Source organism: Bolinopsis microptera, chromosome 3, assembly GCF_026151205.1.
Source record: "Bolinopsis microptera isolate Bmic1 chromosome 3, MBARI_Bmic_1.0, whole genome shotgun sequence".
NCBI classification, from domain to species: Eukaryota; Metazoa; Ctenophora; class Tentaculata; order Lobata; family Bolinopsidae; genus Bolinopsis; species Bolinopsis microptera.
Genome location: NC_087074.1, coordinates 14549100 through 14621188, shown reverse-complemented (window position 1 = coordinate 14621188; position 72089 = coordinate 14549100). Strand labels below are relative to the sequence as shown.

The 72089-nt window shown below is 37.2% G+C and overlaps 3 protein-coding genes across 3 annotated transcripts in view; all 3 read left to right on the top strand.

Annotated features, from left to right (window-relative positions):
- Nucleotides 1–1234, top strand: part of LOC134812380 (solute carrier family 22 member 15-like) — a 1868-nt gene extending 634 nt beyond the window's left edge. Inside the window, exon 2 of the mRNA XM_063819777.1 lies at nucleotides 1–1234. This exon is cut by the window's left edge and continues 193 nt beyond it. Coding sequence (XP_063675847.1) covers nucleotides 1–1234 — 1234 coding nt within the window.
- Nucleotides 1–5672, top strand: part of LOC134813640 (uncharacterized) — a 17865-nt gene extending 12193 nt beyond the window's left edge. The window contains exons 4-10 of the mRNA XM_063821522.1: nucleotides 3094–3349; nucleotides 3698–3793; nucleotides 3959–4050; nucleotides 4333–4448; nucleotides 4594–4720; nucleotides 4826–4913; nucleotides 5088–5672. Of these exons, the coding sequence (XP_063677592.1) occupies nucleotides 3094–3349; nucleotides 3698–3793; nucleotides 3959–4050; nucleotides 4333–4448; nucleotides 4594–4720; nucleotides 4826–4913; nucleotides 5088–5160 (848 nt within the window). The 3' untranslated portion in view covers nucleotides 5161–5672. The remainder of the gene's footprint in view (nucleotides 1–3093; nucleotides 3350–3697; nucleotides 3794–3958; nucleotides 4051–4332; nucleotides 4449–4593; nucleotides 4721–4825; nucleotides 4914–5087) is intronic.
- Nucleotides 5673–46248: 40576 nt separating this feature from the next.
- LOC134813639 (ribosomal protein S6 kinase alpha-1-like) lies at nucleotides 46249–60998 on the top strand. The gene is made up of 10 exons (XM_063821521.1): nucleotides 46249–46335; nucleotides 46928–46992; nucleotides 52946–53083; nucleotides 53207–53371; nucleotides 56446–56604; nucleotides 56798–56935; nucleotides 57099–57260; nucleotides 57421–57497; nucleotides 58367–58519; nucleotides 58665–60998. Exons 1-10 carry the CDS (start codon nucleotides 46260–46262, stop codon nucleotides 58708–58710), a joined length of 1179 nt encoding a protein of 392 aa, XP_063677591.1. The 5' UTR covers nucleotides 46249–46259; the 3' UTR covers nucleotides 58711–60998.
- Nucleotides 60999–72089: the final 11091 nt, after the last annotated feature.

Genomic DNA, 72089 nt, shown 5'->3' with positions numbered 1-72089 from the left:
TGATTTGTACTGCGATGTCGGATCCCGAAAGGCACGGAAAACCCTGTTATCGTCAATTTTGTTTGCTGGAGGATTGTTGGGGTTTATTCTAGGTGGTTACTTGTACGATAATATTGGAAGAAAAAAGACAGCCATGATTGGCATCTTCATCGGAGCTTCTTCACATCTATTGGGGACATTTTGTCATGACTACAAATTACTCTTAGCAATTAGGTTTTTCATTGGCGTTGGTAATATTTTAGCTTCCGATGGGATGTACATTCTCACAGCGGAGCTTATTCCATCCAAGCATAGGAACATCACGAACGGTTGGTCAGGGTGTTTGGCTTCATTTGGTTACTTCATTGCAGTAGGAATCGGCTACTTCATAAAAAGCTGGAACAACATGTTTTTAGCAACGTCAATAATGATGTGGCTCATAGCATTACAAATCTTTATCTGCCCAGAATCGCCCAGATTCTTTTTGATAAAAAATGATGTGAACGCAGCCAAGAAAGTCTTCAAAACCTTAGCAAAATTGAACAGCATAGACTTGGATCTAGAAAACATCCAAATTATAGACGTCGGAAAGGCTAAAGATAGAAACCATAATTTCAAGCAGCAACTGACCGAATTTATTCGGTACCCGAGTCTTCGACTTGAAACGATAATACTCATGGCCCTGTGGCCATCTGTTGCTATGTTTTATTGTGGTTTCAGTTTTGGTTGGCGAGAGATATTGCCAGATATATACTCAGGGTACATTATGGCTGGTGTGGGAGAAGCAATATCTTCTTTAACGTGCGTCTCTTTTACAGGCTGGCTGGGAAGAAGAAGGGCCATGGTAGTCATGTTTCTCGGGGCTGCTCTGACTTACCTCATAGCGATTCCAAACGTGGAATTTGGAAGTGGCTGGACAATGGAAAGTGTCAGCTGTTTGATCGGAGTCATATTTGTTACCGGAGCATACGCGGGACTGTTTCTCTGGACTGGAGAAATAGCACCAACAACACACAGAGGTCTTGTGTTCAGTATTTGTTCTGGTATTTCCAGAGTTGGCTCCTTCATAGGTCCGTTCATATTCAACAATTTGGCACCCATCACTCACAAAGCGGTACCTCTTGGGGGCCTAGCTTTTATTTCGGTCCTTTGTATGCTGGGATCATTTCTGCTGGTCGAGACTGGAAACGAGCGGATACCTCTCACTGGACAAGATGTCGAGGAAAGAAGAAAGGACTACAAGTACAAAATCTAGGATATAATATGTAAATTTTCTACGAATGTCAAATCTCTCTATGCCGTGCCACTTGACAGGTTATCAGCTGTGAGGCTACAGAGTACAGAATACAGATACGTTTTTCATACCTTGCACTTTTTGCTTTCCCAAGATGCCCGGTGTAAAAAGGTTTCACTAAGTAGAACATGACAGGACTAAACAGTTTTAATTTGGAAAATCATATTCGTTGTCATATTCTGATTCAGAATATTTTTTATAACAACTGACAATTTTAGGTGAACAGCCAGCCACTAAGGAGTTCATTTTAGAATTTTGTATCTTTTAACGGTCTTAGTACAAACAAAGTATGCATATTATGGTGTTTCCGTAATAATATACTTTATAGTTTATAATTTATATTACTTATTTGACAATTTCTGTCGCCATTTATTCACTCTTTTTACTTGTGTTCTTAAACAGTGATGAAGCACCCAAACATTAAATTGAAACTCAAGAGTGAAATTGCTCACTTGTTGGGTAAAATACCTATAATTTTTAACCTAATTGGACAAAAAAGGCTGAATTTTTATCGAAGAACTGCCCATATTTAAATTTTGGCATACGCATAAAATTTGATAGCTTCTAGGCCATGAATTGGTCAAATATTAACATTTTCGGATGAGACAAACTTTAAATAAAAGAAAATTTGGTGAAGGGTAGACCTAAAACTCCCGACTTTACCAATCATGAATAGAGTCGATAAATTACTGATTAAAACACAACAGTGGAACACTAAATATATCCAAGATCAAAAGCGAGAGTAGAGGTTCAGGTATAACCTTTCAAACAATAAATTCATACAATGAATGCGACCTTAGAAAGGTAGATTCCCCTAAAATAATGTAACGTATCCTACTCAGCTAATAACTTAGATGTCTGTCAAGAGAAACCTGTATTGGTGAAAAGGCTTAGCTTCAGCACTGAGGTGGTCTCTGAAGTCTTGGTATAATTATGAGACCTTAACTAGACGGTATGTAACGCGTCACTTAATGGATTACACAGAATTACACATGATTAAAATTAAATTATAGATCCATTATCATGGACCGTCGAAATTGTTGACAGAAATTAATGAAAACATTCATCTTTGCTTGAAGTCAGGGCCAGGATTATCCTTAAATCTTAATTATGACTAATTCGCTAGGTTCTCGCCAAATTGATAGTAAAATTGTTTAAGTTTCGTGCATTTGAATTACGTTGACGCATATCTCGTAGTTGCGTGAGTCTCTGTTATAGCTGGTCGGCACATAGCGCATCTCGTATATAACGCCGAGTACGTGATCTGAAAATCCCATAAATTGTGAAAATATCTTCAACTCTTGCGGGTTGAGTTATATGAATTTCGTGATGTAGACAAAAAGTTCTCACAAAAGTACAACTTTTCTTCTGGCATCTAATGGCACTCTTCCTCCGGCCTCCCAAGAGGCAAGAGGTTGAGCTCTAAAATTCGCCCTGTCACGCATCTCGTTATTGATCACGTGACGCGTCACGTGCCGTTTAGCTAGGGTCTAGAGGGCATGGATTTTATTCTAAAATTAATCTAAGGTTAAACAAGAACTCTCCTTATTTGGCAATATTCCAATAATTATGTTCCTAACTTCTTCAATTAAATGAGGAGCGTAAACACTAAACACCCACGTTTTTTAGCCTTGAATTATCTCCATCGAATTACTGAAGTTTTAAAAGCTCGTATCTACAATGTTATCTGAAATTTGGTAGCCCTAGAGACGTTATTGTGGAACACAGAGTGATAATTTGTTGATCTCATTATTAATCACGTTTTCTGTGTCCACTGCACTGTCCGTACAATCACTGATTCTATAACATTTTATTCACAGGGAAATCAGACGGTAATTCTGATGAAAAGAACAAAGACAAACACGGCGATAGAACCAGCTCTTCTGATGAATCACGAGCTAATAGGAACCATGGTGTCCGCTCGTCTGACAACTTGTCACGTGACGACAGGAACCGGGGCGACAAGTCAAGAGATGACAAATATAAGAGTGACAGATCTCGAGACCGGGAAGATAAGAGGAGAATGGACCACACGCACCATAAAAGGGATGATAGATCAGGCCGTGATCACGAGAGGTGAGATTTATACATTTTGGGGAGGGTGTCGCTAACATTGGAGGTTTGAGATGTCTTCTCTGTAATGTATACTCGTATACAGTTAAATTTACCTATTCAGTATTTACAGTTTCCGTGCCTACCGATCAATGATTTGTCTTATCTTATCCTCAGTCCTTCTGGAGCACAACATAAGCTACAGAAAGCACATGAGTTATAGGCGGTCCTGTCACGTGTCAGCTCCATGTCGTATTATTATACTAGGCTAGATAATATACTCTAGTAAATCTAGTTATATCCTTACAAAACATGACCAACCCGACCGCATATTATTATTCATGTATGACCTATAAGCAAATTACTTTCCAGATCACGTGACTACAAACGTAGAGACAACCGTGGTGGCAGAGACTTTAGAGGCAGAGGTTACCGCGGTAGAGACCACCGCACAGACTTTAGGCACAGGTGGGTCGCATTATTCCTAGGCACAGGTGGGTCGCATTATTCCTGGGCTCATTATTCATAAATGCGTGTGATACGATTGAAATGAATTCGTAAAATAGCACCAATAGTATGCTTTCATATTCATTGTAATGGTTGCTGTTATTGTATCAATACTTTATTATATAGGTCGGCCAGCCAGGAGGCAAAAGACCGAGAATTTGAAGAATATAGAAGAAAAAAATATGGGGATAGCAGAGATTGGGGCAAAGTTAGCGCAGGTCAGAACAATATAATGTTCTCCAGATTAATTTTTAGCTTTTCCCCACCTTTAAATATTATTTTACTACAGTCACAAAGTTATTTAAGAATTAATAATATTGGATTATTATCTGAACCTTGAATCCCTATTTCGATCACAGAATATTTTAAATCATGACTAAAGAAATTAAACGAATATCAAACGGAAATAGTTCAATGATTACTAAATAATAAATTAGTAACTAGATACTAATTAAAAAATGATCACTCATCGAAGTTTTTGTATGCCTCTATTTTCTCAGAGTCTCTGAAGGATGTTAAGACAGATTCAACTCTTCCAACTTCATTTGACAACAACATCGCAAAGCAGCTGGCCGCTCAACGAGAAAAGAGGAAATTGCTTTGGGGCAAAAAAGAGGTCATTAAAATGATAAGTGGATGGTTTCAAACGTGTTTTTAGATTCAAAATAACGGGAAATGTCGAAATTTAATTTTAAATCAGAGACATGACACTTTGTGTTTTCTTAGATGTGAATCTCATAATTAATAATAATTAAACGTAGGATGGAGAGGGATCAACTTCAAGTCAGAAAGGTGCCTGGGGAACAGGATGCCTTAAAAACGACGAAACAGGGGAGCAAACAGCCAAGTTTCTGAAACTCATGGGAGTCAGGGATGTTACTGCTGACAGTAAGTCTTAGCAATTTAAGGTTCAGATACAATCGTAGATTAAACTCTTGTCGAATTACACTGTGCTGTTTATCTCATATTTCCTATAAAAATTTTTTTTTTCAGATTTAAAGGATTATAAAAAGTCTGATGAGAGCGTGTTACGCTCATCTGAAGCTGTTAATTCTATGGAAAATGAGTATGAGAAAAGCAGGTAAACAGCTAATAGAGCTTTGATAAATAAATGATGCGTTACTACCCCAATTTGAATTGATTTATCTTTTATTTTGAAATTATTCTAGTGTAACTGAAAGAATTCAAACTATTCGTTCATTATCGGTTCACATCACGTTTTCATATAAAATTCCCTGATGATTCACTTTCCCAGGTATATGCAACATATTAACAAGGGAGTCGGATTGGGTATGATACAATTCACCAAACCGCCTCCCCCCACCTGAGGACACCTCTTCTTTTTCCAGAACTTACTAATCCGAACATTACCTCCGCAAGACTCTGACGAATTTTATTTGAACCTGTTTTTTAGCATATTACCATTTACTGTTGTATATCACCATTGATTCATTAACATTGAAGAAATGTGGTGATGTCTGATATGGTGATACAACCCTACTGAACAATGTCGAGTGCATAAATTTTTGGGCTGTTTTGAATTTGCTGCGAAATTAAATTGTTTGGGAATTGATATATATTAATATTTAATAGTTGAGAATATAGATGACTATTAGATTTAGACTTCTGTGTTTGTCTTTACGGTTTACTGCTGAATGAACCAGGAATACGTGAAGTGCACCTTTGTTTTCATATGCCTGGTTCATGTTGCATGTTGTTATCTTAACAAATTTGGATTTATTAATTTCTTTTTCATAATGAAATTTAGAGATATGACCTCTTTCATGCCATAATAACGATTGATTGAAGGATAATATGTTACACAGTAAGAAACTGACTCTGTGCCTTGGAATGTGATTTTAAGGGGGCGTACACCAAAACAGTGGTTTGTGCCGTCCAAGCCAAATGACCTCATATGCAGTTCAGTGACCATCTAGCGTACCGTTTCCACACAAAAAAATATTTTGAGAATACCTATTTTTGTAATTAAGCATTTTTCCTGGTACAAATAGATCGACATCGAGAGAGAAAACTAATATAAGCTTTGTGCTTTGATTATAAATTATTAAAAACATCATAACTATAATTGAAATTAAATCTGTACATCATTGATTCGAATTTCTTGTAGTTATGTAATGGCTACGGCCTACGTTTATTCAAACACATTTTTATGGAAGCTTGACAAACACCCAGAGTTAAAAACATTCTGGTTACTTCATCACTCATGCTGAGGTAATTGTCGCATGACAATTTTTCAGTCATTTTTAATGCGACATTATCAGTGGTGAGACCCGCTTTTAGGATGGGATTAGTGCAACTGCAACGCTGAATAACGCAGAACGCTCTCTAAAGAGCGGCAGCTAGATAGTCAGTGTAATAAGCGCCAAGCGCGAGCACAGAACTTTTTTTCTCCGATTTCGATAAATTTGGTACCAAAATTTGTCTAAAAATGTGAATAAAATTAATCCACCGTGTAGCAATTTTCGCTAAAAATGATACACGGCGCTTGTTCGCCGCGCGTGCTTTTTTCGCGCAAATTTTTAGTTTTTGGCCTATAACTTTCACATTTTCAGTTATTATCACATAATTATTATGGCATCGTAATCAACTCATCGAGACGAAACTTTTAGTACTAAAATTTTAAGATTTAAATGAAAATTATTTTCAAAATTTTTCAATCTGAACACAAGGTCCCGTGTGAAATTTTGAACAAATTTTTGAAAAATTTGGTGCTTCAAATATTATAATTTTGGTACCAAAAGTTGCGTCTGACTACGCTCATTATTGTCAAACGTTGTATGACCCGCCGCGCAAGAGTGCGCGGCTCCGGCCCCTGTATCGTCGAAACTCTACACTATAGTGAAACGACCGTGGGGGTCACCACGTGATACAAGCTCATTACGATACTGTAATAATTATTTCAAAATATTCAATATTTTAGGAGTTATAGGCATTTTAAGCAATAAATTACCCATTTTTCGTCCTTTGTACATTCTTGGGCTCTTACTAAATCGCCCAAAAATTTCACGTGACTTTGGTTTTTTTGGTTTTGCAGCCGCACAAAACGGTTTTACATAAACCCTAATCCCAACCCTAACCATAACCCCGAAGCTATCCATAATCTTAACCACAACCCTAACCCTAACCCGAGCCCTAAATAATCGAATTCACGTTTTACTAGCCTGTCACGTGACCAAAACGGTTTTTTGCCCATAACTCTCCAGGGAAGCATTTTAACCCTACGTCATGGGGGGTGATTCGGAATCAGCGTCCAAAAATACACCGATCCAGATCACTTTCATGCCTAAAGGGCCTTTTCACAAGAATTTTCTTAAAATTTGGGCGAGCGATTTAGTAGGAGCGACATTCTTGTAATGCACAGGAGGCCCACATATAGCTCGACGTTATCGTGCTACACGGTGAGGGGCAACTTTTGGTACCAAATTTATCAAAATCAGAGACAACAAATTCTGTGCCAACTCATGGCGCTTATTACATAGACTAAGAGCTCATAAAGTCACTTCCAAAGTGCTCATTATCTTTTCCAAACCGTGCAATCATGAAGAGCATTGAATGAGTAAAAAGTGCCATATTCAGTCAGTTATCGACAGATATGCCTACACAAGGAAATGTTTCTAAAGGTAAAATTTCGAATTCTTCTACCTCCTTATTAAAATTAATATGAATGAAGTTATGAGTTTACATTTCGACTTAGTGAATTATCCTGACATTATATTTATAATCAAAAAGGGATGATATTTGACCAAAACCCATAATCATGGGTAGATTAAGATATAGAGTGGACCGTTGCCAGTGTCTCTCTTTTCCAAATTCAATAAGCTGTATTACAATTCGTAAGCCGTGAATGAATGCATAATGGGAAAATGGAGCGACCGATTGCATGATTCTCGGTATCAATTTGCATTTGCGGACGGTTATTCAAATTAATATCATTACCTTGGCCTTTTTTTGGAAAAGAGAGACACTGGCAACGCCAACGGTCTACTCTACCCATGATTATGAGTTTCGCCTTTGGTCAAATTGAATAACACAAAAATAATAAAACAACTGACTAACAAAACGGAACATAAAAACTAATATGCAGCAGTTTTATCATATCCCAAAACTGAATACGTTGTCAAATTTGTTTTTCTCTTTTTCTTTATTCTGATTTTTTGTTAAATTTTACTCTTAAACAAATAAAAAAAAGCAAAAACTTAACAGCTGAATAGTATATAAATATCAAATATTGGCAACATAAATATTGAATAACACAATTGATAAAACAACTGACTAACAAAACGGAACATAAAAACTAATAATAATATAATTATACAGCAGCTTTATCATAATCATATCCAAAACTGAGTACGTTGTCAAATTTCTTTCTGATTTTTTGTTCAATTTTATATAACTCTCCAGCAAATACAAAATAAAAGAGCAAAAATTTAACAGTTGAACTTGAATAGTATATAAATATTTACTGGGCGGCGCTCAGTACAGCCTGTCATTCCGCCAAATTTCCATTCGGATTATGAACATAAAATTAAATATAATAGCCTGGGGTCCCCAGGTTAATAAATATTAGCAACATAAATATGTTGAACAGCGTAAGATGGCAAGAGCTACGAAGTAGCGCGCGCCGGGTCAGATCATTAACAATGGTCAAATATTCACGCAATTAACAAAAAAAAACTTACTAACAAAACGGAACATAAAAACTAATATACAGCAGCTTTATCTCATCCCAAAACTGAATACGTTGTCAAAGACAATTTTTTTCTCATTTTATTTATTCTGATTTTTTGTTAAATTTTATTCTTAAGCAATTAAAAGAGCAAAAATTTACCAGCTGAATAGTATATAAACATAAGCAACATGAATATTGAATAACACATAATTAATAAAACAACTGACTAGTAATAGTGACTAACAAAACGGAACATAAAAACTAATATACAGCAGTTTTATCATATCCCAAATCTGAATATGTTGTCAAATTTTTTCTCTTTTTCTTTATTCTGATTTTTGTTAAATTTTACTCTTAAGCAAATAAAAAGAAACAAAAATTTAACAGCTGAATAGGTATATAAATATTAGCAGCATGAATATTGAATAACAAACAATTAATTAAACAACTGACTAATGAAATGAAATGAAGTAAAGCATTTTTATCCCGCTTATATCAACAATCCAAATAAAAAATAAAGATTGCCGATGTCAAAGCGGCTGGCCTCGCGATATAATCCAAAACTAGATACTCAATATATGAATATAATACTAGTAACAAATATAAAAACCAAAAGTACTTAACATATAACGGAACATAAAAACTAATATACAGCAGCTTTATCTCATCCAAAAACTGAATACGTTGTCAATGAAAATTTTTTTCTCATTTTATTTATTCTGATTTTTTGTTAAATTTTATTCTTAAGCAAAAAAAGAGCAAAAATTTAACAGCTGAATAGTATTATATATATATATATAAACATTAATAGCAACATGAATATTGAATAAAATACAAATGATAAAACAACTGACTAAAAAACGGAACATAAAAACTATTATCACACTTTCGAGCCAAATTTGGCAGGAAAGCAGAATTGATATTGCATGCCCCGATTAGATGGGGAGCACTGGCTCTCACCCGGGGGCATGAAATATCAATTAGTTGCTCAGAGAGAGCCCGATATTCCCATAGGAACAAGGAGCCCACTCTCAACAACTGTTCTACTACTGTGAGGTACTGATTTAAATAAAGATTTAAATCAACAACCTGAAGTAGTCTCTGACCGTAAATGCAATGATCAGATGGACTTTCCAGAAATAGGAAAAATGTATATTTATAGTTGGTTTTAAAAACATTTCCTTGCGTTTGAGATGTGTTAAGCGAAATACAATTTTTTGTTGTAAAACTTTTTCAAGCTGTTGCTTTTTTATTGCACTTCATAGTTCAAAGCCTAATTAGGCTTCGGATGATGAAACAAAGTAAAAACTCCCTGGTTTGTACGAGCTTTAAGTGACTTAAGATTACTGAAAACGAGATCAAAGTTTACAAGCAGACTTGAAAGTTGCACAAAGTTTTGGTACTTGTCAGCGATACAATCAATCAGGCTAATTGATTTCCTTAATCGCTTACTTGAAATTAAAAAGGAAGTGTCAGAACAAACTACAGTCGCCCTCACAAAAAATAGTAAACACTAAACGATGTTTGATTAATTCGAACGTAGAAAACACACAAAACAAGAATCTTGGTGTCAAGTAGTTATATTTGAAAGAAAATTATTGTCAAGAATTGATAAAGGGCTGGTCAGCAAATCATAACGTAATAAATTGTGATACATTACGATATGGGATCCTGGATCATTCGCATATTAATTTAGCCACATTTCAGCCATTTCAGACCTCACTTTTAACCCCCCTCTGATCCCTTCTGTGAGCCATATTCCATATAGAAATTGTGCAGAAATTATACTAGGCTTTTCCAAACCGGCTTCCCCTAGAATGGCTTGCGAAATTCGTGGCTGATTTATAACTTGAGACTTATAAATTCTGTACAATAAAGAGCGAAAATTCAATAAAAGTCAATGATTACAAGTTCCAGTGATAAATCATTCTGAAATAACAAACAATCAAGACGGACGATAATATTGTTGATATATGAATTAGGGCGTGTTATAGTACGAGTACAACATGAACAGTTGAAAATTTGGACTTATGAATAGACAATCATGGCGCCACAGCCCAATTCAAATATAACAACCAGGAAATACTATCACCTTATCGCAGATTAGTATTACATGATAAGGACTAGGATGCTATCAACACTAAAACAGATGTTCTATACATTATACATCTTCAGGTTTAATGACTCAAAATATATCTAATAGAAATAAAGTATAAGAATCACCTCACATCGATTGATATGCAGGAAATAATTTATGATTAAAATACGCGCTCGTGGTGGAATATTCTAGAATGCAATAAGTACAAGACCCATAGGCGTGAATATATTGATATCCGATGCACAACGTACCAATAGAAAGCAAATTGGGCGCGGCGTACAGCATTCACTGTGTCATAAATGTGGGAACGTGAGATCCTAATTTTACGTATTGTATCTTCGATATCTGAAATACTAACTCATCGAGAGCTATATATATATAGCTTGGACATTATAAACATAAACAAGTTGGACATGTCTAGTTTGCTTTGGTGAGATTTATAACTAACGTTTGATCAAATTCTGCTTTCCCGGCCAAATTTGGCTCCAAAGAAAGTGTGATAAAACATTAATCACATGCCATATCAAGCGACGAATGGCGTAACTTAATTTGCTAATCCGGTTATAAATTGGTCTGGTCGCTGGGGCAAATTTAGGTCCGATGATTGATATGCTGCCATTCTTTAGACCAATTCAATATTGCTAACAGTACGGGTGAACTGCCTGGCAATGACCAGGGTGGTTATAAAAGGCTGGTGAAGTGCGTTCTAAAATGGTATTACCAGGCCGATTATCGGGCTATTAAGTCAAGAGTTACTTTCATAAACAATACTAAAGAGTACGGATGTCTGCTCTTGATATTAAAATAACTAGAGTTGTATTGAAGAGATACATTATATTACGGCTGTTATGATAATTTCTAGCGAAGCAAATGATGGCAAGATGAATATATTAGAAGACTATTATAATACTCGATAAAATTCAATAAAAGTCAATGATTACAAGTTCCAGTGATAAATCATTCTGAAATAACAAACAATCAAGACGGACGATAATATTGTTGATATATGAATTAGGGCGTGTTATAGTACGAGTACAACATGAACAGTTGAAAATTTGGACTTATGAATAGACAATCATGGCGCCACAGCCCAATTCAAATATAACAACCAGGAAATACTATCACCTTATCGCAGATTAGTATTACATGATAAGGACTAGGATGTTATCAACACTAAAACAGATGTTCTATACATTATACATCTTCAGGTTTAATGACTCAAAATATATCTAACAGAAATAAAGTATAAGAATCACCTCACATCGATTGATATGCAGGAAATAATTTATGATTAAAATACGCGCTCGTGGTGGAATATTCTAGAATGCAATAAGTACAAGACCCATAGGCGTGAATATATTGATATCCGATGCACAACGTACCAATAGAAAGCAAATTGGGCGCGGCGTACAGCATTCACTGTGTCATAAATGTGGGAACGTGAGATCCTAATTTTACGTATTCATGTATCTTCGATATCTGAAATACTAACTCATCGAGAGCTATATAATATAGCTTGGACATTATAAACATAAATAAGTTGGACATGTCTAGTTTGCTTTGGTGAGATTTATAACTAACGTTTGATCAAATTCTGCTTTCCCGGCCAAATTTGGCTCCAAAGAAAGTGTGATAAAACATTAATCACATGCCTTCTCATGCGATATCAACATTTTCAAAACTCGGCAAGCCTCGTGATTGAAAATGTCGATATAACCCTCGGCAAGCCTCGGGAAATATCGAAACTTTCGCTAACTCGGCAAGCCTCGTGGGCGAAAGTTTTGATATCGCATGAGAAGGCATGTGATAAATGTATAATATACAGCAGCTTTATGATTTATCATATCCCAAAACTGAATACGTTGTCAATGTCAATTTTTTTTTCTCTTTTTCTTTATTCTGATTTTTTGTTAAATTTTATTCTTAAGCAAATAAAAAGAGCAAACATTTAACAGCTGAATAGTATATAAATATTAGCAACATGAATATTGAATAACACACAATTAATAAAACCGTTGACTAACAAAACGGAACATAAAAACGAATATACAGCACTACAGTTGGAGGACTTCGCCGCTTCGACGCGCCGCGCAAACTAGCATTCTTGCTTCGCATCGAATCCGTCGACGATCGTTGCTCTGCTTCGCAGAGCAACGATCTCGACGGATTGACATCGTCAATCAACACTACAGCAGCTTTATCATATCCCAAAACTGAATACGTTGTCAAATTTGTTTTCTCTTTTTCTTTATTCTATTTTTTTAAATAATTTATTGCAATGTGCTCATCCTTGGCATAAACCCTCTTGAGCAGATAAAAGGCTCCATAGTGTATAAATATCAGCAGCATGAATAGCTCACGATTACTGATGTTATTTAAGGTAAATGTTGATTAAAAAACAAGTAACATTTTGTTTATTTTACATTTTACGGTCATTGCGGTTAAATGCTTTTACCTATATTTGTGTCAATAATTCTGACCCATATTATTCATATAATATCTTAATGTTATGAGATATTGACATATATTCGTCAGCTTTCCTCAGTCTGTTAAATTTCTTCGCCGATTGATATTGTTCATTTCATACTCTGCTGTTTGGTCAGATGGATTAACTCTTTTGTTAATTCTATTAACAATAGCACTAATAATATATGAACCTTTCTGCTTGACAATTTTATACATATCACTGTAAAATATTGGGTTAAGCAAACTGTTGATGGGCATCACAAACAGGGCGAAAACTTCAAATACATATTCTGGTACAGAACTTCCGTCAGCGCCGATGAAATAGTTAGCGGTTACCTTATCGGACCTTATTTGGACGGACATTACATGAACGGACATAATTGTGAACGGACATTAATATGAACGCTCGAAGGCATTCAAAACCATCAAAAATCCGAATTTTTTCAGTTTTTTGACGTTTTTTGAAGAAAAGCAGTCATTAGTAAAAATATGTGTACATGATCAGTGTCTAATATCACATATCATCTTCATTAAATGGGTTTTCGTGGATGAAATAGTCCATGCTTAAACAAGCATCAGTGATTTATAGCTTTGTGGAAACCTTTTTTTTAATCAAACTACCCCGGTCCTGCATTTCATTGTTAACTTTTACAAGCCATTCGTCGTGAAGTGGTTTTATCTTAGACAACTTTAGGTTAACCTTAACATCACGTGGAGCTTTCCTAGCACTGTTTCATTACCTCCCCTCAGTAATATGAACTATAACAACGTCGGAAAATGTCCTTGGCAACACGATTTACCGTAATATCTAGAGGCTGGAACAAGTTTGTCATGTTGGCGGGGACTAGCTCATGAACTATGTTGTTGAGTGCCATAATTTCGTTGACTTTTTTCCGCCAAGTGACCCTTGAAAACATTATATACTAGTAGAGTTTTCTGTGCCTTCGGCAGACCAAGGAGAACCTTTCCGTCGTTAACTTACGGCACAATAAAGTTCTCAAAGTTGTCATATTCTGGACAAAAAGTTCGAAATGGAAAAATTTTTGAAAAAATTTCAACGGACTTTAACTTGGACGGACATTAATTGAACGGACTTTATTTGAACGGCCATTAAGATGAACGCTAGGGCCTCCAGCGTTCAAGTAATGTCCGTCCAAATAAGGTCCGATAAGGTATTATTAGGGACACCCAGCTTACCAGTTGAGATCCGATCATCAAGCAAACCTTGATAAGGAGGTCGTTGTTTTGCTGATGATCTTCCTGGTTGTCGTTTGCAATTGCTGCTGACTTGTTATGCTTCACCACTATTAAAATATATGATACTGAAACTACAGCTAACAGCACAGATATGGCAGTACAATATCCAATTTTAAAAGCTCGGTAAGATTCCTGATCCTTGAATATAACGCTTATGCAAATTGGCGTGGTCCCATAATACCCAATCATTCTGAAGTCGAAGATCTCAGGCATGCTCGTTATTTGCTTCAAATCATCCAGCATCGTTGTAATGTACTCAGTAGTCCGGTTTGGAAAGAATTTGTTATGCAGATTTGTTATCTTCTGTTCATCAAAAGAGCTCAACAAGGGATTTTCGGCAATGTTCTCCATGAAGATTTTCGATTTGAAGATGTGTTCAATTAGGGGAAGCTTTACAACTGGAAGTATTGCATGAATCAAGTTGAGGGTGAAAATGATGCAGGAACTTAAAATTATGGCTTTATAAGGAATCCTGATAAATGATACAGTGCACTGAATGCTCCTTACAATACTCATCAAAGAAACTATCAAGAGAGATCCGTGACTTGCAAAAGAGAAGATTACCCCAAAAATATCGCAGTAAACGCTCGACCTCCACCAGTCAGATCGTACACAATAGCCTCCAGTATATCGGAGAACGAGGGATGCCAGTACGATGAAGCAAAGATAAATTCCCATAATAAAGTCATATGCAAATATTTGTATGCAAAGAAGTCTATCAGTTTTCGCACTAACATTAGTGGCTGTGCGTTTCATTGCTTTATAACCGTTCCTTACATTCAGAATCAAAACAGCTAATCCAAAGATGAAATTTAAACACGAGAGAGCGTTCGATTTTATGAGGGATTTTGGAGAAGCTATGTTACCTAGGTCACAGTCAATATTACACTCATCAATATTATTTGGGCAATCTTTAACTTGATCGCATTTCTTATCCGGTGAAACCGACATTGTCCTTTCGCTTGTGGACACATTTTCAAGGTGGTTATAGCAGTAGAATCTGCCCGGACATCCAACTTCATCTGCACCATTTGTACAGTCTATTTCATTGTCACAAATTGATTCCAGGCTGGGCATAGAAGAACCATCAGGGCTTTGACAAAAAGATAGTGCAGGAATTTGCATAAATTCCGAATTATAGTTAAAGCCTATAGGAGCTTGCAAAACTTATACCATTGATCTGATTTTGAAAAATAACTGCTGCAATTATTTTCACATAACATTATTAATTGCTGGTCTTGGTGAAAATACACTATTATATTTTCAAAATGACTCATGTTGTATATGCATTGCGCAATTGGATTGTCCCTTATTAAACTATTCTGTTCTATCTGATCGTTGACGTTGTTTGAACAGAAACTCTCGTCACTACCGTCTAAACAGTCTTCGTTGTTATCGCAAATCTGAGGTGGGAGCCGGGAGGTGCAGTCATATTCATAAAACAAACAGGAATATGTTTATAATTATCAGAAACGTGCGATAAACAAGTGGGGAGTTAGTAATCTGTCGATGATCGTTTAAATTTAAGAGTCGTTTAAATGTAAATTATCAGTGACTGTTGACCCTTCGATCACTTACGCACAAAACTAAAGGGTTAGGATTCTTAAGCATGCTTAATGCACGAAATTATATAAGGCCCGATTATGGATTGACCACAATGAGACACAATAAGCTGCCCAATCTATGACCAGGTAATCTACCGACGAACAGAAGTTAGGGGCGATAAGGTTTGTCATTTAATTTATAGGGATGTCGCCATTAATTAGTGATCAATCGCACTGTCACGTTGTATTGATAAAGAAAAATATTGTCTTATGTTTTCGTTACCTGTGGAAATGAAACACATCCAGGCTGTTGAACACAGTAGAATACCGGAGTCTGGGTTACTGACTGCTCGGTAGTCTCCTCTCCGCAACCACACTCGTCAGTTAGGCAACTAGAGAAACCATCACAGACTTTTTCTACAGGGATCAAACACGTCCAATTTGTTGTGTCCAATACTTGATGTTTGTGTATCGACATGGGGCAAGCATGAATGTCTTCAGGTGATAGAAGAAATGTGTCCCTTTTCTTCATTACGTTGTTATAAAATGGTCTATTGTATGTCCATCTGGTGTCATTGACATTCCGAAGGAAAAAGTGAATTTGATCTTCGCAAGTTGTGGTAAAAAATGCCCCAAACGAGGGAATAGGTGGAGTTTTGTACGTTTCCCTGGTTACAATTACCTTTTCTTTACTTTTAGACAAGGGTTCTCGCGGGTCATTGGAGCCGAGGACGAGGTCAAGGATGAAAACTTGAATTAATATTCCTATTATTAAATGGCTCCTAATTCTTGTCATGGCACTAATTTTCGAGGACTGCCAAAAATTCGATATGCACGAGTGCTGTCCAACGTTGAAAGAAAGAAGAAGAAAACTCGACTGCCCTATATCTAAGATAGTTTATCAAATACAGAATAAATACACGAATCAACGCTCGCGTTCTTGAAGATATTATTTTTAAGATACACCACTCAGCAAAATAATATAATTTGATCAATAGCAATTATTCCATGTTTGATGCTGTATCGAAAAATAACTTTGTAAGACTAAGCACTAAGAATAAGATCCTGATCAGTAAGAGAGCGTTGATTTGTGAGAAAGCGCGATCCGCGAGCGTTGATTCGTGGATTAATAAACATTTATTCTGTATTTAATAAATTTTTATCGTGGTGTCTTTAGTTGCTGTTGCGGCTACTGCTGCAGCATGCAGCCTCGGGCATTGCATCTATAGATTTTTAAAGAATTGATTGAGGCGATGAAAAAATGTCAAGGTATAGATAAACGGGTTTAGGTACTAACGCTCCCAACAATAAGATGTAGAGATACCGCATTTTTTCCAGCCATGCCGGTATCCAGTCTTCCCCTTTTATAGCAGAGAGGTGGAACCGTACCGCAGTAGGACACCACATCACCCAGAAGAGACCTGTAACCGCCGCGGTTGTGACCAGGGCTGTGGTGGTCTGAGTGGAGTGTCCGTATGTGACTTTAAATACGTACTCACATAAGCCCACGGGACTGTGTTAATCACGGTGATTATAATAGTAAAGGGGACCAGGGTGAGAAGACTCATAATATTAATAACAAGGTTGGAAATCAGGAAATGTCTCGTCCGTATATAAAAGAGCAAACAGCAAGTTTGGCATTGAAATCAGATTTACCGTGGACGATCAGAGTATTATTATTGACATAATTTAAATTATACCTCAACACTCGAGTATTTGAAAATTTTCCTGTTTACTTGATTCACTCAAACTAGGAATCGTTAACTACCCCTTATTAACCAATTAACCATCGTTCACGTGGAGGAAACCACCTACCTCATGATCGCATTTGATACAAATACGAATTACAAAAAGGCATTAAGTCCAGTTCTAGGTAATTCTGTATCATCAAAAAGGCAGTAAGTCCGGACTTAATGCCTTTTCTCATGGCATCTCAGGGAACAGAAAAAGTTCCCTCGCAGAAAAGGCAATCAAATGGACTTAATGCCTTTTCTCAGGGAAGGTTTCGGGATAACTAGCTAAATTGTCACGTTTTGTGTGACTAAATGCCTATCGTGGCAGCTAAAACAGTATTTTCATAACTTGATTGTTGAAGAGAATCTTCTTCTGAAAATTTTGGTACCAATATCTCAAAATTTCGAAAAAATGGACTAAACGGTTGTTTTTGATCTTGCTAGGATTACAGGTGATAATCAGTGTAGGGCGGCAATGGTTCCTGTTGTTATCTAACCGGTGAATGAGGATGGAGAAAACATACAGTACACTTCAGATGATCTGGAGGTTAGGAGCGATGGCAGGGTTCGTTCGTGTACCCGAGGTCCAGGCTCTGTTCGCAAAACTTAAGCTCCCAAGCTCGACGAGGGTCTATTCTGAAAACTAATACAGTTTTTGAGATGGCTTCTCTTCTTGGGTTGTAAGTAAAAGACGACCAAGTACGATCCAGAAGCGGAGTACAGTTGAGTACGGGAAGTTGGAGTTACAATCCCGTGTTAGTTGAGAGTTTGTTAATTTCACCAGACCCAGGTTAATGTCAGTCTGATCGGGCTCCAGTTCTAGAGGGACGACCTCAAGGACATCCACACAAGGATTAGAATGAGATACTTATTGAACTTCTCGGACGTTACTTTTATGCTGCAACAAGATACCATACCAGTATGTGATAGCAGCTACTAGTAACTATAAGGGACAACATCATTACGACACTTACAGGGACTGCGCAGTTGGACATAAACTCAAAAATAGTCACTCAACTCAGAAATGACAGGTTTGACACTTTACCTTCTTCGTGATTTCATCACTTTTACCTCATATTTCATTGTTTCTACTAGTTACTTACCATGATAACGTAAACTTTAAACAACCTTTCCCCTCACATGACACAGGTAAAATAGGAATGCTGTTAACGATTACAGCGAGTGGTCTCTCAGTGGGGCTGGATGGGACGTGTCAGGAATGGTAAAGAGTGTTGCTCACGGCATGTCAGATACCGCCAGTAACTCAGTTCAATGCTAGTTCTGTGTTTAACGTATGTTAGTGGAGATGATTGCTTTCCAGAGGCCGGACAGAGGACAGACTTAGTGCTTCCAGGTAGGAGACTTTTTATCTTTTGTTTTTCTTGTGCGTCTCTTTCTCTTTCGTGTGCTCTTTCCTATTTGATGCGATCTCTTTTCTTACTTTTTTTCTTTCCAATTCCTTTTTGTATCATATTTATTTTTTATTAATGCAGTCGATTGTGGAAGCAACCAAATTTCCATTTCTCCGACTGATACCAGAGTTCAAGTGCAAGTCTGAGAGCCAGGATGGCAGGGGTTAAGAAGTGGATTATCGAGGGCTTACCAAGCATTCCCAGTTCTTAGTGAGAGGGATTAACCAAGACGGAGTGACGGGGCGTGGACCGGCTAGCTAAAGGTCTCAGTGGACTGTTGCTAAACCAGCTGATGGTTTACTCGACTTTGCCTCAGGGACTTACAATGGCCATTACGCAGCAGACTCGATCTAGTCACAGTATCGGTTAAGCTTATTTCTACTCAGCAACAAACAGGTCTAACCATAATTTTGGTGTTAACACGTTTTGTTTTACAATTACAATAATCGGAAGAAACATAACGATTTTCTTCTTCTTCTCAGGGAGAGATTAAAAAGCTTACGGCTGCCTCGATGTTGCAGTGGAGAGATCCTGGCAATCTTCCTCACAGACACAGAAAAAAGGCATGGCTACTCTGTGTGAAACCTGACCGCAAGTCAAGTGGGAGGAACAGTTCATTTCTCTGGTGTGTGGTGAACACCCGCCTCAAGATCCTGGTGTCTGTGAGGGGTCAGATTTTCGAGAGAGAATCTGGTATCAAGGTTGTGAAGGAGTTTATGTTAGACTCGATAGGACAGTGTGTGTTTGCTCCCCGGAATAAAACGGTGGAACTACAGAACATAAATAGCTATACAGAATCCTACGATATCTGCCTCCACCAGGTGTTTTTATTATGGCTCCTGACTCTTGTCCCAAACTCAACTGTAACTCTAGAAAATCTAGCTCAAGATATTCAGGACATTCAGTATGTTTTGATCTGAAGTGAGAGGCTGCTTTTTTAGTTAGCGGTGGCCAAAAACTTTCAGTATAGTGGAAGGGACACAGTAGCACTGTTTTGTAGTCGTTTATTGATAAATTTATTGGTTAAAGTTCTTGGTTTAATCTTTTTAGTTTGTTACATGCAATCTTAAAATACATGTTCTTGTAATTAAAATGGTATTGCAGCGCATCACACGGTTATGTCAATTTTCTTATAAAGAATTAAAAGTTGTGACATCCATTTGAACAGTATTAAATTTAAATTTAGAAGATCTATCTGCTTTCTGGTTTCGCTTACAGATAGGGTAAGTTATTTGCCGATATCCTGTAAATAAGTTAAGTCAAGTAACTGTCTATAATTGCATGCGCTAAGGACCAGCAATTTTGTATAACTTTAAATTAAATCTATAATAAGTTGGAATTATGACATATTGATAAGGATACTGAGTGAAAACTGTTATTAGTGAAAACAAAACTCACCCCGTGATACCGATTTGCTTTGACATTGTCTGGAGTCTTATATAGTAACCGATCATGTGGTGGATCTGATATGGGCTACTAATCGCTTGGTTCTTCATTCATGTCGGTGAATTCCTATTTTCTATATTAATTGGGATTTATTAGTTTAGAGGCTTTTCAGCTTAGAATCGAACAATTTCTTCGTATTATAGAGCTAGGGCTGTGACTGCAACACCTGGGTTAAAAGTTTTCAATCCCATTACATAATTGATTTAATCAAATAAATGTATAGATTTGTTAGTTTTTTATTAATTGGTATATCGTGTTGTTATTGATCTAAATCGGTTCATGTTCCCCTCATTCTGGAAAAGTATTAATTGAGTCTGTCTAATTAATTTATCTGATACGATAAGATTTCTATAGTCTATTATATTTCGTAAGTTGTAAAACTAAACACATTTTTTCCAAAAGAACCAAATTAAAATAAAAGTTTTACAATCTACGGTTAAGAGCTGTAACTGTAAGTTTAAAGTTGATCACGGTCTATTATTGTAAAGAACGGTTTTTTATGTTTTTTCTACAGATAGATAATTAATATGAGTGTTACCGTGTATTTTATATCTTTATGGCGTGTCAATAACCTTTTTGGACACAAATATAACGTTAACGAGTTTAGTTTTCATTGTTTCTTAATTAGTAATATCAAACAAACTTTTCGTCTCATCGTTAAGAAATAACTCCTGAGCTCTTTTATTTAGATTCTTTAGGTATTTGTTTAAAAAATAAGTTTGGGCAAATGCTTATAAGTTATTGCGAGCATGAATTACATAATATCTTACAATGGCCTGTAAGTAAGATAGCCTGCCATTCACGATCTGCCATCTTTACAAAGTCTACGGATAGGCATCTAGCACCAATGCGATTAATTAACTTATTTCTTGAGTTGATGATAAAACGGAAATTGGAATGGTTCTAATTGTTGACAACTATGGGTTTCATTTACAATTGGTTCTTCTTCTATTGACATATGAATCTGGACAATTTTTCAAATTTGTGTTCCACATTGACTGTGATTGGCGCAAGGGCTTTGTCTAGATTCATAAATTTTTACTTTATTGTACACTTAACTCCCTTACACTTTTCTGATGTAACTTTCTTTGGTGCTCCTCTTTATAGGAAGGTTCAGCCAGAATATTTGTTGCCGTGCTATTCTCGTAGGAGAATATGCATCGCAACTTATCTGTTCCTTCGTCGACTGTTTGGCAGTCGTCTAACTAATAGATTAAAAAACTACAGATTGAGAATTGGTACTGCTATTTAATGGCTCTTAACTAGCTCTTTCCTTCTGTCCTTACACGGAGGCGCAATATAGGGAATTTCCTTTGATAGACTGTCATCGTCGAGAGTCACGAGATTGCAATTGAGCGCGATTAGTGGCGGCACTATAGCAGTGATTTGCACACTAATTACACGCCTTTATATGGGAGGAGCTAGGGTCATCAGTTTATGCTAGGCAGGGCAGCCTGTAGCACAAAGTAAATGTTCCGTCAACTAAGTGGGTATAAAAGTAACTTTGGATTAATTGAAAGTGTGTTAGAGGACGTTACCCCCCCACCCCCCATAATCTCCCCCCCCTTTCCCCCTGCTATCCCCTCCCCCCCCCCCCCCCCCCCCCCCCCCCACCTTTCACTCCACCCCCCCCCCTTTCCCAACCCCCCACCCCCCACACCCCCCCCCCCCCCATCCCCCCTCCCCATCTACCCCCCCCCCCCCCTCTTATTTTTTGTCTGAACCATCTCGAAATCGTTGTTACGGTGAAAAACTGTAGCTCAGCTCGATTATCATGTTACCTAGTGTAACTGATGATTTGACGAGAGTGGAAAACCAGACGAAAGTAAAGATGAAGTTCGGGGACCGGGGCAGCGGCTGATGATGGGGCAAGAATTATTAGAGCGCCCTAGGCGCTCCCCAAAACCGTCCTATAACACATTTCTGAAAATTTCTAATTTTCAAAATTTAGAGTTTTCGAGGTACTAGATTGAAACTATACATACGATACCACATCCGCCGTCTTCAGAATCAAGTCTTCAACCCTGGACGAAACTAAAGTTAGAAAACATTCAGGAATATTGGTTTGTTGGATTTTGAAACTTTTTATTCAAATTCGTATAAGATGATTGAGTTGGCCGAGATTTAGCGGAGTTCAAACTTGCTCAGCTCTAAGCATCTATTTTTGAAAACCAATGAATTAATAAAATCGGGTAAATCTGTTTAAAAGTATTGACTGTTTTTGTCACTAGATTACCTTATTAACTAAATATCTGTCAGGAAATGTCAGACATATTGACTCGCAAGACCACGGTGTCAGAACGTATTCTCTTCTACGTCGTGGAGAAGACGCTATTCACGATGTCAAAGGTTTGTGGAAACTTGTTGTTCTGGTCACGATGTATGATTTCTATTATTAGGTCAATTAATGACCGTGTAAATATTTTACTAACAATAACTACCGTCAAAATTTTCCCAATTTAAGAGTCGGTTATGTTTAAGAAATTGTTTGTATCAGGTAAGGACGGGTAGGGCTAAGATGGACAGTATGGAACGGTGAGATGCAGCGAGGACTCACCATTAAAGCTGCCTGATACATCTCTGCTGTGGAAAGGTTGGTGGTGAAACGTGTTAAGTTCTGATTAAACTGGGATAGCTCTGTAGTATCCAACTTGTTAAATACATTTTTCATTCTTTTAAATTTGAAAATAAATCAAGAGTATGGAATAATTGTGAAATTCCTTTTTTTCAAGGTACCAGTTGAACCTGATAGTAAAAACAAAATAAAAAAAAATAATTTAATAAAAAAACACCCCCGGACACATAGACTTACAGATGAAGTGGAGCGAGCTCTGTGGGTTTTGGATGGTTCAAGTGCAAGTCTGAGAGCAGGGTGGCAGGGGTTAAGAAGTGGACTTATCGGAGGGCTTACAGCTCCCAGTTCTATAGTGGAGAGGATTAACCAAGACGGAGTGACGGGGCAGTGACCGGATAGCTAAAGGTCTCATTGGGATGTTGCTAAACCAGCTGCTGGGTTTACTCGACCTTTGCCTCACGGACTACTCTGGCCTTACGCAGAGTATCTCGTCTAGTCACAGTATCGGTTAAGTGTATTTCTACTCAGCAAACCAAAACAGTATAACCATAATTTGGTGTTAACACGTTTTGTTTTACAATTACAATAAAAACAAGAAGAAACATAACGATTTCTTCTTCTTCTCAGGAGGATAAAAGAATACGGGCTGCCTGTGTTGCAGTGGAGAGATCCTGGCAATATTCTCCATAGACACGCACAAGGCATGGCTACCTCTGTGGAAACTGAACCGCAAGTCAACGTGGGTCAGTTCTTTCCTGGTGTGTGGTGAACACACGCTCAAGATCCTGGTGTCCAGTGAGCGGGTAAGACTTATCGAGAGAGAATTGGTACAGGTTGTGAAGGAAGATCATATTAGACCGATAGGACAGTGTTGTGTATGCTCCCCGGATAAACGGTGGAACTACGACATACCTAGCTATACGATCTACGATACTCTGCCTCCGCAGGTGTTTTTAATATGGTCCTGACTCTTGTCCCAACTCAACTGTAACTCTCAGAAAACAGCTCAAGATCTGCCAGGACATTCAGTATGATTTTGATCTGAAGAGAGAGGCTGCTTTTTTAGTTAGCGGTGGCAAAAACTTTTATTACTAGTGAAGGGCACAAGATAGCACAGTTTTGTCGTCGTTTAATTGATAAAATTTATAATGTTAAAATTCCTATGGTTTAACTTCATCAATCTAAAAAACGTGTTCTGTAATTATTTGGTATTGCCAGGCGCAATACCACGGTTAATGTCAACTTTTATACTAAAGCAAAGAATAAAAGTTCTAAAATTCATTAGAACAGTATAATTACATTTAGAAGATCTATCTGCTTTCTGGTTTGCTTACAGAAGGGTAAAAATATTTTGCCGACTATCCTTGTAAATAAGTTAAATCAAGTAACTGTCTAACATTGAATGCGATTTGACCTGCTTTTTGGATAAAATTAAAAATTAAATCATAATAAGTTAAATTTTGACAATATTTATATGATATGAGTGTAAGTGTTATTAGTGAAAAACAACACCTCACCCGTGATAACGATTTGCTTTTGACATTGTCTGGAGTCTTTCTATAGTAACCGTCCTGTGTGGCATATGATATGGCTACATCAGACTTGGTTCTTCATACATGTCGTGTGAATTCCTAATTTTTTTTCTTTTTTAATTTAAATAAAAAAAATTTAAGGGGGATTTGTGATTTATTTTATTAGGCTTTTCAGCTAGAATTGAACACATTTTATTCGTATTATAGGGCTAGGGTGTGGACTAGCTACACAGGTTTGAAAAAGTTCCATCCCATACATAATTGATAATAATAATAAATGTAATAGATTTTGTAGTTTTGTTATTATTGGTAATCGTGTTGTTATTGTTCTAAAAAAATCGGTTCAATTTTCCCCTCATTCTGGAAATGTATTATTGGTCTGTATAATTATTTATTTGATACCGATAAGATATCTTATAGTCTATTATATTCGTTAAGTTGTAAAACTAAAACACATTTTTTCCAAAGAACCAAATTAAATTAAAGTTATACAATACTACGATAGAGCTGTATCTGTAGTTTAAAATTAGATCACGGTCTATTATTGTAAAGAACGGTTTTTATGTTGTTTGCTACAGATAGATAATAAAATATGAGTTGTTATCGTTTATTTATATCTTTATGGGTGTCAATAAACCTTTTTTGGCCAACAAATATAAAGTAACGGTAGTTTTCATTGTTTCTTAATTAGTAATCAATCAAACCAAACTTTTACGTCTCTTCGTAAGATTAACTCCAGAGTCTTTATTTTAGATTCTTAGTATGTTGGGCAATGCTATATAGTTTATTTGCGAGCATGAATAAACATAATATAATACAATGGCTGTAAAGTACAGATAAGCTGCCTTCACGATCTGCCTCTTTACAACAGTCTACAGGATAGCTCTAGCACCAATGGCGATTAATTAACTTATTTCTTGGAGTTGAATGAGAAAACGGAAATTGGAAATGGTTCTAAATGTTGCCACTATGGGTTTCTTTAAACAAAATGGTTCTTCTTTTATTGAATTATGAATCCTGGACAATTGAAATATGAGTCTCACATATGAGTGATTGGCCGCAAGGCTTTGTCAGATTATTAAATTTTACTTTATTGTAAACTTAATCCCATTACTATAATTCCTGATGTAAATTTCATTGGAGTCCTTCTTTAAAGGAGGTTAGCCATAATATTTGAAGCGTGCTATTCTCGAAGGAGAAAATGCTCGCAAATTTATCTGTTCCCATCGTCGAAATGTTTGGTCGTTAACGTAAGCAGAATAAACTACAGATTTGTGAATTGTCCTGGCCTACTAATGCTCAAACTAGCTCTTTCCTAGTTTACACCGGAGGCGCCATATAGGGAATTACTTTGATAGCTGTCACGTGAGAGTCACGAGATGCGATTGAGCGCGTTAGTGGGCGGCCTATAGCACGTGATATTTGCACACCTAATTACACGCCTTATATGGGAGGAGCTAGGTCTCGTTTATCGCTTGCAGGGCAGCCTACGCACATGTAAATGTTCCGTAACTATGTGGGTATAAAAGTAACTTTGGTTTAATGAAAGGTGTGTGACGGACCGTGTACAGTTGGCAGTGCACTGGTTTGTTGTTCAAATGGTAAGAGCGTGGGTTTGTCTGAACCCATCCTCGAAATCGTTGTTACGTTGAAACTGTAGCTCAGATCGATTTTCTGTTACCTAGCTAGTAACTTGTTGTTGAACAGAGAGGTGGAAAACCAGACGTCAGTAATGATGAAGTCTTCGGGGACCGGGGCAGCGGTGTGATGGGACAAGAATTATTAAAAGCGCCTAGGCCGCTCCCCAAAACCCAGTCCAATAACACATTTTCTGAAAATTTCTAATTTTCAAAAATTTAGTGTTTTCGAGGGTACTAGATGAAACTATACAGACCTCACCACATCTCCGTTCTGAATCAAGTCATCAACCTGACGATATAAAGTAGACAAACATCATGAATATTGGTTTGTAGGATTTTTGAAAATTTTATTCAAAATCGATATAAAGAGATTGAGTTGGCCGAGATTTCGCCGGAGTCTCAAAAGCTTAGCTCACCGCTCTTAAAGCCATCTATTTTGAAACCAAATGAATTAATAAAAAATCGGAGTAATATGTTAAAGTATGACTGTTTTTGTCACTTGTTTACCTTATTAACTTAAACAATCTGTCAGGATGTAAGCACATATTGGACTCCGGCATGACCACGGTCAGAACGAATTCTCATCTAGGCGGAGAATAGACGCTATTCACATGTCAAAGGTTTGTGGTAACTGTTGTTCTCCGGTCTCACGATCATTTGCTATTATTAGGTCAATTACTTTGAGTATAATATTTTTACTAACAATAACTACCGTAAAAAATTTCCAATTTACAGAGTCTGCTAGGTTAAGAATTGTTTGTATCAGGTAAGTGACGGTGTAGGAGCTAAGTTGGACAGTATGGAACTGGAGACAGCAGCGGGAATCACCATTAATTTCTGCTGCTACATCTCTGCTGTGGAAAAGGTTGGTGGTGAAACGAGTTAAGTTATGATTAACTGGGATGCTTCTGTAGTATCACACTTGTTAAATAAATTTTTCCTCTTTTTAAATTTTGAAATAAATCAAGAGTATGATTAAATTGTGAAATTCCATTTTTTTCACAGGTAACCGTTGAACCTGATAGACACCCCCGGACACATAGACTCACAGTTGAAAGTGGAGCGAGCTCTGAGGGTTTTGGATCGTTCAAGTGCATGTCTGTGAGCAGGATGGCAGGGTTAAGAAGTGGACTTATCGGAGGGCTTCCAGCATTCCCTGTTCTTAGTGGAGGGATTAACCAAGACGGGAGTGACGGGGCAGTGACCGGATAGCTAAAGGTCTCATTGCACTGTTTGCTTAAACCAGCTGCTGGTTTATTCGACTTTGCCTCAGGGACTACACTGGCCATTAAGCAGGGCGTACTCGATCTAGTCACAGTATCGGTATGTGTATTTCTACTCAGCAACCCACTGTATAACCATAATTTGGTGTTACAGTTTTGTTTTACAAATTACAATAAACAAGAAGAAACATAACGATTAATCCTTCTTCTTCTCAGGAGGATAAAAAAGAATACGGCTGCCTCGATGTTGCAGTGGAGAGATCCTGGCAATCTTCTCATAGACACAGCACAAGGCATGGCTACTCTGAGGAAACTGAACCGCAAGTCACGTGAGGAACAGTTCATTTCCTGGTGTGTGGTGAAACACCCTCACAAGATCCGGTGTCAGGTGAGCGGGTCAGAATTATCGAGAGAGAATCAGGTAACAAGTGTTGTGAGAGATCATATTACGACTGATAGGGACAGTGTTTGTGTATGCTCCCCGGAAATAACGGCTGGACTACAGAACATAACCTCAGCTATACAGATTCTACGTTCTCTGCATCCGCAGGTGTTTTAGTATGGCTCTGGACTCTTGTCCAAACTCACTGTATATTCAGGAAAAACAGCCTCAAGATCAAGCAGGACATTCAGTATGCTATGATCTGAAGAGAGAGGCTGCTTTTTTAGTTAGCGGTTGGCATAACTTTCTTGTAATAGTGGAAGGACACAAGATAGCACGTTTGTAGTCGATAATTGATAAAAATTAATGGTTAAAATTCATATGGTTTTAACTCATCAATCTTAAAAACGTGTTCTTGTAATTAATTGGTATTGCCAGCGCAATACACGTTTATGTCATTTTTTTTTTTCCTTTTCTAAAGCAAGAACTAAAAGTTCTAAAATTCATTAGAACAGTTATAAATTAAAATTTAGAAGATCTATCTGCTTTCTGGTTTGCTTACAGAAGGTACAATTTTGCGACTATCCTGTAAATAAGTTAAATCAAGTAACTGTCTAACATTGAATTGCGCTATGACAGCTTTTTGTATAAATTAAAATTAAAATATATAATAAGTGTAAATTTTGACATATTGATTTGATACTGAGTGAAAACTGTTATTCAGTGAAACAACACCTCACCCCGTGATAACGATTTGCTTTGACCATGGTCTGAGTCTTCTATAGTAACCGATCCTGTGGTGCATCTGATATGGCTACATCAGACTTGTTTCTTCATCATGTCGTGAATCCCCAATTTCTATTAATAGATTGTGATTTATTATATTAGAGATTTCAGTAGAATTGAAACAATTTTTCCTTCGTATTATAGGGCTAGGGTGTGGATAGCTTACACCTGGTTAAAAAGTTTCATCCATTACATAATTGATAATACTCAAAAATGTAATGATTTGTAGTTTGTAATTAATTGGTAATCGTGTAGGTATGATTTAAAAATCGGTTCAATATTCCCCTCATTTCTGGAATGTATTAATTGTGTCTGTCTAATTATTTATTTGATTACCGGATAAGATTTCTATAGTCAATTATATTCGTAAGTTGTAAAACTAAAACACATTTTTTCAAAAAGAACCAAATTAAAATAAAAGTTTTACAATACTACGATTGAGCTGTAACTGTAGTTTAAATTAGATCACGGTCTTTATTGTAAAGACGGTTTTTAGTTGTTTCTACAGATAGTTAATAAATAGAGTTGTTACCGTTTATATATCTTTAGGAGTGTCAATACCTTTTTTGGACACAAATTATAAAGTAACGAGGGCTGTTTCTATATGAGTAGATTCTCCGTTAATTAGTAAGCTGAATCAAACCCAAAAACCTTTTCGTTTCATGTAGAAAAAACTCAGAAGCTCTTTATTTTAGTTTCTTAGGTATGTGGGCAATGCTTATAAGTTTATTTGCAGCCTGAATAACATAAATATCATACAATGGCCTGTAAGTAAGATAGCTGGCCATTCACGATCTGCCATCTTTACAAACAGTCTACAGGTGGCTCTAGCCCAATGGCGATTAATTACTATTTTCTTGAGTTGAATGGAGGAACACGGGAAATTGGAATGGTTTCTAATTGTTGACACTATGGTTTCTTTACAAATGGTTCCTTCTTCTATAGACATATGGATTCTGGACAATTTGAAAATATGAGTCTCACATTGAGTGATTTGCCGCAAGGCTTTGTCAGATTCTTAAATTTTACTATATTGTAACTTAATCCCATTCTATAAATTCTGATGTACCTTTCATTGGAGTCTCCCTTAAAGGAAGGTTCGCCCAGAATTTTGAAGCTTGCTTTCTCGTAGGAGAAAAATGCTCGCATATTTATCTGTTCATCGTCGACTGTTTGAGGTCGTTAAAGTAATCAGATTAAAACTACAGATTGAGAATTGTCCTGCTACTTTATGCTTCAAACTAGCTCTTCCTAGTTTAACACCGGAGGCGCCATATAGGAATTTCCTTTGATAGCTGTCACGTGAGAGTCACGGATAGCGATTGAGCGCGCTTAGTGGCGGCATATAGCACGTGATATTTGCCAAACCTAATACACGCTTTATGGGAGGAAGCTAGGTAATCAGTTTATCGCTTGCCAGGGCAGCCGTTACGCAAAGAAAATGTTCCGTCAACTATGTGGGTATAATGTAACTTAGTTTAATGATAGTGTGTGAGGACCGTGTACAGTTGGCAGTGCACTGGTTTTGTTGTTCAAATGGTTAGAGCGTGGGTTTGTCTGAACCATCTCGAAATCGTTGTTACGTTGAAAACTCGTAGCTCAGCTCGATTATCATGATACCTAGCTAGTAAAACTTGATGATTGACAGAGAGTGGAAAACCAGACGAAAGTAAAGATGAAGTCTCGGGGACCAGCGGGGCAGCGGCTGATGCTTGGGCAAGAATATTAAAGCGCCCTAAGGCCGATCCCCAAATACAAGTCCAATAAATCTTTTTCTGAAAAATTTCTAATTTTCAAAAATTTAGTGTTTCGAGGTACTAGATGAAACTATACCAGACGCTCACCACATTCCGCGTCTTCGAGTCAAGTCTTCCCCAACCCTGACGATTATAAAGTAGAAAAACATCCAGGAATATTGGTTTGTTGGATTTTTGAAACATTTATTCAAATTCGATATAAAGATGATTGTGTTGGCCGAGATTCGCCGGAGTTCAAAAGTTAGCTCACAGCTCTAAGCCCATCTATTTGAAACCAAATGAATTATAAAATCTGGGTAAATCTGTTTAAAGTTGACTGTTTTTGCACTAGATTACCTTCATTAAAACTAAACTATCTGTTCAGGAATGGTCAGCACATATTGATTCGGCAAGACCACGGTGTCAGATCGAATTCTCTTCTACGCGGGAGAATAACGCTATTCACGATGTCAAGGTTTGTGGTAACTTGTTTTGTTCTGTTCACGGATCATTTGCATTATTATTGGTCAATTATGACCGTCGTATATATTCTTACTATCAATAACTACCGTCAAAATTTCCCAATTTACAGAGTCGGTTTGGTTTAATGAATGTTTGTATCAGGTAAGGACGTTGTAGGAGCTAAGATGGACAGTAGGACTGAGAAGCAGCGAGAATCACCATTAAATCTGCTGCTACATCTTGCTGTGAAAGGTTGGTGTGAACGAGTTAGTTCTGATTAACTGGGATGCTCTGTTGTATCCAACTTGTTAAAATAATTTTTCCTCTTTAATTTGAAATAAATCAAGAGTATGAAAAAATTGTGAAATTCCATTTTTTTCAACAGGTAAACCAGTAGAACCTGATAGACACCCCAGGACACATAGACTTCAAGTTGAAGTGGAGCGAGCTCTGAGGTTTGGATGGTTCATAGTGCTAGCTGAGAGCAGGATGGCAGGGTTAAGTAAGTGGACTTATCGGAGGGCTTAACAAGCATTCCCAGTTCTATAGTGAGGGATTAACCAAGACGGAGTGAGGGGGCAGTGACCGGATAGCTAAAGGTCCTCATTGGAAACTGTTGCAACCAGCTGCTGGTTTACTTCGACTTTGCCTCTGGGGACTAACTGGCCATTACGCAGAGTACTCGATTAGTCAAAGTATCGATAAGTGTATTTCTACTCAGGCAAACCTAACAGTATAACCATAATTTGGTGTTAACACGTTTTGTGTTACAATTACAATAAACAAGAAGAAACATAACGATATTATTCTTTTCTCAGGAGAGATAAAAAGAATACGGCTGCCTCGATGGTTCATGGAGAGGATCCTGCAATCTTCTCCATAGACACAGCACAATGCATGGCTACTCATGTGGAAACTGAACCGCAAGTCCACGTGAGGAAAGTTCATTTCCTGGTGTGTGGTGAACACCCGCTCAAGATCATGTGTCCAGTGAGAGGGTCCGACTTATAGAGAGAGTATCTGGTAACAGGTTGTGAAGGAGTTCATATTAGATTCGATAGGACAGGTGTGTATTGATCCCGGAATCACGGTGGAACTACAGAACATAACCTAGTATTACAGATCTACGATACTCTGCTCCGCCAGGTGTTTTTAATATGGCTCCTGACTCTTGTCCCAACTAATCTGTAACTCTCAGACAACCAGCCTCAAGATCTGCCAGGACATTCAGTATGCTATTGATCTGAAGAGAGAGGTGCTATTTTGTTAGCGGTGGCAACTTTTAGTAATAGTGGAAGGGACACAAGATAGAACATTTTTGTAGTCGTTTAATTGATAAATTAAATGGTTTAAAATTCTATGGTTTAACTTTCATCAATCTTAAAACGTGTTCTTGTAATTAATTGGTATTGCCAGCGCAATAAACGGTTATGTCAATATTCTTCTAAAGCAAAGAACTAAAAGTTCTAAAATTTCATTAGAACAGTATAAATTAAATTTAGAAGACTATCGCTTTATGGTTTGCTTACAGAAGGGTAAATTATTTGACAGATATCTGTAAATAAGTTAAATCATAGTTACTGTCTAAATTGCATGCGCTATGACAGCTTTTTGTTAAATTAAAATAAATCTATAATAGTTAAAAATTTTGACAATATTGATATGATATGAGTGAAAAACTGTTATTAGTGAAAACAAACCTCACCCGTGATTCCGATTTGCTTTGACATTGTCTGGTGTCTTCTATTAGTATCGAATTCCTGTGGTGGCATCTGATATGGGATTAATCAGAACTTGGTTCTTCATCATGTCGGTGAATCCCCAATTTCTTATTAGATTGTGGATTTATTAATATGTAGGATTTCAGCTAGAATGAAACAATTTCTTCGTAGTATAGGGCTCGGACTGTGGATTGTACACCTGGTTAAAAGTTTCCATTCCATTACTTAATTGATAATACTCATAAATGTACAGATTTGTAGTTTTGTAATTAATTGGTAATCGTGTTGTTATTGATCTAAAATCGTTCATTTTCCCGCTTCTGAAATGAATTAATATGTGGTATGTCTAATTATTTATTTGATACGATAGATTTCTAAAGTCTATTATATTCGTTAGTGTAAAAATAAACAAATTTTCCAAAAGAACCAAATTAAAATAGAAAGTTTTTACAATACTACCGAATAGAGCTGTAACTGAGTTAAAATTAGATCACGGTCTAATATTGTAAAGACGGTTTTTATGTTGTTTTCTCAGATAGATAATAAATATGAGTTGCGGGGGCTACCGTTATTTATATCTTTATGGAGTGTCATTAAACCTTTTTGGACACAAATATAAAGTAACGAGTTAGTTTTCATTGTTTCTTAATCAGTAATATCAAACAAACTTTTGTCTCATCGTCAGAAATAAATCAGAGCTCTTATCTTAGATTCTTAGGTATGTTGGCAATGCTTATAAGTTTATTGCGAGCATGATCTAAACATGATATCATACATGGCCTATACGTAAGATAGCTTGCCATTCACGATCTGCATCTTTACAACAGGTCTAACGGATTTGCTCTAGCACAATGGCGATTAATTAATTATTTCTTGAGTGGCATGAGAACACGGAAAATTGGGAATGGTTCTAAATTTTGACCACTATGGGTTTCATTAACAAATGGTTCCTTCTTTATTGAAATATGAAACCTGACAATTTGAAATATGAGTCTCACATGAGTGATGGCCGCAAGGCTTTGTCAGATCATAAATTTTACTTATTAGTAACTTAAACCATACTATAATTCTGATGTATCTTTCTTTGGAGTCCTCCTTTAAAAGAAGGTTCCGCCAGAATATGTGAAGCGGTGGCTATTCTCGTAGGAGAAAATGCTCGCAAATTTATTCTGTTCCATCGTCGACTGTTTGAGTCGTTAAACGTAATCGATAAACCTACAGATTTGAGAATTGTCCTGCTAGTTAATGTCAAACTAAGCTCTTTCCTGTTTACACGGAGGCGCCATATAGTGGAATTTCCTTTTGATAGCTGTTCACGTGAGAGTCACGAGATAGCGATTGAGCGCGCCTTAGTGGCGGCATATAGCACGTGATATTTGCACAGGAATTACGCGGGCCATATAATTCATAATTAACAGGGGGATGTTGAGCTAGCTCTCGGTGAAGCTTGCAGGGTATTCTTGCTTGCTGCATCTAGCACTTGATATTGCACACATAATTACACGCCTTTAGGAGGAGCTAGGTCTTCAGTTATCGCTTGCAGGGCAGCCGTACGCTCAAGTCAATGGTTCGTCAACTATGTGGGTATAAAAGTAACTTTGGTTTAATGAAATTGTGTGAGGACCGTGTACAGTTGCTGTGCACTGGGTTGTTGTTCAAATGGTTAGAGCGTGGGTTTGTATGAAATCATCTCGAAATCGTTGTTACGTTGAAAATGTAGCTCAGCTCGATTATCATGTTACTAGCTAGTAACTTGATGAATTGAACAGATAGTGGAAAAATGACGAAAGTAAAGATGGAAGTCTCGGGGCCCGGGGCAGCGGTCTCGATGATGGGCCAAGAATATTAAACCGCCTAGGCGCTCCCCAAAACCAGTCCAATAACACATTTTCTGAAAATTTCTAATTTCAAAATTTTAGTGTTTTTCATGGTACAGATGAAACTTACAGACGCTCACCAAATCCGCCGTCTTCAGAATCAAGTCTTCAACCTGACGATACTAAAGTAGAAAACATCAGGAATATGGTTTGTTGGTTTTTGAACATTTTATTCAAATTCGATATAAAGATGATTGACCGTTGCCGAGATTTCGCCGAGTTCAAAAAGCTTAGATCACAGCTCTAAGCCATCTATTTTGAAACCAATTGAATTAAATAAAATTCCGGTTAAACTGTTTAAAGTATGAACTGTTTTGTCACTAGATTACCTTATGAACTAAACTATCTGTCAGGAATGTCAAGCACATATTGAACTCCGCAAGACCACGGTGTCAGAACGAATTACCTTCTACGGGGCGGGGAGAATAGACGCTATTCACGATGTCAGGTTTGTGGTAACTTGTTGTTCGGTTCACGATCATTTGCTATTTATTAGGTCAATTAATGACCGTCGTATATATTCTTACTAACAATAACTACCTTCAAAATTTTCCCTTTACAGAGTCGGTTAGGTTTAAGAGAAATGTTTGGTATCAGGTAAGGACGTGTAGGAGCTAAGATGGACAGTTATGAACTGGAGAGCAGCGAGAATCAACATTAAATCTGTGTACATCTCTCTTTGGAAAGGTTGGTGGTGAAACGAGTTAAGTTCTGATTAACTGGGATGTCTGTAGTATCCAACTTGTTAAAATCAAATACATTTTTCCTCTTTTTAATTTTGAATATTTAAATCAAGGAGTATGAATAAATTTACCTGATAGACACCCCGGGGACCACATAGGATTCACAGTTGAAAGTGGAGCGAGTCTGTGGGTTTTGGATGGTATCAAGTGTAAGTCTGAGAGCAGGGATGGCAGGGGTTATGAAGTGGACTTATGGAGGGCTTACAAGCATTCCAGTTCTATAGGAGAGGGATTAACCCAAGACGGAGTGACGGGGCAGTGGACCGGACTAGATAAGGTCTCATTGGAACTGTGCTCAACCAGCTGCTGTTTACTCGACTTTGCTCAGAGGACTACACTGGCAATAACGCAAGAGTACTCGATCTAGTCACAGTATCGGTAAGTTAATTTCTTCTCAGCAACCAAACAGTTATAACCTTAATTTTGGGTTAACACGTTTTGTTTACAATTACAATAAACGGAAGGAAACATATAAACGGTATTCTTCTTCTTCTCAGAGGATAAAAAGAATTACGGCTGCTCGATGTTGCCAGTGGAGAGATCCTGGCAATTCCTTCTCCACAGACACTTCACAAGGCATGGCTACTCTGTGGAAACTCAACCGCAGTCACGTGAGGAACAGTTCATTTCCTGATGTGTTAGTGAACCACCCGTCCTCAAGATCCTGGTGTCCAGTGAGAGGGACAGACTTATCGAGGAGAGAATTTGGTACAAGGTTGTAAAGGAGATCATGTTAGACTCGATAGGACAGTGTGTGTATGTCCCCGGAATAACGGTGGACTACAGAACATAAACTAGCTATACAATCTACGATACATCTGCCTCACAGGTGTTTTTAACCAGGCTCCTGACTCGTGTCCAAACTAACTGTAACTCTCAGAAAACTAGCCTCAAGATCAGTCAGGGACATTCAGAATGCTATTGATCTGAAGAGAGAGGCTGCTTTTTTTAGTTAGCGTGGCAAAACTTTCAGTAATAGTGGAAGGACACAAGATAGCACAGTTTTGTAGTCGTTTAATTGATAAATTAATGGGTTAAATTCTATGGTTTACTTTATTAGTTTGTTACATGCAATCTTTTAAACATGTCTTGTAATAATTGGTATTGCCGCGCAATACACGGTTATGTCAATTTTCTTCTAAAGAATTAAAAGTTGTGGTAAATCCATTAGACTGTATAAATTAAATTTAGAAATCCTATTTTTCTGGTTTGCTTACAGAAGGTAAATTATTTGCAGACTATGCTGTAAATAAGTTAAATCAAGTAACTGTCTACATTGCATAGCGCTAGACCAGCATTTTGTATAAAATTTTGATTAAATCTATATAAGTTGAATTTTGACATATTGATATGATACTGAGTGAAACTGTTATTAGTGAAAAAACACCTCACCCGTGATACCGATTTGCTTTGACATTGGTTGGAGGTCCTTATATAGTAACCGATCCTGTGGGTGGATCTGATATGGGCTCATCAGACTTGGTTCTTCATCATGTCGGGGAATTCCTAATTTCTATAAATAGATTGTGATTTATTTTTTATTTTTATTAGGACAGGGGGCTTTTTCAGCTAGAATTGAAACAATTTCTTGTATTATAGGGCTAGGGCTGTGGACTAGCTACACCTGGTTAAAAGATTCCATACCATTACATAATGATATACTCAATAATGTAACAGATTTGTTGTTTTGTAATTAATGGTAATCGTGTTGTTATTGATATAAAATCGGTTCAATTTTTCCCCTCATTCTGGAAATGTATTAATTGATTATGTCTAATTATTTATTTGAGACTGATAAGATTTCTATAGTATATTTATATTGTAAGTTGTAAAACTAAACAAATTTTTTTCCAGAAGAAACAAATTAAATAGAAGTTTTACATTTACTACGATAGAGCTGTAACTGTAGTTTAAATTTAGATCACGTCTTTATTGTAAGAACGGTTTTTATGTTGTTTTCTACAGATGATAATAATTATTGAGTTGTTACGTTTATTTATATCTTTATGGAGTGTCATAAACTTTTTTGGAAACAAAATATTAAAGTACGAGTTGTTTTCATTGTTTCTTCAACAGTAATATTTTTTTTTTTTTATCAAAACCAAAACTTTTCGTTCATCGTAAGAAATTAACTCCAGAGCTCTTTATCTTAGATTCTTAGGTTGTTGGGCACTGTTATAAGTTTATGCGAGAATGAGTAACATGATATCATACAATGGCATATAATTAAGATTGCTTGCCATTCTACGATCTGCCCACAATCTTTACAACAGTCTTACAGGATAGGCTCTAGCACAATGGCGGATTAATTTAACTTATTTCTTGTGTTGAATGAGATCACGGAAATTGGAATGGTTCTAATATGTTGACACTATGGGTTTCATTTACAAAATGGTCCTTTTCTATTGATATGAATCCTGGACAATTTGAAATATGAGTCTCACATTGAGTGATTGCCGCAAGGCTTGTCCAGTCATAAATTTTACTTTATTGTTAAACTTAATCCATACTATAATTCCTGATGTAACTTTCTGTGGGTCCTCCTTTAAAGGAAGGTTCGCCAGAATTTGTGAAGCGTGCTATTTCTCGTAGAGAAAGCTCGCAAAATATCTGTTCCATCGTCGACTGTTTGAGTCGTTAACTATTCAGATTAAACTACAGATTGAGAATTGTCCTGCCGAGTTAATGCTCAAAACTAGCTCTTGCCTAGTTTTCAACGGAGCGCATATAGGGAAATTTCTTGATAGCTGTCACGTGAGAGTCACGAGATAGCGATTGAGCGCGCTTAGTGGCGGATTAGCACGTGATTTTGCAAGGTATTACGGGGCCAGATAAGTCATAATTAACAGGGGGACTGTTGAGCTAGCTCCGGTGTAATCACTTGCAGGGTATCTCTTAGCTTGCTGCATCTAGCACGTCGATATTTGCACCCTAAATTACACGCCTTATATGAGGAGCTAGGTCATCAGTTATCGCTTGCAGGGCAGCCTTACGCCAAAGTAAATGTTCCGTTCAACTATGTGGGTATAAAAGTACTTGGTTTAAGAAGTGTGTGAGGACCGTGTACAGTTGGCAGTGCAATGGTTGTTGTTCAAATGGTTAGAGCGTTTGCTGCGTGGGGGTTTTTGGTTTGTCTGTAACCATACTCGAATCGTTGTTACGTTGAAACTTTAGCTCAGCTCGATTATCATGTTACATAGCTAGTACCTGATGATTGAAACAGAGAGTGAAACAGACGAAAGTAAAGATGAAGTCTCGGGGGACCGGGGCAGCGGTGAAGATGGGCAAGAATTATTAAAGCGCCCTAGCCGCTCCCCAAACCAGTCCAATAACACATTTTCTGAATATTTCTAATTTTCAAAATTAGTGTTTTCGAGGTACGAGATGAAAAACTATACCAGACGTCTCCCATTCCGCCGTCTTTCAGAATCAAATGTCTTCAAACCCTGCGTTTACTAAAGTAGGAAGAAAACATCGGAAATATTGGTTTGTTGGATTTTTGAAACATTTTATTCAAATTCGATTTAAAAGATGATTGAGTTGGCCGAGATTTCGCCGGAGGTCAAAAGCTAGCTCACAAGCTCTAAGCATCGTATTTGAAAAAATGAATAATAAATCCGGGTAAATCTGTTTAAAGTATGACTGTTTTGTCATAGATACTTATACTAACTTCGTCAGGAAAGTCAGCCACATATTGACTCCGGCAAGACAACGGTTGTCCAGAACGAATTACCTTCTACGGCGGAGAAATAGACGCTATTACGATGTCAAAGGTTTGTGGTAACTTGTTGTTTCTGGTTCACGATCATTTGCTATTTATTAGGTCAATTAATGTCCGTCGTATATATTCTTACTAACAATAAACTACCGTCAAAATTTTCCCAATTTAAAGAGGTCGGTTCGTTTAAGACATGTTTGTTCAGGTAAGGGACGGTGTAGGAGCCTAAGATGGACAGTTATGGACACGGAGAAGCAGCGAGGAATCACCAATTAATTCTGCTGCTACATCTCTGCTGTGGAAAGGTTGGGAGGTTGAAACGAGTTAAGTTTTGATTAACTGGATGCTATGTAGTATTCCAACTTGTTAAATACATTTTTCATCTTTTTAATTTTGAAATAATCAAGAGTATGAATAAATTGTGGAAATTCCATTTTTTTCCCAGGTAACCAGTTGAACCCTGATTAGGCACCCCGGACACATAGACTTCACAGTTGAAGTGGAGCGAGCTCTGAGGGTTTTGGATGGTTCAAGTGTACTGTCTGAGTGCAGGATGGCAGGGGTTAAGAAAGTGGAACTTTATCGGAGGGCTTACAGCATTTCCCAGTTCTATATGTGAGAGGGTTTAACCAAGACCGGGTGAACGGGGCAGTGACCGGACTAGGCTAAAGGGTCTCATTGGACTGTTGCTTAAACCAGCTGCTGGTTTACTCGACTTTGCCTCAGGGACTACACTGGCCATACGCAGAGTACTGATCTAGTCACAGTATCGGTAAGTAATTCTACTGACAACCAATCAGAAGCACCATTAATTTGTGTAACACGTTTTGTTTTACAAATACAATAAAAGGAAGAAAACATATCGATATTCTTTTCTTCTCAGGAGAGATAAAAGAATACGGCATGCCTCGATGTTGAAGTGGAGAGAACCTGGCAATCTTCTCCACAGACACTGCAAAGGGCTGGCTACTCTGTGAAACTGACCGCAAGTCACGTGAGGAACAGTTCATTTCATGGTGTGTGGTGAACACCCGCCTCAAGATCCTGGTTTGTCAAGTGAGGCGGGTCAGACTTATCGAGTGAAATCTGGTACAAGGTTGTAAGGAGATCATGTAGACTCGATAGGGACAGTGCGTGTATGCTCCCCGGATTATCGGTGGGAACTACAGAACATAACCTAGCTTTACAGATCTAAGATACTCTCCTCACCAGGAGTTTTACATGGCTCCTGACTCGTGTCCCAAACTCAACGTAACTTCAGAAAAACTAGCCTCAAGATCAGTCAGGACATTCAGTATGCTATGATCTGAAGAGAGAGGTGCTTTTTTTAGTTAGCGGTGGCAAAAATTTCAGTAAATAGTGGAAAGGGACACAAGATAGCACAGTTTGTAGTCGTTTAATTGATAAACTTAAAATGCGTTAAATTTCTATGGTTTAACTTTATTAGTTTGTTACTTGCAATCGTAATAACAGTTCTTGTAAGTAATTGGTATTGCCAGCGCATACCACGGGTTATGTCAATTTCTTTAAAGAATTAAAAGTTGTGAAAATCATTAGAACAGTATAAATTAAATTTAGAAGATCTATCTGCTTTCTGCGTTTGCCTTAACAGAAGGGTAAATATTTCCGTATGCTGTAATTAAGTTATAAATCAAGTAACTGTCTAACATTGCATGCGCCTAAGAACCGCATTTTGGTATAAAACTTTTTGATTAAATCTATAATAAGTTGAATTTTGACAAAGATTGATATGATACTTTGAAGTGAAAACTGTTATTAGTGAAACAACACATCACCCGTGATACCGATTTGCTTTGGACATTGTCTGGGAGTCTTATATAGTTAACCGATCCTGTGGTGGCATTGATTCGGGCTACTCCAGAACTGGTTCTTCATCATGTCGGTGAATCCCTAATTTCTATAATAGATTGTGATTTATTATATTTGAGCTTTTCAGTTAGAATTGAAACATTTTACTTCTTATTATAGAGCTAGGGGATGTGGACTAGCTACACCTGGTTAAAACGCTTCCCTCCATTACATAATGATATTAATCAATAATTGTAATAGATTTGTCAGTTTTGAAATATTTGGTAACGTAGTTGTTATTGATCTAAAAATCGGGTTAATTTTCCCTCCATTCTGGAAATGTATTAATTGAGTTCTGTCTAATTTATTTATTTGATACGATAAGTTATTATAGTATTATATTCGTAGTTGTAAAAACTAAACAAATTTTTTCCAATAGACCAAAATTAAAATAGAAGTTTTACAATACTACGATTGAGCTGTAATGTTGTTTAATTAGATCCGGTCTATTATTGTAAAGAACGGTTTTTATGTTGTTTTATACATGATAGATAATGGAATATGAGTTGTTACCGTTTTTTATTTCTTTATGGAGTGTCAATAAACCTTTTTTGGACCAAATTATAAAGTAACGAGTAGTTTTCATTGTTTCTTGATCAGTAATAATCACACCAACTTTGTTCATCGTAAGAAATAACTCCGACTCTTTATCTTAGATTCTTAGGTATGTTGGGCAATGCTTATAAGTTTAATGCCGAGCATGACTAACTTGATCTCATACAAATGGCCTATAAGTAAGTTAGCTGCCATTCACGATTCTGCCATCTTTATTACATGCCGTGTACTACAAAGCTCTCGGCGGTTTTCTAGTAACAATAAATATTCAAATCTGCAGCACTAGAAGACGAGACCCGATTCTCTCGATAAATATTCAAATCTGCAGCACTAGAAGACGAGGAACTGATTCTTCTCACACAAGACCTAGATCGAGCATTAGTTATCTCGAACAATGAAATGTTCGTTAGGCGCCGTGATATTTTATGCATTCTGTAGAATAAAAGACTACAGCTTCAAAAATGGTGAATGCTTTACCTGGATCGAGCAAGGTGATGGGCGCTAATGACACGCTAGATCAATCGGTCCTTTTAGTAAACTTTTATCGTCTATCAGTGGCAGGATTCAGCGGAGTTTCCTTGGCTCGCTCTCATATTTGAACAGCGTTAATGGTTAGTACATAGTAACGAACTTTATTCACAGTGAAAGATGTCGAAGAAAAAGATCATAAAGGGTATTCTATTTCTAGTGTCTGGCTCTGCATACGAAATTTTCTTAATTTCGGTTGAACGTCTTCAAAGTCCTCTGAGATCATTAAACATCAATCAAAAAGTTTTTGTCTATTCCAGGTAAGAATGTTCAGCGTTTACCATGAAGCTTGGTTATCGTTTTCATAGCGTACTTACTGCACTCTGCAACACGAAGGTATTAGTAAGATCTTACATTATCATTTTAACCCTAATCTCTAGTTTTGAAATGACTTTGAATCAAGATACATATTCAATTTTTCATAATAGAATGATTGTCGCTTATCAAATTTAAACGAAATACCAAGACTCAAAAGGGGGTTTATCGTTGTGAAAAATGTTACTTACCTTAGTAATGTCAGGTTGCTGGCATAATAACACCGGTAACATAGGAGACTTTATACCGAATTGGGACAGAAAATCCTGATCAACAAGAACGATTGTATAGTTTGTTAATGAAGAGGACTTTGTTCTAGCAGTTACTTATATGCCCAGCTCATTGGACCAGGAGGCAGGTGTTATAGATTAAAGTACAGTGGACATTGGTTCCGGTCGGGCTTGTTTACAGCTTATAAGTCATGTTTTGGGACCAAAGGTTATATGATCCCAAATTGATCTGTTATTGAGTTGGTACGTGCTTGGGTTAAATTGATATAAAAACGATATTTCTGATGGATTGTTTGATTAGCTATAAACACTCCACCAGAATGCACTAGGACTGAAACCGAGCTGGGTGAAAGTAACAACCAGTTCTTAGAATCTTTAGATACGAATCTTAAGTCTGGCTGATTAATCTGTTTGTATGCTGTTTGACTCGTTTATATACTGACTCTAAACAGCACAAATCGATAGTATAAAATATAATGGCATATAGAATTATTGTCAGGGGAGTCTCTGCTTCACTGTCGTGTTTTTATACCGTAAATCCAATAATATAGGACCACCTTGTATTACATTGATTGCGGAGGTGTGCTATCACAAAAATTCACACTGATTGAGATTCATTTCTCTCAGTTCTCGTGAGTCACTTAATAACCAGACGTGACGTCACTTAATACCAGGACGTGACGTCAATTCATACCAGACGTGACGTCACTTAACCAGACGTGACGCACTTATACCAGACGTGACGTCACTTTATTAAATACCACACAGGTTGGTTACCAGTGCAACCTGATGGACGATGCGTAGTAGAATGGGGCCTGGGCCTAAGTACCTTTAAAGTTAACCAACAAGCGAGTTTGCAGAGTCTAGATAACCTGGACAAGTCCTTATACTCTGCTTGGAAGTACAATGCAGGAAAGTATGGATCAACACACTTCGGCGAAACTCTAAAATACAAACTCGACTGGGAGCAAGCCTTCCTGGTCTAACTTCTCCATAACACCTCCCCCGATGATGCAGGAAAGATATGGCGTTTTCACCCTCACCAAAAGTGTGTATCAGGCTTGTGATACACTGTAACGAGGTGGAGTGTGCTCAACACGTGTGAAGTTAACATGCTGTACTCTGGGAGCTCTCAACAAAGGGAGCAGTGAAGTGACATGCACGTCTGGAGACGCTTTTACTTATCTAGCGGAGCCTATAGTCCAAACCAGGTAAGTTGTCCAAAACCAGGTGAGTTGTCCAAAACAGGTTAGTTGCCAAAACCAGGTTACAAGTTTTAGTATGATATCTTATGCTTGAGGTTAATAAGATGCTCGAAATTAAACTTCGTATTTTACATTTTGAATTTTTGAAGCAAACAAAAATTGGGTAGAGTCAAGAGTGGACCCGGGGGACATCGCATATGCACCCTTTTTTTACTCCTTCTACTTTTAGAGTGCAATATGAATTTTTTTTAATTTTAAAAATAAAATGATCTATGTTTCAGTGGTATTGGACAAGGCTGTGTTTCTGAACATATCGAACGCAGTACGGAACATTCCAGCCACTGTGGCTGGGGCTCGGTAAAAGCTCCAGTACAGAATGTCAGTTTGATGGACTTCACGGCGGTGTTTCACTTGCAAGATGAAGGAGGAACAGGAGTTATATGTGGAGGGGACTTACTATTGGCAAGAACACTAAAAATACGATAGTATAGAACAACTAGCCAAACGAAAAGTTTAGTATGACTCATGTCAGTTAAAAAGTTAACAAAAAGTTAAATATGTATCCATATACAACTAGCTTAAAACCATAGTTTAATTTTCCAATGTTTAAGTTGATGGCCGGTCATTAACTACATTTATCCTCAGACTGCCTCGATATGAAGATAAGACGGCACAGATCGGAGAAGTATGTCAAATAAAGAGGTAAGAACGGTATCGGTGACGGTGAGGCGGTGTCTAATGTTCTAAAATCCATCGTCAAAAGCGGGGAAATCTCCGAGGCAGTGGCCCAGAGCGTCCTAAACACCGTGTCTAACCTTGTGAAAGTCGACTTTAAAACGCTGATAACCGACACTGAACCAGTTCGCCAGCAAGATCTGTGACGGGTACATTGTTTTGATTTTTTTTTGTGAGGAATTTTCTACCATACTCAAAATTTTTCGACATCATACATTATTAATCTTTCTGAATTTATTTCATCATTTGTACATTAAAAAGAACACAAGCCACCTCACAAATCTAACCTATAAATAGATCGACCGATCAGTTTGGTGACTCAGACTGTTACGTTGTTAAGCAAACTGTTGTCAAGAACAAGATTTTCAAGTCTCCTCGCATAGCTGTGATCGATGTTAAGAAAGATGCAGTGCTGGTGAACCAGCAAGTAATGGAGTTGTCGCCCTCACCCTTTCTAAAGGAGTCGAGGTGGCAGGTCCAATAAAGGTTGCGAAGGAGGCTCTGGGATCCGGCGATGACGAAGGAGGAAACCACGTTCTATTTAGTCAGATTTATTCTATTAGTACTCGCATTAAACATTACCTAGATTTATACAGTAGTTATTAGTATTGCAATGCGTAATGTGATGAAATTTAAAACATCGTATCATTAAAATAATGTTACTATGAAATTTATTCAGATCGAGACAAAGACGGAGAAAAGATCGCAGATGAAAAAAAAGTTGGAAGGGGGGGGGCCCAATTTTTTTTTGGGATGTTTTTTTTAAAAGACTTAAAACATCGAATCAATATTACTTTGAGGCGATATAAGCGATGTCTTATCTGTGCACGTGTCACCGTCACATGTAATTTTAGTGCAATGTGTTAGGATTTCTTGATGAGACGATAAATATTAAAAAGCTTTTTGGTTTTTCTGGCTTGATAACTGATAAAGGCTCGGTTTTTTAAAAGACTTAAAACCTCGAATCAATATTACTTTGACGGACTATTACTCTATTATAAGCGATGTCATATCTGTGACGTGTCACCGTCACATGTAATTTTAGTGCAATGTGTTATGATTTCTTGATAAAACTCCGTTACAAATTGAACTGGTATCTGGCAATATATAATACTGCACCTAAGATCAATAAAATATGATAAAGTAATGTATAACTAGACTTAAGTAAAAGTCTGGGGGGGGGCCAACCATATTAAAGTATATTAAAGTATATCCCCGGGTCAAAATCGGAAAACATCCTACATTTTAATATACTTTAATATACCTACAATTAGTAGATTAGAAGATAAGCCAATTACTGGTCCCCTGAACTCATACTTCATATATTTTGGCTCATAAATTAGTCAAGTATCAATATCTTTGAACAAGACTAACTTTACATGAAAGGTAAATCTAATATATACATTAAATAAAACAAAATTTTTCACATAATTTTTTATAATGTAGGTATATTAAAGTATATTAAAGTATATTAAAGTATATCCCGGGTCAAAATTGGAAAAAAAACCTACATTTTAATATACTTTAATATACCTACAATTAGTAGATTAGAAGATAAGCCAGTTGCTAGTCCTCTGAACTCATAATTCATATATTTTGGCTCATAAATTGGTCAAGTATATGGTAAGTAACATGGATTCAAAATTTTAATGGAGAAAATGTAGGTATATTAAAGTATATTAAAGTACATTAAAGTATATTAAAGTATATTAAAGTATATTAAAGTATATTAAAGTATATTAAAGTATATCCCCGGGTCAAAATTGGAAAAAATCCTACATTTTAATATACTTTAATATGGTTGGCCCCCCCCCCCCCCCCCCCCCAAAGTCTAATAGAATATTCAATATAGAAAACAAAATACCAAATAGTCTACAGCTTGAAAGCTTAAAAATAAATATATCACTTTTAAAATACTGAATTTCTAACTTTTCAGGGCGAAACTAGGAATGCCTCAATTCCTGTCATCAAAAGCTCAGAGCTTGCTACGCGCAGTCTTCAAACGTAATCCCAACAACCGCTTAGGTGGGTTATGTTTATTTTCAAATCTCGTTAAACTTGATATAATAAATTGGAGTAATTTCTAGGTCTGCACGATTTGTATTTTTTTGATAAAATCATTTACATCATAATTCAAAAGTTCTGTCTGTCTGTCTGTCTGTCTGTCTGTCTGTCTGTCTGTCTGTCTGTCTGTCTGTCTGTCTGTCTGTCTGTCTGTCTGTCTGTCTGTCTGTCTGTCTGTCTGTCTGTCTGTCTGTCTGTCTGTCTGTCTGTCTGTCTGTCTGTCTGTCTAAACGACCGCGCATGTGCAAATTTGATGAGAAATAGGAAGTTGCATAGTAACCATGGTAACGGTGTTGAACAACAACGGTGCACAAGATTTCCGAGCGACATTTCACATTTTGATCGATTTTGTGGTAATTACGTTGGGTTTAGTGCGAGCAACATTTTAATCGGCTGTATCTTTGGTTCTTTGGTTGTGATGGATATTTATTGATGCGCGATAAAAACTTGCTATCAAAGAATACAATTAGCTTCCTCCCTGTGACCACGGGCTTTCTTGTTAAATAATAATATGATAACGAAAAAAACAACAAATAACACAATCTATTTTCAGGGAAGCCACCATTGGATTATATAGAAATAAAGAATCACGACTTTTTCGCCACCATTGATTTCGATGTGAGTACAGTAATTGATAAGCGATTTTTTTATGTTTAAGTTTAAAGGATGTTATCAAAAGATAGTCTAAACTTTGGAAATAAGGTTAACTAGCAATATTAACGCTGATCCAGGATCGCATTTTGATACAGACTTCCGCAGCCGTTACTATGACCAGCATTGGTTGCTCGTTAAATGTCATTTACTGGAACTAATTTTCCTTGCATGTGCGCATCAGACTATAATCTATACTATAATTTAAACTTGACGAAATTTCCCCGGCAACGGGGACATAGAAGAAAAAACACCGAAAATCGACCTCAAAATGACCCTCTGGTGATGCCAAACCCAGCTCGCAAATGGAGTTGAAACCTCGCCATTTTTAGCAGGGTTGTAGAAAAAGGATAGGAATAGGCTATAGCATTCTTAGAATTTTGATTTAGGCTTTAGATTTTTTATAATTAACGTCGGAAGTGAGGTAAAATAACCGTTAGAATAATGTCGTTATTTTAGCAAAGGTTTACTGCGCTGTTGCGTAGCAACGTTAAAATGCACGTGCGCGAGCAATAACATCTTAACTACGCGCGTTGTTATGCTGTATGCTACGACATAATTTCAAAACTAGCTCACATTTACGCTCACGCTATGACTTATATTCATAACTTTGGTTGTGATTGGTATTTTTTGATGCAGTAAAAAGTATCGTTTTGGGAATCCGAATACTAACAACGCTGTCGCCATTGTTAAATAAATTCCATTATGTCTACTGTATAACAGAGCTGTATGATGAAGAGAAATTAAAACATAACTGATTTTTAAAATTTCTCGAACAAAGCTTTCGACTAGCGGGTTTCTAGTCTACTATAATCTAATATCATCAGACTATAATCTACTATAATCTACTATCATCAGACTATAATCTACTATAATCTACTATGATCTACTATAATCTACTATAATCTCACGCCTCGTTATCTATCGTAAATTAATTGAGTGAGGCGAGCTGCGAGACGGAGAAGCCCGTTTTAAAGTCACTATATGTAATATGCAAAACAGCATCAAGGCGATTAAAACAGCAAATAACACAGTCGATTGGCTCAAACTCTGTTGATATCTCTTTTGGGAGATTTGAGGTCTCTCAACGTTACTTAGTTGAGTGTGTCCCACAACCAAGCACCATGCCTAGAAGTCCGGCTTTATGTATTATAATAATGATCCTGGACCTAAATGGCAAGTAGCTCTACAATCTACATCAACAACAACAAAAAGAAAAAAAACACAGTCGAGTGGCGATAACAATGATGACTCTTGAGTCTTGATACTCAAACTCATTCCACATAGAATGTTATCATTGAGCATAACTGAAACTTCCTAATTCACACGTAGACAGAAAATGTTAGTATCTTTTTGGCATTAACAGTACCACACCTTTGTATATATAATAATGAATAATTGTTGAATTTTGATTGAATTGAAATTTTGATTGAATTGGATTTAGATTTAATTTAGGTGCACTAAAGTTCGAAGTTTAATCATCACGTGATTTATGTGGCTTGGGCGCTCCCTAACATGTGATTCACACGTGGACAAAGAATTTTAATATCTTTTTGGCATTAACACACCTTTGTATATAATGAATAATTGTTGAATTTTGATCGAATTGAAATTTGATCGAATTGAAATTTGATCGAATTGAATTTTGATTGAATTGGATTTAGATTTAATTGAGGTGCACTAAAGTTATATGGAATAGTCACTTTGACCTCTGACTTCGTCCCAAACATAAGTAGTACGTATACCCAGCGCTAAATCTTGGACAAAGTTGTGCGTGTATATTTTAGAAAACCCGATAACGATCACACAATATGTAACCCCATTATTTAAAAAAGCTAAATGTGCTCAGACTCTTACCCCTACTACTAAAATTTAACTGTTCTCGCTCATGAATACTTTACAAAAATAAAAATAAATATACTCTACCAGATAATCTACCAGACACACTGAATGAATCAGGGCTTTTGCTTAGTTGTGCAATGTGCACTGAGGGCCAGTGCAATGTGCACTGAGAGCCAGTGCAGTGTGCACTGAGAGCCAGTGCAATGTGCACTGAGGGCCAGTGCAATGTGCACTGAGAGCCAGTGCAATGTGCACTGAGGGCTGGTGCATAAATCTTGAAAATTAAACCAGGGGCTCTCAAGGGAAATCGTTGAAATGGAGTAGTTGCGTTAAATACCTCTCAGCTCGCTAGGGTATCCGATTTAAAAGTGAGATTAAATCCGTTTAATCCGTTTAATAAATTTATAATTAAGTCGAGATGCAGCCTCTCTCTTAAACTAGTAGTATTAACAAGGAACCTGGAACCAGTGGTATTTAAAGTGGTGTTTACAAGTAGTATTAAAGAGGAAGCGATTAATCACTGCTTCCTGATTCCAGGGATACATTTTTTATCGAAGTATTTTTTATTTAAGCTTAAATGTCGTTGTCACCAGCTGTCACAGTCTTTGGCAACATGCCCACGTCAGCAAACGGAAGATGTAAACTTTAAATTAACTGAAGCAATCAACTGAACTCAGAACTGAGTTCAGCTGTTCCGTTATTTATATTATACCGTGCGTTACAAAACTTGCTGAGAGCCAGTGCAATGTGCACTGAGAGCCAGTGCAATGTGCACTGAGGGCCGGTGTATAAATCTTGAAAATTAAACCAGGGGCTCTCAAGGGAAATCGGTGAAATGGAGTAGTTGCGTTAAATACCTCGCAGCTCGTTAGGGTCTCCGATTTAAAAGGGAGTTGTTAACTTCTGCTATTGTAGAGCATTTTAAACACACATTTTGATAGAAGTATTTAAGCTTTAACGTCGTTGTCACCAGCTGTCACAGCCTACTTTGGCAACATGCCCACGTCAGCAAACGGAAGATATAAACTTTGAATTAACTGAAGCAATCAACTGAACTCAGAACTGAGTTCAGCTGTTCCGTTATTTATTTTATACCGTGCGTTACAAATCCCCTGTTCACGCAACTGATCTATTAGACGGCTTGGAGCTGGACGTTTAGTCGTTTAAACATGGCAAATGAAAGCGATATTTTACTCCAAAATTCTAATATAACCCTGACATTTTAAATGGACCTCGCCCATTTGACGCTCGTAATAAAAGGTAAGCTCGAGTGCGGTGCAGTGGCGACTTAAATAATAGTGTGTTTTTAAACACACTATTATTTAAAAATAATAATTTCAGTTAGATCAAGGAATTGACCTAAATCGGAACTGAGTTAGAGAAAGTTAGAGGTCAGCTCTTATATTATACTGCAGCTACCAGCTACATCGCGCGTTAGGTACCATTAACGCGTTACCAGATAAATTGCAACAATCTATTTAACATGGACCAGAAAAGATGGCTATTTCAATAAAAGGGTGGTGGTTGAGTATTGAACTTGAAGCACTCGTGACCACCAACCAAAAGACTGCCTTTAGTGGCCAATAGACCACCTAGCGCGAAAGGAGGTTTATTGCAAATATCGTTCCATCCGTCTGCAAATAGTTGATTGACTCGCTGTGACCTCTCATTCGACCGTTCGATCGTTTAGACAACACGGACACCAATGTTACCAATATGCGTATTTAATATTTACCAAAACCCATAATCATGGGTAGAGTGGACCGCTGCCAGTGTCTCTCTTTCCCAAACAAAATAAAAGGAAATGATATTAATTTGATTGACCGTTCTCAAATGCAAAATGATACCGAGAATGAAATCGGTCGCTCGCTTTTCCCATTCATTCACGGCTTACGAATTGTATAAATAAGTTTCGATTGATTACATCAATCAGATGCTGTAAAAATCTCTTTGGGTTGCGTTCGGGTCGATACCTAGTATTTCGGGATAAGGGACAAGGGTGGTAGTTATAACTTATTGAATAAGCTGAAGTTTATTGAATCTTTATTGCCGAGTACAGCTGCCTTTGGGCAGTTCTTCTTAAAGTTAATCTATTACAATTGTAAATGGATGGGAAAAGCGAGCGACCGATTTCATTCTCGGTATCATTTTGCATTTGAGAACGGTCAATCAAATTAATATCATTTCCTTTTGTTTGGGAAAGAGAGACACTGGCAGCGGTCCACTCTACCCATGATTATGGGTTTTGGTAAAATATCATCTCTTTTTGATTATAATGTCAGGGTACTTTATAAAGTCGAAATATAAACTGATATCTTCATTAATAAGGAGGAAGTTTCAACGATTTCGAAATTTTTCCTTTAAAAACATTTCCTTGTGTTTAGGGAAGCATATCGGTCGATCACTGACTGAATAGTGAATATGCCACTTAATACTCATTCAAGTTGGCATTAAATTCATATATAATGACATTAAACTGTCGTGGCAAAGCAAAATTTGTGTTTGAAATCACGAATGAGCAAAATTCTCACCTTTCGCACGTGCAAACTTTGAGCGGATGTTGCGTGCGCATCCAATATTGAATCGCCGTAAATTTTTGCATGATGGTGTTTTATATATAGTTTGATAAGCATGCAAAGTTTCAAAGTATTTCAAGAAGAACTGTAATCACAACGGCACTCTAAAGTTGACAGAAAATGACGAAAACAGCAATTTTCAGTGATTTTAGCAATTTTCTATCAATTTGGGCGTGTCCCCACGTGTGCAACTTTTCGATTTTCAACTTTAAAACTAGCCTAATGCACAATTTATACCTATAAAAAGCAGAACTGAGCTCCACAACCCAAGGCATGGCCCAACACCAGAGAATACTAAATCGCAAAATTGACGTTTTTATAAAATAATTCTTCAAAAAAGCACAAACTTCAATGACGAATATCTTTATGAAGGAGCAAGCTAAAAAAACTTTCCGGTAGATTTTCAGAATGCTTGAACAATTATCTAAGATGCAAATTTCCTCAGATTTTGAATAAAATTACTCCTTAATGGTGTAAAATTAATTTTTAAAGTTATTACTTTGTTAAAAATCAAGTTTTAAAAACGGACAACTTGATGACGTCATCAAGGGGTGTTTATGACGTCAAATAATTTTTTATACAATGTAAACTAAAGTGTAAACAATTATTTGCAAGACCTGTGGTCGGAAATGGCTGTATCTTTTATACTTTTGAATCTATGGACACTTAAATACAGGTTACAATTGACTGGCAAAGCGTCTATCCCTGAATATGTATGTATATATATATCACGACAATCTATCGTAAAACAGGGGTTCTAGAAAACCCACTTCCCGATGCTCCTGAAACCTGTAACTTTTTTTGCAGTCGATTTGGTCAACGTCTAGACGCCCTGAAAAATTTCAGATCTCTAATTCAATTTTAACATGGTTTTTAAGGCACCTGAATATGGCGATTTTGGGTTTTTTACCGAATTTCGTATAACAGTGCTGGCGAGTATTTTATGCAAATTTCTTAAAAATCTCAACATAACTATTTTTTATTCCTGTCATCTTTGACATCAAATTAGAATGTTTTGAACTAAAAATAAATCTGCTGAACGACTTCCGATGAGTCTTAATGCCTGAAAAACTCCTGCCGGAGGCGGTGGCCTTCGGCCGCCGCCTCCGGCCGGAGTGCACGCTTCGCGTGCACGAAAGAGGCTTGTAACGTGTACCAAAGGGGGTATAATAGTAAAGGGGGTACATAGTATACCCACAATAAATGCAACGGTCGTGCTTGCCAGCACTGTGACAGCTATAGCTCTAATACTGGGGAATAATTTGTAGTAAAGGTTGTGATATTAATTCCATACTTGCAACAGCAGACAGAAGCATACTGACGTCAAACCATAAACTCGCATTATACTGGCTTACCCTTTAAAAACTGCGGCTAGCATATCGCTTCTAGAACATTCAGGGGCTTCTTTTAGTTGTATATCACCTAGATTTAAACAATAGTTCAGAGTTCAAATATAATTTATAAAATACATAATTATCTGTTTATTAATCAATTCCCTTCAGAGACTAGAACAAAAGGCGTTGAAACCTCCCTTCCGACCTACAATCGGTACGAACGAACTGCATTACTTTGACACTGAGTTCACTGATAAGGTACCTAGTGATTCCCCTTCCGCTCCAGTCAGCGCTGCATCTCATCAGGTGAGAAATCGACTTAATTTAGATTAAAGGTATAAATCAGTTAGATTGATTTACTTTTTATATAAATTGTTTTAACAATCGAATTCCAGTCTCTTTTTTGATACTGACATATTTATTCTTCAGATATTCAAAGGATTCAGCTACTGCGCTGCCAATCCTACAAAAGAAGATAAGACAGAGGATATAGATATTCACAACATGAAGAAAATTCCCTTTACTAAAAGTACCCCAATATCTGAGGAGTATGAAGTGTTAGATGTTACACTGGGCTACGGATCTTTCTCTCAGGTGATATTGAGTTATTTGTTAATTACTAAACTTTACAGGAGAGGGGAGAGCATAGTTGGTCAGTACGCACTGTACGAACTTTTAAAAGGTGCCGAACTGTACGAATTTTAAAAAGCTGTCGAGGAATTTTTACCGAATTTTAAACCACTTACCACCGACCGATTTGAAAAACCTTGATCATTTGGCTTCGTCAGAGTTTTGTCGGCACTATTTGGGCACTATACAGACAGACAGACACTAGACAGACACACACACACACACACACATCTATTGAGATTATTAGTATAGATTGGTTATAATATACTGGATTCGTTCGTCAATAGCAGCGATTATATTTATATAGAGCACATAGTTTTCCCAGCCCAAAACATTTCCAAGTTCAGTGATGTTCAGTCTTGGGATGTAGTGAACAGTGTTACTTGTCACGGAGGGAGGCATTCTTGCATTGGTAAATTTCATTAATGGAGCGACCCCTGATGTACAGTGGTATAAAAGTCAGTCTCAAACTGATGCCGACTATTTGGAGTATAAAATAAAATGAAATCTCGGTTATGTAATTCTCGTTATATAGCACCACGCAGGAGAAAATATCGCGTCTAGACCATCGTAAGCTTGACGCAGTTAAACTAATGGCAAGAATATACCCTCTCACAGGTTGAGATGTACCGGGAGTGGGAATACTATATGTAATTATAATCTGCTTTACAAAGTTGTCGATCTCTTTTAAATTGCACGTTCATCTATAAAAGTTCAGCACTGAATTTTCTACTTTTCTATGGAACGGTTGTTTTAGAAACAGCTTTTCAATTCAATTAAATAACTTTAAAATCTGGTTTATAAAATGCAATCGTTTAATGAGTGCTGTAGCATCAATCCTGATCTCTATGATATATTAGTAGTAATATCGCAAAGAAATCCAATTAAAATCAATGATATTGCGTTGAAAATGAAAATTATTTCCCGATCCATGACTCAAAGTGCACAAAAGAGTCAAGGACAAGGGTTAACGAACGAGGTTTTTTTTTGTATATGGTAGCTTTCGTCCGTGCCTGCGAGCGTGCCTGCGAGCGAGCGTACGTGTCGCCCACGTGTCTGCCTGCGCAAAGTTATTTTGCGCGAAAATCTGAATTAAGGGGGGGGGGGTTCACCCTGATTTTTTTGTGAAACTTGGTTTCGAGATAGCAGTTGTTGACCAACAAACTAAGACCAGTGACCGAACTTTTGAGGGGGTCCCGGACCCCAACCGCCAAACGGTGCCCAAAATCCAGATTTTAGGTGCTCTACTTGTAGCTAGTGGTTCCCTGAACTCGTTTATGAATTTTCATCAAGATTGGACAAAAAATGACTGAGTTATGAGCAAAAAACCATATGACCATATTTGGGCATACGCACCAAATTTGATCGATTTTGGCCCATAAATTGGTCAAATATCAATATTTTTGAATGAAACCAACTTTATATGGAAGGTAAGCCTATACTACACATTATCTATGATTATCAGCTCAGTATCTACCTAATTGCGGATTCTATGTTCAAAAAAAATTTGGCGGCCAAATTCCAAAATTTGCACTGCTAAATTTAGAATTTGGCCGCAAAATTTTTTTAAAGGCCTAACTCAAAATTCTGTCCCAAAACTTAAGGTCATGAGACAATTCTACGTTGATTCTGAAAATTTCATGAAAAAATATTGAAACCCTATTGAGTTCTATTGTTTTGAGCGAAGTCAGTTTTGCAAATATCGCGAACTGAGATATGGGCAATTTTGTTCATTTTTTGCGATTATTTGAACATAGAATCTACAATTAGGTAGATACTGAACTGATAATCATAGATAATGTGTAGTATAGGCTTACCTTCCATATATAGTTGGTTTCATTCAAAAATATTGATATTTGACCAATTTTTGGGCCAAAATCGATCAAATTTGGTGCGTATGCCCAAATATGGTCATATGGTTTTTTGCTCATAACTCAGTCATTTTTTGTCCAATCTTGATGAAAATTCATATACGAGTTCAGGGAACCACTAGCTACAAGTAGAGCACCTAAAATCTGGACTGTGGGCATGTTCAGGGTATTTGGCTAAATTGGCTGCCCCGCGGGCACCGTTTGTCGGTTGGGGTCCGGGACCCCCTCAAAAGTTTGGTCACTGGTCCTAGTTTGTTGGTCAACTACTATCTCGAAACCAAGTTTCACAAAAAAATCAGGGTGAACCCCCCCCCCCCCCCCCCCTTAAACAATTGTTGGCGCGCGGTGCTGAAATGTTCAAGTACGTACATTGTTAATTTCACCATGTACGCATCCCGCTAGGGACTAATTGATAGCATACTCATAGTATTATTATTTTGAGTTAGTATTACAATTTTGCAAAGATCCGTGTCAGGTTGCATAAACAATAATGGTTACATAGAAATATACACGATTTCCAAATTAAATATGGAATTATATCAACTGGGCGGCGCTCGGCCTGTCACTCCGCCGTATCTGCATGGTTATAAACAGCAAAGACTGGGGTCCCCAGGTGGTATGGAATATGATCAAATACTCAAACACGGATCGGGAAATTGAGCGGCCTTTCACAAAAGAAAAGCGGCTGCATTTCTTGTTTTTAGTGGTCGCTTTCTTTGAACAAAATTCTTAATGATTTTAAACCATAAAATAAATCTTGACTCATATCTGATTTCGTGATAATGGTACTGGTAGATAAAGAGTATTTTAACCTCGCTAAAAGCACCGGTTGTTTGAAAAGGTACTTATCTATCAAAGGCCTGACATCTGAGTTAATTTAAAGATTTAAGTTCTTTCGATTAAATCCAAGTTCGAAAATTTATGAGGCGAATTTTTCTCGAACTAATCCCGAACTGAAAAAAGGTGCCGAACTGTACGAATTTTTTACGACTTTTGTATGAACTGACCAACTATGGGGGAGAGGCACTACAATTTTTTGCTATATTATAGTTTAACATTGGAATTACCTTCAGTTAAAAATGTTCAATGACAAAGATTTCATATTTTAAAAGAGTGCCCTTCTAAATTGTAAATGTAGTGAGTAGTCTCTAACCCTCCAACTCACAGGTTCAACAGTGTAGACACATAAAGTCAGGAGTGGACTACGCGGTCAAGATAATAGACAAGTTTAAGTACGATCCTGAAGAAGAAGTGCAGATCCTGTTGCGATACTCCACTCACCCCAACATTATCAGTTATAAAGACGTATTCGATGATGGCAGGAAGGTGGGGAATTTGAGAACATTTTCGGGGTATTTTTAGTAGTGAAGGATAAGTTTACTTTTACAATTCAAAATTCAACAATTTTAAGATTCAACTTTCAAGTACCTCAATTTAGCAAAGCACTCATACAAATCATTGCTTACAGACCAAATTTGTTATACTGTTTCTTGAGAAATAACCTGAAAAATGACTGCAGGTATGGATAGTTCTAGAGCTTATGCAGGGAGGGGAACTGTTGGACCAGATAGTAGACGCACATGCTTTCAGTGAGCGTGAAGCTGCGGAGATCATGTACAGTGTGGTTAAAACTGTCAACTTTCTTCACCAAGAGGGGGTCTGTAAAAGTTTAATCTTGTTAATCTTTTAAAACACGAGGTCGTGATCATGATTAGTCACTGAATTTTCACCGAAGTATTATTAATAAGTATGTTGTACTTGTATGGCTCAACAAAAGGAAAAATAGTAAGATTCTATAACTATAACCCAATGAATTGCAGGTAGCTCACAGAGATTTGAAGCCCAGTAACATAATGTACTGTGACAAGTCATACAAACCTACCTCTCTCCGGATCGTTGATTTCGGGTTCGCCAAGGAGCTGAGATCAGAAAACGGCCTACTGATGACCCCCTGCTATACCGCTAACTTTGTAGCCCCAGAGGTCCGTGGTTAGGTTATTTGAAGCCAGTTTAATTAAAAGGGCTGTTATTAGTAAATATTTACTATTGTCTGTCATCTGATTCTGTTAGTGAGACCTGTTGTCCTACAGTTTAACTAATCATTTGACTGGGACAATCCTTGTTACAACCGTTCCACTTCAGGTATTGAAGCAGCAAGGTTATGATGCTGCCATTGACATTTGGAGTTTGGGAGTCCTTCTTTACACTATGTTGTCTGGGTAAGAATATACACTGCTGAATATTAGTAATGTTCAGTTATATTATTACTGGTATTATATAATTATAGGTAATATCTATAATATCACGAAAATCTGTCGTTAAACAGGTTCCAGGGGCGGGTTCCAGAAGACCTATACTCCTGAAACTTTAAAACACTTTTTAGCAGTCGATTTGGTCTAGACGCTATGCAAAATTTCAGATCTCTGACCTAATTTCAACATGGTTTTTAAACACCTGAATATGGCAATTTTGGAGTTTTTTTTTTACCGAATTTACGCTGGCGTATTTTATGCAAATATCTTTAAAATCTCCACATAGCTATTTATTATTCCTGTCATCTTTAACATTGAATTAGAATATTTTGAAACTAAAAAATTAACCTGTTGAACCACTTCTGATGAGCCTAAATGAAAGAAATAATAGTAAAGAGGTATAATGGCTGACGGTCTTGCTTGCCAGCACTGTCATGTCCAGATAGGAAGATCACTTATGAGGCGTTGTGATGTTTCTGATGAAATTTCTGATAATTCCGTATATGTTGAAGTACTAAAACTTTTAATACTTTCAACACTACTACATAACAAATAATTTAAGAACATGTATATGCAACGTTTAGTTGCACAATTTTCTTTACCTGAAAACAGAATTTACCCTATGTCGCATACGGAATTATCAGAAATTGTCATCATATCATATCAGTGTTAGGTTATGAGTAGGTGTTACAGCTATTAAACTCTTTCGTAAATTGGTGGATATTTGAACTATTTTCCCTAGAGTAACCAGATGTTAACTTTCCAACTTGAACAACTTAATCGTATAATATGTTGAGGAGAGATTTTGATATCGTCTACAATCGTGTTACTTTCAGGCATACTCCATTCGCATTGTCAGACACAGACAGTCCGGAGACAATTCTAGAACGAATAGGAAAGGGAGAGTTTGACATGACCGGCCGTCTTTGGGAGTCAATATCCAGCAACGCAAAGGAGCTTATCAAACTCATGCTGGATGTAGATCCTAGGTAGGATCTTAATGATTGAGTTTCATCGTTTTTTTCCAAATTTGTGGTAAATTTCAGACAACGTATATAAATTGTAATTCATTCTGTAGTATGAAATTCAATTTCGTATTAACTATAATTTCCTATTATCTTATAATATTATAAGGCGTCGGATCACTGCTCAGAAATATATCACACTCGTGGATAGCTAAACGTGACAAACTTCACCTTCAAAATTGCGAGAACGGGAAAGAAACTCCATCAAGGATAGCCATTGCCAGATTTTTTTTATTTTTAAAAACGTAATTCTTTCATCACATTTCACCTGGACTTGGGGGACTGGTCCGTATTTTAAACTCTGTTATGACGCGAACCAATTCACCTTACCTCAAAATAAAGACTGTTGTTTCAGAAAATGGTTGAAGCTACCTTCTCAGCCCTAAACATCTCCACTCCGGTCGAGTTGGCTCCAGTCCAATCTTCCTTCCTAGCCCGCCGTCGCAAGCAGAAAAACCTGTAGCCTAAAACCGACAGTATATGTACGTGATCTGATGTGTGACAGACTAGCGACGAAGTACATTTTGTTCAGTCATCGTGATCTTAAACCGGGGTATTATTAATGACTTGAATGTAAAATATTTATATCTACAAGTAAAGGCCCGCAACACTCAATACTGGTCATGCGCGGCGCTTCCATTGGTTCCCGCGGAGGAAATCTCCCGTGACTTGGTCTTTGGAACGTTGGACTCAGATTAACCTCTATAAGCTCTGATATTCCTCCTGAACGAGTCAGTCCTAACGATTCTGTTGAAGTCTCCGTGTTGGTATCTCTTGCTGGTCCTTCACAGTGTACGGTTTTTCGTTTGGTTTAAGTTTGTTGGCTGATTCTATTGCTATATAAATACATGGGCCGGTCTGAAAGACATCTCCCCATTCATTACGATATCATTAATTTAAGTTTATAGGTATGAGCCGATTAATATACATCATTATATATATCATCAAATTATTTATACAGAATTTATTTTTATTATCTGACTGCCTAGTAACTCATTAATCCTGTACATAACCTATACAGTGAAAACTACCGATATCAAGAACATCACAATTATTTGATTCTTCGTGTTACGCGAATTATTTAAGGATTTGTTTTATGAAAAATTGTCACGCTTTATCCACCTTTTTGTCGTACATTATGGACCTTTTTATAGACGACTCCTATTTGAGTTATTTTCCCCTGTAATGAGTAAGATAAGGGCCGCAACAAAAAAAAATTTTTAAAATCATTTTGGCGCTCCCAGTTTTGGTTCGTCTCAAAAAGGGCCGATGAGGTATTTTGTTAACTTAAACTGTAATATTGATGAAATTGTAATTTTTACGACACTTTGTTAATAATGATATCACGTTCATTTTCTATGAAATTATTTATCACAATCACTAACAACTTAATTATTTAGCTATGGTATTTAGTTACTAAATACCATTTGAGCTGTCCAGATTATCCTAACTTCTTGGATACCCTTATTTAACGTATGGTCTCTTCACTGTGATTCTCAGTTACTTTTTCTGTAAACTCCATCTCCTTTATTAGCCCCAGTTTTGAGTGCTAGTGGACAGGGTGCTTCAAACAATCCGAATTGGTTTACCCTTCACTCCTGTCGGCTTCATAAAGCTAGGAGTTTTATATTTTGTATGTTTTGAACGCTGAATTTGGTTTTCGTTTTAATTTCCAGGCTTGCCGTCCCAATTTTTCACTTGCTGCCTTACTGTTATACATTATTATAGAGCGTGCGTATATTCTTGACTTGAATTATGAAAGGCTATCTTGGTACTAATCTAGGAGACAGTAAATATTATGCTAATGTATTATGTCACTGTAATATTAATGATGATCACGTTGTCATTGTATTAATCCTTCCTGTGTCTCTTAAATGATTTCATTCCCTATTTCTCGAGAACCGTTTGTCGTCTAGATAAGAAAATCTTGTATCCGAATTTCTGAAAATTAAATTAGGAATTTGCAAATTGTTGGAACAAACTATATATTAAAGTCACTATTGTGCAGTTTTTTCAGGAACTTTTTTGTGCCCTTTAAAGCTCGCATACGAATTCCACAGGCTAAGAAATTTTTTAAGGACATTTAAAACACAAAATTCTTATCGCTGAACATCACCTTTCAATTTTATGCATAAATAATGCGAAATTGGACCACCCAAGGATGCAAAAGTACATCCCTATGGCAGCAAATGTTTTCCAGAGAAATTTTCTAAATCTAAATGGTTTTGCTAGATATAAGTGATTGGAGTCTTTAGAGACATGGGAAGCATATGGATGGGTGTATTGGTGCGGTAATCCGTGGGTAGGCGATGCAATTTAGTTACACCACAGTTATCGGTTTATTAAACTTTTACTGCCACGTGCCTTGTCTGTCCACGGTTTGCTGCACCCGTTATTTTATTGTTCTGATAGAGCTGGCTTATTGAAGTCCTCGTCTGACCGAGGATTTATTTTTAGATGTAAATACAATAATTTTATTCTTATGAAAATCACGAGTTTTAATTTTCTGTGTTTTAATCACTAAGAATGAACAACTCTGTTATAAGCGTCCAATCAATATATCCAAAACCCTTTACTCCAGCGTACTTAACATTTCATCGCAATGATGTGTTAATAGAATTAATATAAGGCGCACAAGCACCTTATTGTATTCAACTAAGTTGGCCAGCTGCGGTTATTTGGCATCATGCCTATAACTCATCACCTCTCCAATATTATTGAATCCTAATTCTAAAAAAGCAAATCTGAATCAAATACATGCACATTGTACCTAACTTATGGCAAATCACTTAGGCGGCTTGATCGTGCCGGACCCCTAGTTTCATAATAAATGGCTTTTCGGCTACACAAGTTTCCTGTAAGCGATAAAAGATCCTTCATATATTACGTAGCCAGCTTAATAAGGGGGTTTAGAAACGATTGCACTTGTGTCATTTGCAAACCGTAGCTTGTGTCTTCCAAGGAGGGGAGGAGTGTGAAAATGCCAGAAACTAAAATCTGGCCTATTTCATAAATGAACAATTGGAACACAACAGCTCATCAACACATATTACATATGCAGTTTAAGTATAACTGTTACACACATTGCTCTATACATAATGAATTTTATAGTATAAAAATCTGCAGGTCCCATCATTTACATAGATCCATCGTAGTCAAATCTCATGATCCACTTGGTGTATGTAATATCACAGCACACAGCATTTCATCTGTTGTACCAAGCCGGTGAATTTTGTTCTAGCACATATTCTTATCAGAAATAACACGGTTATTCTTAGAAATGAAACTTTGCCAATACCATTGGCGTATATAGTATACTGTAAATAAAAATTAGCCTAAATTAGGTCACGAAAACCATCTGTGTGCACTTATAACCGTCAAGCCGGCAAAATTTTAGAAATTCGCGTGCGCGTGATCACACTAACTGCGAGCCATAACAAAGTGTATACAACTAATCCATTGGGACTTCGCGGCAGCTGTAAATGACATAGATGTTCCACAAACACTATGTCTTTTGACTTTTGAGTATTTGCCATGAAACGGACATACGCTATAGTTCCTGCCAATTAAACTGGCACCTGAAATGAGAACAGAGGAACTGTGCGGAATTAACAAAACTTAGTCGGCATGCGAGACCATATTGGCAGGCCGCCATGATGCAGTTGGTTCGACCATGCAGTTTCGCTATGGAAACTCGCGAGCATTAATAGGTCTTTAGTTACGAAGTTGCAACGAAGCAATGTTTACGGTGCCCTTTGTGACGTCCAATTTCCAAGGAACAATCGGATCACACTATTAGAGGGCGGCATTTTTCGTGACCATCTTCCTGAATTTTCTTAAAGTCGAACCAGCCTATTTAATGTCGTTGCATGACTATACGAGAAAAAGCATTGCTATTTGTAGCAAATAAACATGCATGCTCACTGCTTAAAGTTAGTACTTCAAGAACATGCATACTGAGAGTTGGCGTCATGCCATACTTTGTAAAGTCCACAACGGTCGTTGATAATTTAGCAAGTTTTAAACCAATAAATCAACAGTTGGACTGCTTCAGTAGATTCAAGTTACTAGGTAGCTTTACTCTACCCGCATACCAAAAGGTATTTCCAGGGTGTTTTCGGAATCCTTACAAAATTTAAATGCGAAATTCCGAATCGTTCCGTTTTTTTAGGTCGTTTCAGATTATATTGAGTTAGAACGATGATTTAATGTAAAGAAAGCGTGTTATTTCACGAAATATCAGATCATTCTACATTCTCACTGGACCACGACTATAACGCTTTCAGGCATAACGAAACTCACCGCTTTATTCTAGACGTTCTTAACAATTTAGATGTTCTCTTGACATTCTCTGTCTTAAAATTTAAAAATGCGGTTCCTCTTATAAGTTACCCAATAAAAGGGGTGTACGTTAACTTGGATTTAATTCTGCTTCTTAGGTTTTGCGGAATCAAAGCCTTGTTGGCGTAACTAAACCTTACTGTGTCTGAATCCTAAACTGATAGTTAACATACCTTCAAGTTCGTATGAAGTAGATATGAAGCCGAGTTGATGCTGTTTTCTCCTTATTTGTGGTGATTGTGAGAGACTGTAACCACCCCGTAATCTGGAGTGGGTCGGTTCCTCGTCTGCAATATTATAATCAGTTAGTTTAGTAAATTAATCTAGCTGGGTTTGTGTAAAAACAGTCCGTTTTACCTTATAGGGAATAATGAAGATGTAAAACATGTAATGATGAAACGTATTTACAGTGTTTTTATTGTCTGGAATATAATTGAGTTATGGAGTAAAATAGTACACGTCAAGACAATTCAAAAACCTGAATCGAGTCCGGAGTCACTGTTATTCCTGAGCGGGGTGGCCAAGTCCGAGTGAGTCCGGGGGACTCGGTTCTGGTTTGGTGGCCCGTTTTTTGTGCAGATCCAGTTCCCCCTTTTCTTGGGTTGTGGCGTTTTTGTCCACAGAGCTCGTCGGAGTCCTGTTTCTCGTACCACACGTGGTTCTGAGTCCGTTGAGAGGACTGATACTAGTCGGGTGTTCGTGAAGAAGTTATCTTGGCTGAAAGATAGGAGGAATGATGAGTATCGTGCGAGGGTCATCTTATTTCATGAATTAGTAATACATTTGGCATTAAGTATTGGTTTCTGGTTTTAACGAGGGCCCACTAGACTTAAAAATTAGAGCTATAATTTCATAACACCCACGTGGTACACATTTATAAAACAACCATAGTTTTGAAAGGTACGTAAAAAACATTTGGAACCGCAAGCTCGAGTCGCGGATAAAACTGACTTGTTTTAAATTTTTACGCTTAATACGTACGTGTCATTTGAAAATGCGGTATATTTCCCTGTTGTTATTCCAATATTCCTGTTATCGTGCATCTAGATGTGGTCCGGTGCCGACTAGTTTGGTCCAGATTACAGATCATCATGTGTACATACCGTCTAAAAAACTCGCTCTAATGCTGAACGTCACGCTGCATGATTTTAGACATGTGAAGAATGTGAAGAATGAATGATTAACTATGGGAATTACATCTAATTCTTTGTAATTTTGGCCATGTTTCTGAGAAATTCGGATAAGGTTGTCCAATTTGATTTATATAATATGCTCCACAACCAGATAATCTGGCGGAGAGAGGATGGGTCTATTCTCTAATCTAAATTCTAATAGTGATCGAGACAAAAGGTAGCTGTCAAGCAAAAAACTATTTAAATTCAATAATGTAAGACTTGGTCATTACATTATGCCAAGTACTTGTTCATATTCATCCTTGGGATTTTTCGTTTTCACTTCTAGCATGGGTTCTGGATATTTGGATGGTGGCCCCAAAGTAAGCGCTATCATGGGCTAATCGCATCGACCTCATTTTTATTTTGACGCTGTTTTCATTTTGAAGAAATCAATTTTATAAACCGTAATTTCTTCAAAATGAGGTTTTCTCGAAACGGTAGTCCGCAAATGCCATATGTTGGGTCTAATATGTATTTTTATTTTACCAAATGACGAAGGACAACCATATATAAGATTTGAAGATCAGTCAATATTTCGTGACACTCCTCATAATCACCTCGGCTTTATATTAGGGTTCACAACTTAATACTTGTAGTCTAGACCCAGCTAGCGGTAGTAACGCGTCACGTAATCGATTAAGCAGCGGAAGTTTTGCTTTTGAAGTTATCAGTCGCAATTCCAATATCTTTCACCTCTCGTATGCAAAAATATTAGTACTCAGGTCTGTCGTCTGCGAATTCTTACAAGGTTTAAAGTCACCCAACTTCTTAAAATAAAATGTGATGTCTACCAACTATGAAGATTTTCGTACACGGCTCTTATCCAACAATCTGATCGGTTCAGTATTTAAATTTAAGGGCATCACGTGTTGATGTTCGTCAAAGTGGCTGCAAAATTCTCGCAGTTTCGACTTTCGGAATCTCAATCTCAATGCAACCATTGCATTAGTTACTTGTCCGGATGTCTCATAATAATCAGTTCACGCTGAGATCATCGTCAGTAAGAACGATCTGAAACTCCTACAATTCTGACTCGATTTTAACATGGACGTAATAAAATGCTGTTAAGTCTGAGAAGTCTCCCTTTCCTACCAAAGATGCAATTTGTTTAACTTATCTAATCAAGAGGAGCAAGTTCCTCTAAAATGATTAAAAAATACAACAACTCATCCAAAAGTTTTAAAAAGCTTATTAGTCATTTTGAAAGTATACAGTCCCAAAAGGGCTTTTTTTTTCGTACTGTTTTTGATAGTCAAATTTGCCTCGGAAATACAGAAAAAAATTACCATATTTTTAGGTTCTGACATAGCTGTATTTGATTGCTTGATTTGATGTACATTGGCCTGGTTTTGATATAATCTTTTCTCTCACATTATAAACTGTATTCCTCAGTTTGGTAACTCAATCTTATAATACAGGTCAATTCTCTCATAATGCATTTGCTATTGGTACCATTTGGTTGCGGCTATCATCATCCCTCCTTACTACTGCCCTATAAAACTCTACCGAGATTTTGGACGGAAGTGAGGGTATTCTCCAGATAATTTGCAGAAACTCCGGCCAGGATTTTCGCCATCGAGCTAGCTTTGGCCAGAGATGGATTAGAAGACGACACTAAAGTTAGCAGTGTCAGTAGATTTGCTCCGGACCATCAGCGAAAGTGTTGACTTTCACCAACCATCTACAATGAACCTGTTTAATTTAGAAAACCTGACAACTTTAAACAGACTGCAACAGGACTCGAGTCAAAGGAAGAAAAATCGTGTGCAACATGGTACCTTGGCATGAACTTGAATCCAAAAGATGGTCACATCATGGAATACGATGAGGGAATGGGCGGATGATGATGAGTTTAAAACTTTGGACCAATCTCTGTCTCAAAAATTCAAAGATTTAAAGATATGGACCCTGGCAGAGACATAGTGACAGTGGGAGGACCTATTTATGGAAACACAGCTCCTGGGGTTCACAACTAGGTGAAGCTCCTGTCATTGGTGTAGGGGAGACTGGTTTTACACTGTGCTACTCTGATAATGGAAAGGATAGTTTTTTACTGGGGGATATTTGGTCACCCGAGGGAGACGGCGTGATGGATGACAACACACACGGCCTTGGGAATCATTTTGCTATCAACCCTAAAACAAACCAACAATCTTATCCTCTATGGTCCCATGAGGTAATCAACATCCCGAATGCCCATGGCCACATTACACGTGTCACCCGTTTAAGTACTGACCATGGCCGGGGCCTCACATGACACGCGGACCAGTATAGGGCAATTACGTATCTATGTTTTGAATGACCTGAAGATTTCCAACATTGGTTTCTTGGGACCCAGTCTTGAAGCAAGAGGCACAGATTAGAATTGGAGGAGAATTAGAACGACTTACAGTCCCACTTACACCAACTCTTCTTTTAGTCATGGTAAAGATTATTGTTTCATTCTATACCAGAGACTTGTTCATGTAGAAAACAAGACACACATTATTTATCTCTTAAAAGATACAATGGAAATTATATTTGATAATTGAGTTTTTGCACCTCCCCATTTCTCTTAACTAGATACATTGTGGACATTATATTTGATAAATGAGTTTTTGTACTCCCATAACGTGGGGGTGTCATAAAAAACAAAAATGTTTTCAAATATACCTGTATCTTGTCTCACCCGGTAGCCAGCATGCTGACTTCATATCACTAGTCAACTCAGATTCTGTGGTACATCAATCAAACCAACACACTGATTAAAACACAACATGATAATCAGGAATGATTTGTTCCACGGAATAAACGTTTCGATATTAATTTGTGCCCTACCAGCATTATATCTAATTCTGTAAAGGTCACATTATTTTTTTTATTTTTTTTTTCTTTCTTAAAACTTTTTTTCTTTTTATGGCCCCTTTACTTAATACGAAAAATAAATACGCTTTACAGTCGAATCAATTCTAATAAGTGTCTTACTGGTGTTTTCATCCATATGGTGGTGAGATGCTCGAGGCCCATGACTTCTTCAGGGTTACATCAGATACAATCAAATAGAGTGTATTGTCGAGCCAATCATCATTAATAGCAATAATAATCGAATGTTACGTCGATATAAGGTATTGTAAAATATGACCGCCACACACCAGTAAACATCACTAAAACTTTGAATGCATTTGCAATAACATTTGACCTGTCCCCAAACTTTTAATTTTCTTGTCAAAATACATGCACAAACTTATATGTAAAAAACCATGTACTTGCTATAAAAATGTCATTTTCTATACTTACTAACTGTTAATAAACTTAGTACAGTCAACTTGATTTACTGCCAACCCCCAATTGGGCTAAATGTATATACCTGAACGATCAACCCGATTTACCGCAGACTGTTTTACTGTCACTTTTGCCATCCCCACCTCGTAATCTGAGTTTCACTAACCTTTTATTTGTATCGCAAGCATTTGGAGCCTCCAAAACTTTGAATTCAAACAAATAGCTTTTTCGGCGAGTAGTGTATAGCTATTCATACCTCTCTCCGCTCCTTGTTCTGGTCACACGGTTTCTGCCTCCCACTTTATGAGGGCAGCTTAATCCTGCCCACAGAAATGCAACTTGCTAGCTACGCAGGAGTGGAGTGGGTCGGCCCAGTTTAGGATGGGGTTTTAGTTCTAGGTTCCTGATGTGAACTCCTCGGGGTTTAACCAAAGGATACTCCCTTTCTGGTATTTTGGTGCTGTTCACAAAAGATGATGTGATTGGCGTTTACTGTTGATAATTTCCTCATAGTGAGAGAGTTTACAAAATTATCCTCAATCTGAGAGTCAGCAGTGGGAATCCACTAGGTGTATATCGCAGCGGAGTGCTGTGAAGTTTATGCTTCCCCTGGTCAGTGTTCGAGTCTTGCGTCTCAACATTGACATTGTCTTGCCACAATTGAAAGTTAAGTAGTGGCTGTTGGGAACCTGACCGTAGCCATCAGATGTGAGTCGGAAATATATAATAAGTCCTACAAAAATAAATTTTTTTGTATATAATGCTTGGTACTGGAAACAGGTTAGGTATTTATACCATATGATCCCATATTACTACAGATCATTGAATTGTGTCATTTAAGTGTTAACGACATCGTTCATTCTGTAACCAGTAACGTTTTCGCATCAATATTACATACAAAAATTCAACATTAATTTTCACTGCTCGTGAAGCGGACGGTAGTTTTTTTTTTTTTTTATTAACTACTTTCAAATTTTACAGAGTACAGCAATAGATGAATATAAAATAGAATCGTTCAAACTATCGCCATCTGTTAAAATATGATGGGCACCAACCGGTAAACCATTCGTGGACTATGTCGCAGTACTTGGCCATACTTCGAATTATAAAAACCCCAAATTTATGAAAAATATTTAATAACACACAACCATGGTGAATAATGTGGATATCGAGTCACAAAGTGGTATTTCATTACGTCAAACTTCCAGATACATTTGATACCGGTCTGAAATTAGGTCATTAAGTGTGAGAAGGTGTGCGAATGAAGTGTGATATGAGATGACCGTATAGGAAGGGTAGATAAATAAAATTCATAAAACACTTAAATAATATAATAAGGGAGCAAAGCGCTAGGCTAGGCCTGTTGTTTCACTATCCATACACATTTTCCATCGATGTTAGTGACCTCAGCTATGAAAAGACTAGTAGGACCCAATTGTCTTACTGTAAGGGAGTCCATTACCGTATATGGGTTCTGTAGAAAAATGATTTTGCCATTGGGGCTATTTGAGGTACATGTGGTGTGTGAATTTGTCTTAATTAGGTAAAATGATGACCAATCGACAGATGTCGAGGTGGCAACGTCTTAGTCGCGAAGTGCCCTGACTAACGCGAGCTCAGTGAGGGCGCGATAAGGACATTAAATTGTAAGAAAACTTTGTGGAAAAAAATCAGATCATTCAGTCACAACTTTTGCGACACCGGGAGTCTGTCCGACCAGCTTGCCTTTTTGACATATTGCTCAGGTGGGGATAAACTGCGGCTCTCTTCAGACAGAATCCATTTATAGCCTCTCTTTGGAGACTTTCAATTTATCACTAGTTGATTTAGACAGGGGCGCCAGATTATGAACAATTTTCGTAATTTGGCTACGACCCAGGGAGAGGTAAAGTCCCGGCGACGTTGCTGATCAATGGGGAAAATGGCCATCTCTTCTGACATCAATAAATAAATAAATACACATTTATAACGCCTTAATAGCTAACTCATCTAACTCGATCTAATTTAATTGGAGATACACTCCAGAGCTTCTAAAAGCTGCTCTTACATTAAACTGAGCTTGATTATTGAAAATTCGACATAGACAAGTTCGTTTTACTATGTAAATGCAAAAATCCCTTCAAATGCTAGAGAACAGAAGACTGTTTTACAGGTTAGGTCTTGAAAGAAGACCTGACTCGCAGATCTTATGTCGTATGGCAAGGAATTAAAACTTTAACTGACAGTGACAAAAGCTTTCTCCGAGTTTACATAGTTAGGAGAGGGCGGACAACTAAGGTAAAACTCATCTTATCAAGGACGTACATTTTTAAAACCTTTGCGCCTAGGAGAATATCAACTTTTGAGTAAGGAGGAGCTATATTATATAAACAACTTGTCGGCAAGTGGGCAATCTTAAATCTCTTCTAAATCTAACTGGTAGAAAATGAACTTCTTAAGAAGTGGATAAGTGTGTGCCTTTCGTCCTTCCCCGAAAATCACTTTACAGCAGATTTTGCACTTCTGTAAACGCCTAACATCATAAGAGCCTCAGTCCCAAATAGACGCTACTTGCCATAAACAATTCTAGAGAGTTACTAGAGCATGAACACGCTGAATCTTCAGTTTAAAAGACCCATACCCCCAAGTTGTTGCAGCTTAGTCTTAAATTCTGTGCACAGACTATTCAACACTAGCTTAGGAGTAACATGACTCCAAGGATCTTTTCTAATCTACATTACACAAGCGGAGAGCCCATCACGATTATCTGCGAATGGAGGAGAAAGATGGTTTTCCTGAAACAATTAATCACTTTCATTTTGCTGGCTGGAATCGCATTTTGTTTACTTAGTGCCCCGTTCAGAGAGATAGTCTATATTCCATTTGTAAATTAGTATTCACAGAGGATGAATGTATTTTACGCGATTTGTTTATTCGCCTACAAATACAATATCAGTATTATCGAAAGGCCAAGAGGAATATCATTGAATAACCATGATAAATAAACACTACAAATTAACAAATATAGCTGCAATTAAAAGGAATGGGACCAAGTCGTCGACGGTCCTGTAACAAATATTTTACGGCTCACCGATAATTGCGAATTAACAAATACACAGCCGATCTCGTCCATTTTTCTTCGATGCCAAGTAAATAATATCAAATATGAGTTTGCGCGGCGCGTCGAAGGGCACAGTCTCACACTATTTCGATTTCTTTTTAATATTATTAGTATACTGCAGCTGCTTTAGTTGGAAGAAAATTTTTTTTTAAATTAGTCGGATATGCAAACAAAAAACGTTTTTCAACACACTAAATCAAAATATGTTTTTGGCTTTAATTATTTTAGTTATTCCAAACTGGGTTCATCATTTCGATATTTATTTTACGACGATGTCCAACCGTCAATTCTTCGCCGCAGCTCGGACGACGTGGTTTAGTAGTACAAGTTTGTCCGATCTATTTGTGGTCGCGTTACTGGATGCGGCCCGGTGGCGGCCCCGTAGTCATTGCGTTACGAATATTTTTGGCAAAAAAACAAACAATTTTATCCTTAAATTTGTTTCCGTGTATGACCGCCGCGCACGAGTTGGCGGGCTCCCCTATCTGTGAAAAAATAATGACTATTAACAGTCACCGACGCGCACAGATGGGACCTCCTTTGGACGTTTTTTATTGGTTCTTGATAGGGACACTTTTGTCGCCGCATAAAATTATCATTTATTCTTAGCCTTATCCATCTTGCTACAGTCCGCTTTTAAATTGTTTCATTTACATGTACACTAAATGGTTGTTTCTTTACGTTCTGTAAGGTTTGCAAAGCAATAGTTTAAATAAGATCTTTGTAAAAAGATTCACAAAAAAACGAATTGTGGTGGATTTGAAACAGTCATAACTTGAGTCATTTTTATAGTGAATCATGAAAATCTTTCTAGCCGATATTGTGAAAATTGCCAACGCGCTGGTTTTAAAAGGCCGCGCACAATGACACATTTGCGTTTGATTATCGAACGACACAACTGTTTGCCGGAGTAAAATTCTAATTCTGCTTGGTATTATTGCGTGACGTCACGTCATTATTTGACATAGTTGTGGTCGCGAATTTCTTCTCACCTTAGGTTTTTGGTCTTGGCGGCATCATTGTATCGCCGGGCCTACACAATAACCCTTCATTATCCATTTGTATAGTTTAGTCTTTCATCTAATTTCTCTGATCGTAGACCACTGTAATTATTCGATTTAGTGTTAAGCTACCGTTCGCGAGGAGGGCTAAAATAAATATCTGGTATAACTTCATTTGAAACTGGGGACTGAAGGTCGGGGTGGCTACTATTTCCTATTTTGTTTTATTGGGTTGTTATTCATTTTTATTTATTATTTTATAAATTTTAACGTTAACTTTATCAAGCAAGTTTGGCCGCCAGAAAAAGACTGTGGACTAATTGATCATCGGTAATTTATGTTATTTGTACCTTTTTGCATGTAACATTTTGGATGTCTAGCACTTATTTAGATAAAGGAGTTTATCACAAGTTTTAGTATAACTGATCAGTTACTTCGTCTGCGCAGTCGGGTGAATCGTGAACTACATTCGATTCGGTGTTATAGGATTCTATTCGTCATTATTTTCCCCGCGTAGGCAGCCGTTATAGTAGTAACCACTAATACCTCACTACATACTAATTCGACCCCTTTCTGTGATGAAGATACTCATATTACTTAGACCAGTTCAAGAAACCCACATGCGTTTTAGTAAAACACCTTTCGATGCGTTTCAG

Bases quoted from the DNA above. Each gene is read 5' to 3' on its own strand.
- LOC134813639 (XM_063821521.1), top strand. From the start codon at position 46,260: ATGCCTCAATTCCTGTCATCAAAAGCTCAGAGCTTGCTACGCGCAGTC. The intron at 46,993-52,945 runs GTGAGTACAGTA...AATTCCCTTCAG, and splicing joins TCGCCACCATTGATTTCGAT to AGACTAGAACAAAAGGCGTT. The intron at 56,605-56,797 runs GTGGGGAATTTG...AAATGACTGCAG, and splicing joins TATTCGATGATGGCAGGAAG to GTATGGATAGTTCTAGAGCT.